Source organism: Hydra vulgaris, chromosome 15, assembly GCF_038396675.1.
Source record: "Hydra vulgaris chromosome 15, alternate assembly HydraT2T_AEP".
Taxonomy (NCBI): Eukaryota; Metazoa; Cnidaria; class Hydrozoa; order Anthoathecata; family Hydridae; genus Hydra; species Hydra vulgaris.
In genome coordinates, this window is record NC_088934.1 from 32,414,113 (window position 1) to 32,486,201 (window position 72,089).

General features: G+C 28.0%; 4 protein-coding genes and 2 long non-coding RNA genes across 6 annotated transcripts; 5 read left to right on the forward strand and 1 right to left on the reverse strand.

Moving 5' to 3' along the window:
- The first annotated feature begins 2,375 nt into the window (after positions 1 to 2,375).
- LOC136092318 (uncharacterized) lies at positions 2,376 to 7,848 on the forward strand. The gene is made up of 4 exons (XR_010644339.1): positions 2,376 to 2,486; positions 3,953 to 4,062; positions 4,149 to 4,213; positions 7,672 to 7,848. It is a non-coding gene; the product is annotated as an uncharacterized LOC136092318 (long non-coding RNA).
- Positions 7,849 to 13,690: 5,842 nt separating this feature from the next.
- Positions 13,691 to 14,746, forward strand: LOC136091889 (zinc finger MYM-type protein 1-like). Its single transcript, XM_065819602.1, has 2 exons — positions 13,691 to 13,792; positions 13,883 to 14,746. The coding sequence occupies exons 1-2, from the start codon at positions 13,691 to 13,693 to the stop codon at positions 14,744 to 14,746; spliced, it is 966 nt and encodes a 321-aa protein (XP_065675674.1).
- Positions 14,747 to 14,788: 42 nt separating this feature from the next.
- Positions 14,789 to 15,730, forward strand: LOC136091890 (uncharacterized). Its single transcript, XM_065819603.1, has one exon. It carries the CDS (start codon positions 14,789 to 14,791, stop codon positions 15,728 to 15,730), a length of 942 nt encoding a protein of 313 aa, XP_065675675.1.
- Positions 15,731 to 24,194: 8,464 nt separating this feature from the next.
- Positions 24,195 to 24,974, forward strand: LOC136091891 (uncharacterized). The gene has a single exon (XM_065819604.1). The coding sequence runs from the start codon at positions 24,195 to 24,197 to the stop codon at positions 24,972 to 24,974; it is 780 nt and encodes a 259-aa protein (XP_065675676.1).
- A 10,513-nt stretch (positions 24,975 to 35,487) lies between these two features.
- On the reverse strand, positions 35,488 to 40,165 carry LOC136092481 (uncharacterized). The gene is made up of 2 exons (XR_010644407.1): positions 39,631 to 40,165; positions 35,488 to 35,722 (listed from the first exon to the last, which is right to left on the reverse strand). It is a non-coding gene; the product is annotated as an uncharacterized LOC136092481 (long non-coding RNA).
- A 1,142-nt stretch (positions 40,166 to 41,307) lies between these two features.
- Positions 41,308 to 42,150, forward strand: LOC105844228 (histamine H2 receptor). The gene has a single exon (XM_065819605.1). It carries the CDS (start codon positions 41,308 to 41,310, stop codon positions 42,148 to 42,150), a length of 843 nt encoding a protein of 280 aa, XP_065675677.1.
- The last annotated feature ends 29,939 nt before the right edge of the window (positions 42,151 to 72,089 follow it).

Here is a 72,089-nt window from a genome sequence, read left to right on the forward strand (position 1 = left end):
ATGTACTATTTGATTGGTTGTAAGTGTCTTTTTCTTTGTTTGCCTAACATATTTCTATTGTTTTTGGCAACTTAAATAATGTTCTTGAAGATAATTTCTTTGTTTATTAGTTCCCAAAAAGTCACTACAAAGCTTTATTTCATGTAAAGCAAAATTGTTTACAATATATTAAAAGTCACATTTTTCAAACCAAGAAAAATTTCGCTTTTTTGCCATTCATTTAAATCTTTAATATTGTTGAAGGTATAGGTGCACTTAGCCATCATGGAGTATAACAAAAACTGAACAATCCTTTGCAGCTTAGTTAGATGTTGCCTAGCAAAGACTGTTCCTTTAGGTAGCTGACTGATTTTCTTGTTTAACTGTACAAGTTTTGTAGAGTATAACAATTTTGACATCCACCTTGCATTGTGCAAACCAAAGTCTATAAAATCCAGACAAAACAACATTTTTCCCACTACTTAGATAAAGCAATTTTAATTGAATGAGTTTTCTATTATCACCTCTGTTGAAATTTTGACTCATTGCTTCTTAGCAAAGGTTGGCAATGAGAATTTTTTTTTTTTTATAAAAGACTGTAAAATTTGAGAATGTCAAGGTCTTCAATAGTTTAACAAATTAGATGCTCAAAGTTTTTCTTAAATCGTAAAACCAAACAATGCATTAACTATTTTATAGCTTATAATACTGATAGTTTAATTTTAAATTTTAAATAATAGTTAAATATTTTACTAAATAACTTTGTTACCTAAAGATTTGAATGATTTTTTAAGAAAACCTTTTGGAAAACTATTTGATTTGAATTATAGTTAAATACACCTTAGTTCTTCACCTTCCTGTTAAAAGTTTATTATTAAAATATTTCAATAACTTTGGTTGATTTCAGAATGCAATGTAGTATAAACACAGTTGTATCAGTTTTTAAGGTTTTGCAAGAATGCTGCTTAGTTTTATAACTACATCCAAGTTCATATACATTATGATCAAAATAAATTTTTACTGTTTCCATTAAAGTGTTGTTAGAACATCTCAAGATATTTGATTGCTGTTCTTTTTCTTTATGAATTTTTTCTTGTTCAGCAACTTTTCTGTCATAACACTCTTTTTCCATAAGGTTACGTTTAAGATTAACTAAGCCCACAGATGCCTTTCTATCAGTGATAATGCTGATCAGAAACTGTTTATCCTCTGCATCAACCAATTTGTTAAGCATATTTCATGATCATAAACTCATTAAATAATCTCATGATTTCCTCTGCCATTTTATTTTGTTTAATTATTTATATTCTTGCTTGATTATAAAAGTTGATTTAATTGTTCCATTTGCAGCCTCTCTTTTAGTTAACAAATAAAATTGTGTCAATCTTGAGACTTTAATTGAAACCTGCTGCCAATAAGCATTATTCAATTTTCTTAGAATTTCGGATTCTTACTATTTATCATGAAACATACCACTTAAAAAATGTCAGGCTTAATCAGATCACATAAGGGCATTTTGATCACCCTAATGTCTATGTATATAACATGATAAAGGCATACTCTGGGAGGCAATTAATTTGGCTGTTTGTGACAAATGATGTTTTGTAATAAATAAAAATAAGTACAATGGACAATAAATTAAAATTATACATTTTTCTTGAAATACACATATAATGAATATGTTTTGAACAGAAACAATATTTTCATTTTTTATTATTTTTATTATTTGAAGTATTTTTGAAAACAACAAATGGCTCTTAAAAAAAAATGCCAAGACTGGCACTTAATTAAATTTAAGAAAATTAAAATAATTGCGAGCAGGATTGAATATCTTGAAAATAGTATTTTTTCATTTTAATAAAATTTTTGAAAAGACTTCATGTATCTTCAAGATTTTTTCAATATGAAAATGCATTTTATCTATCCCCTATACGCATGAGTGTCTTGACACATTTTACTTCATAGTAACAAATTTTATATGTTCATGGTGTTTCAGAAAATTCATTGTATCAAAAGACATTGTGCTGCTTCTCTTTTTTGGAGTGCAGCTTGCATTCCATGTGGTAATATTAGTCTAGTATTAGAATTACGCTATAACATATTTTCAAGAACCTGTGTTACAGCTAAAACATTAACTGTCTTCCCAATATCCAGTTCGCTTAAACAGCACAGCATCTTTGCTTTTTTTCATTGGCTTTAAGGTTATACATATTTAATTTTCTTTTACAAAATAATGAACTTATGTCTGCATTTGACAATAATGTAGTTTTACACAATTTTTGTAAAGCAGATCATATATATTTTATATATTAATTTTTGTAAAGCAAACTATGCATAATTTATATATTAATTTTTGTAAAGCAAACCATGCATATTTTATATATTATTCGAATCTTACTAAACAGTGGCCATATAAAAAATTCTTTTTGAATTTTTTATAGGAAAGAATTAAAGAGAAAGTTATAGCTAATTAAACATCATGCTTTAAACTGGAACTAAGATATCTGGTAACTATGCTATAACTTGTTATAATTGATTGTATATTTATTTAATATAATATAACTTAAGATAATATAAATAGAATGTAAATGTATAATTGTGTATATGGAATTATATATATGGAATATGTAAAATAATATATAGAATATAAATGTATAATTATGTATAATTAATTATATAAAAGAATTTTAAATAATGTAATATTGCATAGTTGAAAAAAGACTTATGTACTTCTTTGATGCAGCACATCAACAGTAGTAATAAGCTGTATTCATTCTTAAAATAGAAAAAAAATGTTACTTACTTAGTTGGTGACCTTCTCAATCCTAATTACTTTTATCTGAATAAGGAAATAACAATTTACTGTTGAGATTCACAGTACCTTTAGTTATTTTTTCAGATAAGTATTGTCTATTTTGTATATTGTCTATTTTGTATATTGTATATTGTCTAGTTATTTTTTCAGATAAGTAATGTCTCTCCTCATAATTTTCTGATTTATGCAATTCAAGTAATACTAGACTTCTCCAGACCTTTAATATAGTACAAAATAATATACAAAAATTTGCATATTTCAATTTTGTTTGTACAAAAAAGACAACACTAGAGGTGAAATCCAATTTTAGTACAAATAGCTAAGTCTATTAATATGTTAATAAATTTTTTTATGCTATAAATTCTAGAACTAAAAACATTTTGTCTCTTTCCTTCATCAAAAGACTCAGTTGTTCAGCTTGGATAATAAACTTGGATAATAAGTATTACTGTCAGAATCATAATTGTTTACATTTTCGATCTCAAGTAATGTTTCTATTTCTCTTTGAGATTTTGCTGCTAGTGTGGTGGTAAATTATAAAAATGTCCCTGCTATCAGCCAACTTTTTATTAATTTTTTTTTGATCGGTGAAAATTGATAAAAAACATTATGGCAATATCTCTGCAACTACACGGAGAGTTTTATCTCTAATATAATATATAATGGTTTTATTGTAGTAACTAGTGCAATTACTAGTGTACATAACTAGTGCAATTACTCAGGTTCTCCCAAAACAAAAGATAAAATTTAATTTCAACTAAATGGATAGAGCCCAATTAAAAATGAAGATAAAACACTTCAAAGATCACATAAAGATATTCTTTGAAACAAAAACAAAAAAAGTTAATTTTTTATTCAGCAAAAAAAAAAAAATTATTTTGCCTAAAAAAGAAGTGAAAATACATGATATTATTGAATTGAAGCGTTTTTGATACCCTGTTGCATAAACTGTAATTTTACTCTGTTGCATAAACTGTAATTTTAAGTGAATTTTTTTATTTTTGGAACCTGAAATTTTTAGTAATTTTTACATTTACAGAACAGTTAGTTCAGTTTTTTTAATGAACTTTTTTGTTTGTTAGCAATTTTTAAGCTCTTTAAGTTTTATAAGTATGTTATATTTATTTAAAATTTAAAAATTGTCGCTCTTTTCTTTAGAAGTGACAGTAAACCTTAACTTAATTTTTAAAGATGAAGACTATATAGAAGCGTATTCTTATCCCACAAAAAAATTATCTAATGTGCTAAAATACAAAATTGAAAATGCGGTAAAGTTTAACATTCAATCTTTATTACATTTAATCATTGTTGTTTTCACATTAATCAAACTGAGTGATTTTTAATACTTTTTTAGATCCAAGATCTTTATAACAAATTCAATAAAAGTGTACAGTTTGACTTGGTATTGAATTCTTTAAAGTATGTGATACATTTTATTGTTAAAATATGGAACTGCAAATGTTTTTACTAGTTATAAATTGTTAAATAAAGTAAAACTACCTCATAGAGAACTGAAAATATTTAATAATTTATTACTTTTTTTAAAAAAAAAGAAAAAGAAAATGAAACAGATGTTAAAGAGAAAATGAAAAATGTTGTTAAACAATTTAAAGTTTCCAGGGTAAATTATTGAGTTATAATAAAAGATAAAAATGAAGAGAAACATCAAGTGTAATTATCTATATTTTTTCAAGTTTATAAGTTTACTCTTTAAAAAACCAAATTCAAAAAAGCCTGTCTCCACAACAAGTGGTTTTAATATAAAATGCATTGCATTTTTTATTAAAACCACTTGTATATATATATATATATATATATATATATATATATATATATATATATATATATATATATATATATATATATATATATATATGTATATATATATATATATATATATATATATATATATATATATATATATATATATATATATATATATACACACACACTAAAAATTAAAGGTAGAAATTTTTAGTTAAGGTAGGATATGTGATATACCCTTAGTAAGGTATAATTTTTTACCTTATAAGGTAGAAAATTATACCTTACTAAAGGTATATCATATATCTTACCCTAAGGTAGAAATTTCTACCTTTATTTTTTAGTGTGTGTATATATATATATATATATATATATATATATATATATGTATATGTATATGTATATATATATATATATATATATATATATATATATATATATATATATATATATATATATATATATATATATATATATATATATATATATATATATAAATAGATAGATAGATAGATATATAGCTGAAGTATCTGGTAGCTTGGAGCAAAAACTCAAGAGAGTAATCTACTATTTTTTGGAAATAAAAAGAAAATTTGAAACTTGCTGTCTTGAGCTTAAAATTGGCTACTTCATCTTGTTGAATGAAAAGTTTATCTGTAATTAAATAACCCAAAGTTCTTATTATTTTAACTCTAATATAGAAAGCAGCATTTATATTACTTAAAATAAATTATGAAAAGTTATTTTGTATTAAAAGCTTTTTTCTCATTTTTTTATCAATTTTTTATCATTTTAATTTTAATTACACAACTAATGTTTGTTATAAAGATTGTCTTGGTTCAAACTGATAAGGTTAAATAGAATATTATTAGAATATTATCTTATTAGAAACACAAATTTCTTCTATAGTTTTTAACTATTTAAAACTTCATTACTTAACTATTTTATTTTTAACGATTTAACAAAAGCGTGTATACAAAATAAATGTGAAAGTAGAAAAACAACTAAAACAAAGTACTCTTTAATTTTTATTTCGAACCAAGTAATAACTTTAATACAATATTATAAGAAGATCAAACTTAAAAAAAAACATTCAAATTTTTCCTGTGGGAATTTAATAAAATTTTGAGCTTTTGCTCGAAACTTTATTAGATTCCCACAAAAATTCTCTTGGAGCCCGTCTGGGGCCTCAAACAAAACAAAAAAAAGTTAGCCAACTTACCCCACCCGAGGTACGTTGGCGCAAACTATAAAAATAATTATTAATTTACAACTAAGTGCAAAAACTATAGAAATCTTTTTGCTATATGTTTTGACAACAATTTTAAGCCAAAGATTTAATATTACTTTTAGCTGGTAACAAATATTTAGTACGTATAACAACCAAACCAGTTACCCACTTTTTATCTGTAGAAAAAAAAAAATTTCAAATATTGTTAAATATTAAAAAAAATTTATAAAAATATTTTTTCCATAGTAAATGCTATGAGCCAACTTACCCCGTAAAAATTTTGCCAAATTACCCCAAAAGACTTTTTTTTAATCTATAGCTCCTGAAAAATAGCAACTGTTTAAAAAAAGTATGACTGGAGAAAGTAAACCAATTGTGACTGGAGTTTTTAAAATCTTTTTTTTTTCTCATACGACTAACTATTTTCTTTGTAAAGTAAAAAGGAAGCGATGTTCCAAAAGTTGCGTTTTTGTCCTAAAAACACGTAAATCCTACTCTCTCATGCGCATGCACAAATTTTAACAATACTATAGTGAATGATCAAATGGTCAATTAGGAAGGTTCTGTGTAATTTTTGTCGCTTTCTGATAAAAGGCTCGGAAGATAAACGCAGTTCGTTAACTTACCCTTGCTGCCAAGTTGCCCTGGTCTTTCCAATTTTTCTTTTACATTTATTTCGTGTACACGTTTTTTAACTAGTTTTTTTCATGTTTTAATTTGTATAATTATTTAAATTTTACTTAACAATCTCTGAACTTAGTTATTTAAAACAATAAGAAAAGATCATAGTGGAAGTTGGAAAATAGTTGTGATGTACTAAGGCGCAAATTATTTACTAATAATCGAGTTTCTCGATGTTCTATTTCCTAAAAAAAAATACGGTTAAAATGGCGTTTTTTCAACTATTTGTCATTACTATCATGACTTTCATTACAGTGTGGTAAGAATTTAAATTAAACTTGTTATATGTTGTTGTTGTTGTTGTTTTTATGCTCTTTTAATTAAAGATATATGCTTACAATACTTAGAAATTTAGCAATCCTTTAGCAATCTCTTTTTTCGATCGCCTATTTTCGATTTCCTTTTTTCGATTGCTTTGATTAATTTTAAGGTTGTAAATAACTTAAAAAGCAATTTTAAGGTTAATAATAAAATCCTTAATAAAAAACATAACAAAAAAAATTAAACCAATACCTCGATATTTATTTTTTAAATATGTAATATTTTTATTCAAATTTGAACTTCTGATAACTGAACTCTTATATAAGTTGTTATCGTCTAACTATCGACTACTGAAAATAAAAGATCACCATAAAAAACAATTTAAGTAATGTAGTACATAATAGTACTTACTTTCCCCGGGTCCCAATCTGGGACCCAGAGCCTGGGTCCTAGATTGGGCTAAATATGGTTGGGAATTTAAAAAAAATATATATATATATAATTTTTAATTGTTTCCCAAATTGTTACTATTTTGTAGATAAAACACTTAGCTTTCTGATAGCGTAAAGCTATAGTTCTAAATTTAAATTTTTTTCAGTAGCGTAGTTTTTAAAAACGCAAGGAAATGTGGGAATTATATTTGGACAAACAAACAATTTGATAAGTAATCATTTTAAAAATCTTTACAGAGGTTGTTTGGCATGACTAATGAAAGTCATCATATTACAGTCAAATAGTCACCAGAATAACGCCTTTTTAACTGTATTTTTTGAGTAAATGAAATATAGGGCAACTCGATTATTAGTAACTTATTTGCGCCTCAATACGTCACAACTACTTTCCAAATGTCCACTATGATCTTTCCTTAATGTTTTAAATAGTAAGGTTGACTGATTATAAATAAAATTTTAATTTTATGAAAGTTTTTTTTTTCTTTCAGAGACGGAGAGGAAAGTCAGTAAAATTCTTAATAGATTAAATTTAATGATGACGTAGATAAGATCCTAATTCTTCATTAATTATTTGATGATTATAAGTAATCTATTAGTTATTGAGCTATCCATCAATTATCAGATGAGTTTGATTTAATTATTGATTTTTAAATGAGTCATCAATTCATCATTTTTTTAAATGACATTCTACCATTTGGTGAATGGTAGAATGTCATTTAAAAAAAAAGTTATGTTTTTAAAGATTTTTTTTTGACGATAGTTCCGAACCAATTGTTTATTAGTTGAGTTAAAATCATTCAAAATTCTTTTGTTAATCCTTTTTTTTTCTGAAAAAAGACGAGAGGTATAAACACTTCGTTTCTATTGTTTTAGCGTAATGCTTTTAGATGATTGGTTTAAAATACATTTTGATGATTAGTTAAAAATCAATCTAACTATTAAATATAAAATTTGTATTTTTTCTGTATTTTTTTAGTTTAAAAATGTAGAAATTTTTTTATTTGTTTAAAAATTTAGATATTTATTATTTATTTGTTATTTTAATTTTATAAATACGATATGATATGATTTGTAATATTAATACTTCTATATCATCTTATTTTACTAATCAGTTCTTAAATATAAATACTCTTTGAATTACTAAATATTTTAAACGTTATATATTTTATTTTTTGCATTTTGTTAAAACATTTTATTTGATGAATATGCATTTTTTTGGGGGGGGCTTAATGATAAGATGAATTTTGTCTTCTTCAAGCCCCAGTCATGTAAATATTTGTTTTTATAAATTACGAGTGTAAATTATTTTCAATCGGCAAATACAATACTAAAAAAAAAAAAAAAAAAAAAAAAAAAAAAAAGATATTTGGTAGTTTTTTTAGGAATTTTGTATTATTTATTTAAATCTAGCTGTTTGCTAGAAATTTTCGTTTATAATAAAGAAAACACTTATACTCTATAAAAAAAGCTGGATATATATAAATAAATATTGTATCTTGAGGGTGTTTTTTTGATATCATTTTCCCCTATGTCATTGAGCTAAATAGGTGTTACACTATATTTGGAAATGTTGAAACTCTTCTTAGGTTGCTGAGCAAAGTTTAAAAAGCAAATCGCAGTGTGCTTGATATTATCGATTTATTTAGGCGGATGATTTGATCTGCATTTACTCTAAATTTCTGCGGTTAAATCAAAAATAAATACATGCCTGTTAATTTTTTTTTTACCCCAGCCTTTCGTAAAGCTTTTGCTGTCCGCATATTTCTGGTCTGGATATAAGTTGGCTTCGGCATGCATGTCATGACATGCTTCGCATTCATGACAGTTCCCGGTTATGCAAGTTCGCACGTAAACTTTTTTTTCTAATAGCTATGATTTTAAAGGAAAACCATTTTTTGTATAAAAAATCAATTACTAAAGCTTTCTGCAATACTAGTGGTAGAACTAGAAAAAATATAAAAAAACTCAATTTAACCTTAGTAAGGCCTTTAGCAACGGTAAACAGTTTTTACTTTGGTATTTTCCACAAAAAAAAAACATTATTTAATGATTAAAACAACCCAATAAAATAATTGCAATGGTTTTAGAAACCGTTATAAGAATGCAACAAAATAAATTAAGTATTATTCAAGCTTCATGTTGTGCAAGTGCAAGAAAATTAATTAATAAAGGAATTCTATAAATAATGATTTCGTAATAAATTCTATAAATAATTATTTCGTAATAAATAGTTAATTAACTTTATCGGGTATTATTCAAATGTTTAGGTGTTCAGACTGATACAGTTTTGAAATGGATGATGAAATTGAAAAAAAATCTATTCTTCTAAACAGAGTAGCAAATTTGAAGGGAAAGATAATTATTGTAGGAGAAGCTTTAAAGAGACTGCAAGAATGATAATTGGTTTCAGAGAAAATGGTTGAGTATATCGAGATATGAAAAACTTTAGTCGCTGTATGAATTTGCAATGTTTGGCAGCTACTCCATTTAGAAAACTAGAAATAGCTAAAGGTTATGGTAAAACCGCTAGAAAATGTATGAAACGCGTGGCAACTAAAGTAAAAGATAACCATGTTGACAATAATGTTAATAAAACATGTTAAAATCTATGATGCATCGCAACGACGTGGTCATTTTTCTCTTCATCGATTTATATGTATTAAGTTTGTTGATTATAATGTAATGTCAAAGTTTTTCATGGGCTGTAGAATATAGAAAAATAAAAAAGGCTCACCACAACATAATGCTTGGAAAGATAAACATTCATGTCATATTAATCATAAACAATCTTTTGGATCAATGGAAGCAGCTGGTGCTATTAAACGGTAATTAAAAATAGTAATATTATGTGATTAGTAGTATGCAAATCTATTATGGTTTAGTCATAAAAATAATACAAATTTTATGTAACAATTAAAATTTGCATTATGCGCTATTTTGTTGCCTTGTACTTGATATCTAAATCAAGAGTTTCGCCACTGTTTTTGCCCATGAGCTAAAATTAGTCGGTCTCTAAATCAATATGGAAAACTACATAGTACTTCAAAGTGTAAAGAACACATAAATTTACAACTATGAATTAGTTACCTTTTAAAATCAGTGTTTACTGACCTAAATTAATGTTAAAATGTGAACATGGGCAGACCAAAATACAAATAAAAGTTTCAATGCATTGGTTGGAGTTGTTAAAATAATATATTTAATTGTCAACAAACTATTGAAATGAGTTTTATTTCATCAATATTACATTATAATGATGGTAGAGATGGTTTTTAAGATACTTTACTTTTCATTCGACTATCAGGAATTATTACTTAGGGGAAGGGCTCAACCGCATATGGAGGCACAACCGTTTTTTTACATTTTTCCTTATGATAAATATTAAATAATATGGCAAAAAAAACTTACCTTGCATTAGTAAAACAGTTACCCTCATTTTGTTTATGTCAATAAAAATGACGTTGCGTTCCTGAAAAGTTGTTGAAATATTATATTTACATCATATTTTTCCAGACCTTTTTTTTTGTGGATTGAGCAAAATTGATTTTAGTATTAAAGATATGTGCTCTTCGGTTGTGCCTCACAATGGCGGCAAAACCGTTTAATTCACTAAACTGTATATTTTGTGTAATAACATTTTTAAAACCGTTTTATTTTTTTTTTTGACTGTTGCAACTTAAAGGTTATCAATTTGATTATTAAAATGAACTGTTAAAAAAAAAATGTTGTTTTTATTTTCATGTAACATTAATCCAAATGTTACGGAGGTGGTTATGCCCTCACTTCCCCTACTTAGAGTAGGGGAAGTTGGGGCATAACCATCTCCACTTTCCCTACTCTAAGTAGGAAAAGTAAGGTAATGTTTTTGTAGACGGTAGAGAAAAGTAAGGTAAACATTTTGTTGACGGTAGAGTAGTCCCCCTACTCTACCTTCAACAAAATGTATCAAGTTGAAAATGCAAAAAAATTGGGTAAAAAAATGTAAAAAGTAGAATAAAAGTGTAAGAGCGATAAATAAACAGATAATCTGATAAATAAAAGTGTAAGAGCGATAAAGAAACAGATACTCTGATAAATAAAAGTGTAAGAGCGATAAATAAACAGATACTCTGATAAATAAAAGTGTAAGAGCGATAAATAAACAGATACTCTGATAAATAAAAGTGTAAGAACGATAAAGAAACAGATACTCTGATAAATAAAAGTGAAAGAACAATCAAGAAACAGATACTCTGATAAATAAAAGTGTAAGAGCTATAAATAAACAGATACTCTGATAAATAAAAGTGTAAGAGCGATAAATAAACAGATACTCTGATAAATAAAAGTGTAAGAACGATAGAGAAACAGATACTCTGATAAATAAAAGTGTAAGAACGATAAAGAAACAGATACTCTGATAAATAAAAGTGTAAGAGCGATAAATAAACAGATACTCTGATAAATAAAAGTGTAAGAACGATAAAGAAACAGTTACTCTGATAAACAAAATCAAATTAAAACATCATATTATGTATCAAAAGATTTTTAAACATAATGTATTTTAAATTTTTTATATTTTACAACATTCTTTTACTAAACATTTAATTTTTTGAAATCCATGTCGAAAATAATCTAAAGATATACGGACAAAGAAATCATTAAAACATTCTTCCACCATCGAAATATGCTGCAATAGAAATGACAAACTACCTAAAGCTATGGATACGCGTTTACTCAGTGAATAATCTAGTAGCAGCAGAAGTTAGGTATCACGTAAAGCCAGATTTAAGAATACAGTATGCACAAAATGACAGCATTTAATGAAATTTGTGAAAAATTACAAAGTATAAGAAAAGAATTGTTAGAGTAGTACACGTTGTTTAAGTTTCATTCAAAATTGATGTCAGTCATTGATTATGATCATTTAAGAAGAAAAAGATTAAAATTAAGAGAGGAAAAGTGTTATTTTGACAGCCACAAAACTTTTTAAAAATATCTTAAAAAACACGATCCCTACTCAATTGCAAATCCTTTCAAAGATGACATCTTAAACATATGTACTTTAATTACTAAAAGTATTTGTTAACGAACTAGTTTAGACATCTTTAAAACAGGTTTCAGTGCTTTTATTATTACAAGCTTTTTTTTCTGGAATATGTACTAGGTCTATAACGCAACTGCAGTTCGCACCAGTGGCGGAACTACTGGACGCAGGACCCTGCGTTGCGGGGGGGCCTACCAGCTATAGGGGGCCCTCATATAAAAAAAATTATACTCTCAATAATATTTATACTATAAAACTCTTTTCCGCAAGTATAGTGGGCCCTAAAATATAAAACTTGGATAAAAAAAATGTCATCCATCGTATTAAAATATATTGTTCAAAAATTTATTTTTGTATTGGAGTGCGTAGTTTACATTTAAACGAAAAGTTGTAACCTTTTTAAAATTGCATACGCAATTGAGAAATAAAGTACGATTATCAGCTGCGAACTGCCAGATGTTATTGTATAGTTAATTTTTATACCGTTATGTTGTGTATGAATTAGACAATTAGACTGAATTCGGTAAAAGTAATAATTTGTTGCGTATAAATTTTTTTAAACTGTAAGAAGTTCTTCAATTTTTAAGTTCTTAATTGCATATTCAATATTTTTAAAATATAAACAATATTATTTGTTATTTCGTTGCATATCAAGGATAATGATTCTATAATCCTTGTTGCATATACAAATTAACTTTTAAATGTATGTTCTCATTTTCAATTTTATATTAAATCTTCCGTTGTATTAAGTTAACTTTTCATTTCTTATTTTATCTGAATTACTAGTCTCCAATTTATTTAATCGTGTTACGAATAATAAAGTATTGTTGCACGAGAGTTTATTACTTCACTGATATATTTAATAAAAGGTAATTAATAAATTTGTAATAATTAAAAATTTTACAACAGGTACTGAATTTATAAATTTGTAATAATTTAGATTTTGACTCATAATAATGGAAAAGAAATTAAGTAGTACAAGCGGTGCAGCAAAAAGAAGAAAGTTAAAAGAAACAAAAGCTACTTTAGCTAAATTGCCGAAGCTAACAACGTTTTTGAAACCAATCGAAAAGCGAGCGGAAACGGAAGTGGAAAGTCAAAACTCTGCAGAAGTGGTATGTATAAATCAGTCAGTAGAACATGATGATATCGAAGAAAACATTGCTACTGGTAATAAAAATGTGAACGAAGAAGATGTGAATAGGTCTCCGAGAAACCACCGAAATGAAGACAAGGAAGATTCAAACTCTGATACGAATGACGCCATTGAACAAATTAATTTAGAAAAATCAAGTGAATTATTTTCTACTGACATTGCAAATTTTCATGGTAAAATACTAACAAAAGATATTAAGAAAATAATTGTATTATCGGAATTGTGTCACCCAAAAGGTCCTTTTATACGCGACCCCTTGCAAGAAAACCGTAGGTTTTCCATGGAATATTTTAAAACTACCACAAAATATGGATCTATAGAAAGAATGTGGCTTTGCTATTCCCCAAAACTTGATGCCGTTTATTGCGAGCCTTGTTGGCTTTTCTCAGAAGAACGAAAAGCAAAGGATAACTGGCGTGAGCATGGTGTCAGAGATTGGCGTGGTCTTTCTGAAAAAATTAAAATTCACGAAAATAGTCAACAACATATATTTGCTTGTTGCATTTATGAAAAATAGCGACATAATGAAACAATTGATAAAAATATAGAAGAACAAATACGATACCAATCAAATTTTTGGGTGCAAGTCTTAGAGCGGATAGTAAATATAACATTAGCACTTTGTAAAAATTCTTTGGCTTTTCGTGGTCATCGTGAATCATTTGACAATGAATATAATGGTAATTTTTTAACCCAAGTTCAACTTTTAGCTAAATATGATAATGTTATGAAGCAAGTTTTGAGTATGCCAAATGGATCTATAAAATATTTAAGCCATCAAATTCAAAATGAAGTCATACATTGCCTTGCAACGCATTTAAAAGTCACTCTTACTGCTGATATTAATAGTTCACCTTTTTATTCAATTATAATGGATACAACACAAGATATTACTAAAAGAGATCAGCTCAGTCAAGTATTTAGATACGTAAAAATTATTAAAAATGAAAAAGATGAAGCCACATCAATTGAAATTAAAGAAGTTTTCTTGGGATTCACAGAAATATATAACCACACTGCTGCTGGACTACATGAAGAAATTTTAAATCTGTTAGAAAAATATCATATAAAATTAAGTAACTGCAGGGGTCAAGGTTATGATGGTGCGAACGTCATGAGTGGGATATACAATGGGGTTCAGGCCCTTTTTAAGAAAAATCAACCCAATGCTATGTATATGCATTGCGCACCTCATAATTTAAATCTTGTTATTAACGATGCGGTTAAATGTTGTGTTGAAGTTGCTTCATTTTTTGTAATGCTAAAAGATGTGTATTCATTTTTCGGAAATAGCATAAACAGGTGGGATCTACTATCCAAATATACAGGAGAATCACAAATAACATTAAAAAGGTTAAATCCAACGCGATGGGCAGGATGATATACTTCTCTTTTCGCCGTTAAAATTCGCTTTCTTGATATAATGAAAGCTCTTTCCGAGATATCAATAACAAGTACAAAACGTGAAGAACGCGAAGAAGCCGTACGAATACAAAAAAATATGAGCAGTTTCGAATTTGTTTTTTTATGCGTGCTTTTGTCTAAAATCCTTAATGAGGTACATATACCATCAAAATTGCTGCAAACTAAAAATTTAGATCTAACGACAGCTTCAGGTTCTCTAGAAAATGCCAGCAAAAATTTAAAACAATATAGAAAGATGTTTGATTCAGCAAAACCTGAAGCGGTAGAAATAGCAACTACGTGGCAGATTCCTGAAATATTTTTTCAAAAAAGAAGAAAAATTGTGAAAAGGCATTTTGACGAATTATCTACAGATCACCGTTTTGATAGTAGTGAGGAAATTTTTCGCATCAATATTTTTATAAAAATTTTGGACGTCGTTATCAACCAACTCGACAATAGATTTAAAGGAATGCAAGAAGTGGTACAATTATTTTCCTGCATCCATCCAAATAAGTTAATGGTAATGAAAGAACGTGAGATCATAAGCTGTGCAGAAGCCATTCAGAGAAAATATAGTGAAGATATAACAACTGAATTTCCGCTGCAAATGGTTATAGTAAAGTCAATGCTACACGATGAAATATCAAAAATATCATCTATACGTGAATTGGCTGACCTTTTAATAGTAAAATTGTCAACTATAGCTGCAAACGTTCCACAAGTGATAACAGCATTGTTATTGTTTCTTACATTATCTGTTACTGTTGCATCAGCTGAACGTTCTTTTTCGAAACTTAAAATAATAAAAAATTATTTACGAAATACCATTGGTAAGGAACGTTTAAGCGACCTTGCAATAGTTTCTATTGAGGCAAAAGCGGCTGGAAAAATGGAAATGAAAAACGTCATTACCGATTTTGCCAATATGAAATCAAGGAGGAAAGTTTTCACTATTTAAGTTCGGTTAAGTTTTAGTTTCGTTTTGAAGTTATCTTTATCTTTATTTATTTTTTTGTTTTTAAATATGATATATGAAAAAAATATCTATTTAATATGTGAAGCTTTATTTTTTTTAAAAAAAACATTCTTTTGCGGGGAGGGGGGGGGGCCAAATTTTGAAGTTCCGCCTCTGGTTCGCACTAAACATTGCCGTTGAAAACCAACTTTTATCAAAATAGTTAAAGGTTCTACTATCAAAACTGGGATTCGGTGTTAGTTATGACAAGGTAAGTTTTGTTTTATGACTGTATATATATAGATATATACATATATATGAATATATGTGTATATATATATATATATATATATATATATATATATATATATATATATATATATATATATATATATATATATATATATATATATATATATATATATATATATATATATATATATATATATATATATATATATATATAGATTGCTATTATGATATTATATGATATTAGTTTGCTAAGCTGGTATGGATAAAAAACAAACCATTTTTTTTAAAAAAAAACTATTTTAAAAAATAAACCATTTTTTATCAAACTTATGAACATCATGAATAACTTCTTGCACTGTGGTCTAAGAAATTATTTGTGCAGAGAAATCATCTTTTCTTCAGAAAAATTACAATTTACTGCTTAGCAGTTATTCTTTATTTTGCTTTTTGATCCACCATTTTGAACGCTCAACTAAAAAAATATGATAAGTTAAACAACTAAAAAGTTGATAAAATCATCTTTTTAATGATGCATAAATGTTTTTATATAAAATTTTTCTAAGTTAAACATAAATTTTACAGCACTAATTGATCATGCATCATTTAACATAAATTATCAATAATTTTTAATAACAGTATTTTTAACAATTTTTATTTAGTTACCATATCATCATTGAGCCTCTATTTGTTTTTCATAAATCCTTCATTTTTTATTTATTTGTTAATTTTTTATTTTATTATTTTATTATATAAATAGCAATATATATATGTATATATATAAATATATATATATATATATATATATATATATATATATATATATATATATATATATGTATATATATATATATATATATATATATATATATATATATATATATATATATATATATGTATATATATATATATATATACAGTGGCGGCAAAAAAGTCATGCACACAACTGAAAAATAACACTTTTTTACTATTTACACATATAAATTTTACTTAAAAAACACTTATAACTGTCCTAAATGTTAGCAACATGAAATATAAAAATAAAAATGATGATATGTTTAATATTTTGTATGACCGCCTTTGGCTTTGAGGACATGCATGATACGCCGTGGCATGGACTCGACCAATGAATTTTAGGTTTCTGGGGTGATGCTTTCCCACGTTTTATTCAAACACCTCCAAAAATCTTCCAAACCAGTGGGTTTGGATACCTGCAGCTTTCGGAAGATGATCTCCCACAGATGTTCAATGGGATTGAGGTCAGGGCTCTGAGGAGCCCACTCCAAGACTCGTACACGTTTGGAGGTTAAAACACATACTGAAAGGAGCATGTGATCTCTTAGGACTCCAATGTACTGGTCCTGGTTCATTGCACCTACACAGCGGTACAATTGACCTATCCCGGACCATGATATGCAACCCCAAACCATGATAGACCCTCCTCCGTGCTTCACAGTTAATCGGTCACTTTTGCTAAAATTTTATTTAAACAAAAAGTTTTAATAAGTATCATGATGTAAAAGCAAATCAATTTAGATAAATATGAATACATCTATCTAAGCGTGTAATAAATATGAATCCATCAATCAGAACGTGTAAAAAATATACATCTATCTATCAGAACATGTAAAAAAATATGAATACATCTATCAGAACATGTAAAAAATATGAATACATCTATCAGAACACGTAAAAAATAAGAATACATTAATCAGAACATGTAAAAAATATGAATACATCTATCAAAACGTGTAAAAAATCTGAATACATCTATCAGAACATGTAAAAAAATATTTTTGTTTGATGACATTTTTGTGCGCGTAAAAGGGATTTTTGGTGCATCAGTTTGAAGAAAGCATATTTTCTAATTTAAAACTACCTAAATTTTAAATGATAAACTAGTTTTAAAACTTTTAAAAATAATATTTTATAAAGTTTTTTATTCTGAATCTAATAGTATTATTTTTATTTTATTATGTTGTAAAATAAGTACGTTGTTTGATAAAAGATAATATTGGTAATTTGCTACTTAAGTCGATCAATAATTAATGAATGATAAATGATTTTTTTGGCAAGTAGTAACCAATAAGTGTTTTTAATTCTTTAATAACTTTTCTCAGTAATTAATAAAATAATGATCAACGATACTACTTTCTCTTCAAATTTTTTTCTATTTCTATTTCTAAAACATTTTTAAAATTGCAAGAAACAATACGATGAGGCCAAAGGTGATAACTTAAAAGCTTCACATATTTGAAACTACGATAGCTGTGGTTTTAGAGGCGACAATGAAAAAGTTTCAATTTTATGCCAAAAAGGTACTAAGCACGCTCTCAAACTTACAGGAAACAATGATAAAAGTTAATTGTACCGTAAACAACTGCGTCAATGCATTAGGCTTCCCCTTACCTCCTTTCGTTATTTGTAAATCAAAAAGATACTTATACTGATCATGTTGCAAAAATAGTTTTTTTGCACAATGAATAATAAGTCAAACAATTCAGGATGAATGGAGAAATCGCAATTTATTGAGTGGTTGGAACGGCTATTTATATCAGCAGTTAAACCAATTGGCAGAAAACACATTCTTGTATTAGATGCTCAAAGTACTCATGTGTCATGATAAGTTATTGAAATATGTAAAGATAACGACTTCTGATTGGTTTGCCTTCGAGCTTATTTAAGTCATATTTTTCAGCCGCTAGACGTTGGAATATATTGTCACATTAAACTTACCGAGAAAAACGTATTAAAATCATATTACGAATCATCAAAATGTAAAATGTTGATAAAAACTAATCTTCTAAGTTTATTATAATACTTTATATGAAAGTGGTAAGTGCTTCACCAAAACACATGCATTCAATGCGTTCAAAAAAACCTGGGTTATTTCCTTTCAATAAATTTAATATTGACCTATCAAAATTGAAAATAACAGAAACATTTGAAGATCCAGCACAAAAGCTGTAGTTTCTAAAACCACAATTAGTATTGACTATATCATTGACTGCACAGCGTTCATTTTTTTTTTTAACATCAATGTCAAATATTTCAGAATATTATAACAAAACATACACTTCAATTAAAATTGGTTTAGAATCTGCTTAAGAAGAATTACGTTAACATATTTTCTTTATAGCGTGCGTTTTTATGACGCCAAACTGTTTGTCCAAATATCAATCCTGTATCCATAAGCGTTTTTGAGAAGTTCTACAGTTTCTATGAAATGTGATGTATTTCTGTATATCAATCGAATCACGCCTTACGCTAATTTAAAAAATCTGTTTTTAGAACTCAGACTCTTTGGGACAATAATTTTTATTATATCACTAATGGGTTTCTCGCTATTGGCGTTTTAATTTCAAAGTTATAACTTGATAACTTGACCAATATATTTAAAAAATGGTATAAACATACCTATTAAACAAAATAACGCAAAGATAAATAAATAAAAATTACCAGCTTCTTGTTGGCTGACTCTCCGGTCAAGATAAAATCAAATCATGTGCAAAAGAAACATAATCAAAATTATAAGGTCAGATTTACCTTTTGCAGATAATTACACCAACTAAGACCGGCCAAGTTGCTGGACATTGGAACAAAAAATAGAGTTTTGTTTCAAAAACAAAAGTGGTTCCGTTTTTGACAGCAAAAGCTCGGCTGCACTACCTTCCGAAATTTGAAAACACTTGGCGTAGAAGCTAAAATGGGAATAAGATAATCTAAAAAATGGTCCGAGTTTCTTATAAGGGCAATAATAAAAAGCAATAGCTAGGTTCGCTACGAAAAAAAAATATTTGATCACAAAGCATTTGCTAGAAATCAAAAAATAAAAAAGATGGTGGAAATAGCTAAAAAAGAGACTCTAGCAAAAAATATTTTTTCTTTAACGCGTCAAAAAAATGTAACTGCAAACGGTTTTTGAACTGCATATAAAGTGGCAAACAGAAAAGGAATTTAGTCTTTTAATAACATTGAAATGGAAATTGATGTTCAAAATTATTATTGTAAATCATAAAGATAACAAAATGAGGAAAAAATTTTAGGGTATGGTGGGGTAATGTGAGTCTACGGGATAATCTGGGTTTAGTTCATATTTATCGGTTATATCTATAATGGTTTTAGGTATAAAAGTTTTAACTTTTTATATAAATTATATATTATAATATATTATATATTACAATATATTATATATTATAATATATTATATATTATATACTATAATATATTATATATTATAATATACTATATATTGTAATATATTATACATGTTAATATATTCAGCTAATTAATTTTAAAATATAAACCAGTTATGCAGTTAGAAACGGCACTTTTTTAGCAAAAATGCTAAATACATCAACTCAGTAATTTTTTTTCTTCGTTTTTAAACTTCAGTAAAAATATGTTCAAATAAGACGTAAACATATGGAAAATGGTTATTTTGAAAGGTTTACTACTATATTTTCAGGATCTAGCTTTAAGACATTAATACAGGTGGTTTGTTTGAAAATATAAAATATAATCAATGGGGTAATGTGGGTCTATGTATGTAAAATATCAAGATATGTCATAATACCATTGAAGTTGTTGTAAATAGCATTATAAACCTATTTGTTTCATCAGGCCTAACTTTTTGTGTGTTTGTATAAGCTCAAAAACTGTTAAACATTAATGTTTGAAATTTATCTTTTATGAATAATCAAAAAACACATTTATTTGTTTCTATGAAGTAATATGTTTACCAAGGTAAAATAAAATTTTATATAAGACCTACTTTTTCATAAACATTACTTTAGAAAGTATTTTAAAAATGCCAAGAAGTTACAATAAAAAAATAAAACCCATGTATAATGCTGATAGTATGGAAAGGGCAATTATGTTAGTATGTGAGAAAAAAAAGGCTGTTTATCATGCTTCTAAAGAATATTTTGTTTCAAAAGAAACATTGAGAAGAAGAATAAAAAAACAAGAATTTGATGGAAACAAACGCGAAGGTCGGAAAAGAGTGTTGAGTGATAATGATGAAACTATGATTGTAGCTGCGGCTCAGTATTGTCAAAAATATGGTCTTCTATTAGAATCTCTTGAAATTTGTAATATAGTAGCCCCATTTTGCACAACAATAAGGATAAAAACTCCATTTAAAAATGGAATTCCCTGAAAGATTGAATAATTTCTATTAGGAAGGGTAATGTTGATAAACTGCGGTTATATAAACCTGAAATACATACATTTTCCTGAGCTAAAGGTTAAACATATGAAGTTGTAAATAAATTTTTCAATATTTTATCTGATATAAATCATAATTATAACATTGTACCAAGTAGTATATATAACCTTGATAAGACTGGCACAAATCACTTATTAAAAAAAACTCTCCACAAATCACTTAATAAAAAAAGTAATAAAAATTTGTACATCATTTTTTTTGGTAAAACTTTGTACTCTGTGCTGTTCTGTGTGTTTGCAGATGGAAGATATCTAACACCATTTGTTGTTTTGAAAGGAGTAGTTCACTTATAATTTTAAATTAATAAAAAATGGACCATCAGGATGTGCTTTTGGGGCAAGAGGATGGATGCAAGACTATCTGTGAATTTTTGTCATCTACTTAATTTTTTTTTTTTAATTTTAACTTCTTTTTATTTTCCATTTTTTATTTATGTATTTACACTGAACAGTCTTTGTTTTTTCATTAAGTCATTAAAAATGATTCAATGAATGTATATGCATTCTTTGTTTAGATTTGTGGAGCACTTTATATCATTTGTTGACTAAGATCAAAAACCAATACTCTTGATCTATGATAATTATAGTAATCATTTAACATATGGTATCATAATAAAAGTGGCAATAAAATGCATATAACATATGGTATCATATTAAAAGGCATTTAACATATGGTGTCATAATAAATGGTATCATAATAAGAGGCATATGGTATCATAATAATATGGTATCATAATAAAAGGCATTTAACATACGGTATCATAATAAAAGTGGCAAATAATAATAAATATGGTATAATAAAAGTGGCCATGGACAACTATATCCATACTATCTGTCTTCCATTAAATCGCTCACATACATTACAGCCATAAGATGTGTCTGTCCTTGGACCATTAAAGAATGAGTCGGGAAAATTTTAAAGTGGTTTGCAAGAGAAACACAAATTAGAAATATTGATAAGACAGCTTTTACAGGATTATTAAACAATTGTCTCAGAGGCTCTCTCTAGCAAATCCTATTGCATTATTTCATAATACTAGTATCTCACCATTAATTAAAGAAAAGATGGAAAGAAGAATAACAGGTATTGACTTTCTCAATCAGTCACCTGAATGTTATAGCCCTAAATCTTTAAGATTACTAACACCAAGATTTGCTATGCAGAAGCTTTAAGGTATGTTCTAATGTATCTGCAGGAATACCAGCAATACTATACCAACAAAAACAAAAAAGACCCAAGGCAGAGGAAACGACTAAAGTCAAGGAGACTTCTTTTTATTTTATTTTATTTTAAATTGTGATTATAACCTTCTTTCAGCTCTTTGAAGAACAAATTCGCTGCCTGGAAAACAAGTTAAGAACGTTAAAATCAAGGACGTGATGGGTTGGAACTCGGAATTTCTCGCTTACAAGGTGAACATGGTGATAGAGGTATCACCATACCATTACCACATCGGCAGAAGTTTATATTAGTCATATACATTAGTAATATCAATTCAAACTATTTTAATAATGGCATCTCTAATACAACAGTGAAAACATGAATGCATAAAAAAAGCAATTTAAAAAAGAAAATCTACATGTTCAAACAATCAATAAATAATATTTTTCGTATCCATTCTCCAAATAAAAAATGTTATGTTAAAATTAGACTGATTCAGAATTAGCCATTGTCTAGTTTGCAGCTCTCAAAAATTGAAACTAGATGAATAGGCAGGATAGTTAATTTGTAAAAATTCATTTTCATTTGACATTCTGAGATTCAAAATCAATAACCCTTGAAGTGCAAATTTATAAAAACTTTTCTCTGGTCACCCAGTGGGCATGAGTCGTCCGAAGGTCGTCCGTAAGACGTCTCCTGTACGATGTCTCCGACGGACGTCCCCCAGACGACGCATGCCTACTTGAGCACATGCCTTCATCATACTATTAATTATTCTTTGGGTCATTTTGGAAAACTTTATTTCAAAAATAGACAACAACTAATGTTTTACATTTTAAAAATATTAAAATCGAGTTGCTTAACCAGAGAAACTTTCTTTTTTCATTTTCTATTAGGTCCCGTTATATCGAAAAACCTTTCTTAAGAAAATGCAAACAAAGTTGTATTTACTTAAAAAAAAAAGTACAGTTTAAAGTATCACAATTAGGAGATTTATAAGGTGCTGCTAAGATGCTAAAAGAGACTCAAATATACTCAAACGCCGATTTAACTGTGACTGAGCGATACAAAGCAAAGTTACTACGCAAGGAGTGCAAACCAAAAAATTCAGAAAATTCGGAACCCTTAGGTTTTTTTAATGGCATACGAAACGAAAAAGTCATAATAATTAACAAAAAGCAATCATAATTACAAAAACCAAAAAGATTTCAGTCACGGCTCATTAACTTCTTTAGTTATTCCAAGGTCATTGCAAAAAAATCATGCCTCAAGCATTAGTAAACAACTTATTATTGCTCTAAACAACAAAATAAGCATTAAAAAGGTTTAAAAACGCAGCGACTATATAAACTCAATCAATCACAAGAACTCTTGCCAACAAACTTAACGATTTTTTTTAAACGTTGAGTCAACAAACCTGCCTTAATTTGTGTTTTTGAAACTTTTTTCAATCATAAACTCCCGAACTTCATGGTCAGAACAAAAAATTTTTCCATTTATTGTGAGGACCGTATTGGAACATCTTTTCCGATCATCTTTGTAAAGGTATTGATCGTTTTGTTCCAATCAGAACAATATACCATAAGAGAAGAAGTCGTTCTTATCCAAAGTATATTTATAAAATGCTAATTCGCAAATCATTTTTATGGAAAAAATGGTCTATCACTAAGACCATCTTGCACAAAACGGCATTTATCCAATATGGATCAAATTGTAAAAAAGCCATACCCACACACCACAAAAACGTGGAACTAAAACTGGTCAAAGAAAATAACTCAAGTAAGTTTTTTAGATACGAAAATAAAAACCTAAACAACTCGAAAAAAAATGTATCCTCTAAAAACCAATAGCAACTTTACTACTAGCAATGTTAAAATTGCGGAAGTGTTTAACAAACACTTTGGAAGTGTTTTTACTGTGGATGACGGAAAATGGCCTAAAATAAATACTTTTGTTAGTGAACATATTAATATGTATTTCGTAGATTTTTCAGCACAGATAGTTTATCAAAAACTAAAAAATCTAAAACCTAGCACATCATTTGGACCTTATGGTATACCAAATATACTTTTAAAACAGTTAGCACATATAATATGTGCTCCGCTTTCATATATATTTGAACCAAGTTTTAAGTCAAGCTCGTTAACAAAACAGTGGCTTCAAGCTTCGGTTTCCCCTATTTTTTTAAAAGGATCTACTTCAGATGCTAACAATTATAGACCTATATTCCTTACATGTACTAGCTGTCGTGTCGTTGAAAGTATCGTTAGTTTAAGTATCGCTGACTATCTTATTATAAATAATTTAATAGCACCTAATCAACACGGCTTTTTATCCAAAAGATCTACGTGCAAAAATCTTCTTGAGTCAACCAATGACTGGAATAAAGCTTTAGACAGCAATTTAATTACTGACGTAGTGTACATTGATTTTCTAAAGGTATTTGACTCTGTACCTCATCTAAAACTTTTGAAAAAACTTGCAATGTACGGCATAATAGATAACCTGCTTCATTTGATATCAGCATTTTTTTCCAACAGGTATCAAAGGGTTCTGGTTGGAAATTCACTATCCGATCCGACCAGCATCCTTAGTGGAGTTCCATAGAGTATCGTTTTGGGTCCAACGTTATTCTTGTTATATATTAATGATCTACCCCCTATAGTAAAAGATTTTAATTGCTCTCTAATTTTATATGCTGACGATATCAAGCTATATAGTTCATTTCAGGATGCCAATTACAGTCACAATCTTGCTGTTGCCATTTATGAAGTTTATCTCTCGTCAAAAAAATGTCAGTTAAAAGTAGCCAATAATAAGTGCTTTACTCATAGAATAGCACCTACTTCATTTTGTAAAGGTATAAATTACAACTATCAATTAGGAGATCATAATTTAACCTGCTTTACAAACCCAAAAGATCTTGGTGTGACCATGGATTTTTACTTAAATTACAATAATCATATTTCATATTTCGTCCGCGCATCAAACAATCGAGGATATCTAATTCTTAAGTGTTTTAAAAGTTGTGATCCACGTGTTATCATAAAAGCCTACACTACCTATATAAGACCGATTTAAGAATATTTTTCTGCGCACTAAAATGAAAAAAACAGCGGAAAGAGTACTAAGACGTTTTACCAAGAAAATTGCTAACCTAAATAACTTTTTATATTTAAATAGACTTAGAATTCTTGGTTTGGAACTATTAGAAATTGTTCGCTTAAAGCAAGATATGATTACATGTTACAATTTAGTTTGCCTAAATAAATCAAGTTTCTTTTTAATTAGCAACTTCAAATTACGCAAACTAAAATGTAAACTCAATGTCCGTAAATACTCTTTCTCCCTCAGAATTGGTAATATTTGGAATAACTTGCCGTCTGACGTCGTGACCGCTAAAAATATCAAGACCTTCAAAATGAAAATTAACTCTATCGACTTTGAAAAATACTGTCCCGGCTAACTAGTTTTATAACGGTGGTCTTGTATATATTGTAATATATATATATATATATATATATATATATATATATATATATATATATATATATATATATATATATATATATATATATATATATATATATATATATATATATTTCGTAAATTATCTCGCATATGAATTATGTGATTGTAGGGCACGATGTCAGAGTCCTTCATATTTTATGGACCTGCGTGTCCTTTTGAACATGAATGACTCTTGTAATAATTTTTAATCTAATCTAATCTACTGAACTATCAATTTTTCTTACCGGAAGTGATGTGCTTTTTTTAAAACAATAATGGAATGTTTTAAAATTCATTCGTAGGAATGGGATAAAAATGAAATTTATTTAAAATGAAGCTGTTTTCGAACTATAACTATAATTATCAATATATAAAAATTGGATAAAAAGATAGTTCAAAATATATACATAAAAATAAAAATAAAGAACATGTTCCAAGAAATTTTTTATCTTTAGGGCGAGGCTATGCAAAATAAAGTTTTTAAAGCGGTCAAAAAATGCAATAATTCATTGATTTCCCAGTCGGCATATCTAGTATTGTAAATACTCGGAGTATTGATCACGTATAACATACCGCCGTTGATACCATAAAAAATACGCATTTAGTTTTAAGTTTCGAATTCGAGTTCAATACCAACTTTTTATAAAAAATACGTATTATTTAATATTTGATCAAAATCGGATACGATATCGTACCCAATTTTGATCAAATATCAACATATAACGGAAAAACGAAAATCTTTGCTTTAAAGCGCATGCTTAAACTGAATTTGTGAAAGCAAAATTTAAGTTAAAAAGTTTTCTCTTAAGAAATTTAGTAAAATGTTTGTCTTGAATGAAAAGGAATAGTCAGGAATATATTAAAAGTTGTATAAAGAGATATCGTTCTGCTAAAGCAGTATCGCATATCTCCAATACAGTTACAGTACTTTTTTGTACTAAAAAAGTTAGTTACTAGCTGATTGGAAAGTTCAACCGCATTGAAATGCTTAAGGACTATTCTTGTAACCTTTTTCTTCGGGAAGCTAAATAAGTGCGAATTTCATAAGTGCGAACTGGCAGAAGTGCAAAGCAGTTGCAAAAACTGGCATAATTGCAACAGACATAAGTGCACCAAAAGAATTTGCAAACATTGGCATAAATGCGAACCGGCATTAGTGTAAACTGGCATAAGTGCGAAGCAGTTTCAAAAATTGGCATAACTGCGAACTGGCATAAGTGCGAAGCAGTTTCAAAAATTGGCATAATTGCAAACTGGCATAAGAGCGCCAAAAGAATTCGCAAACATTGGCATAAGTGCGGGTTGGCATAAGTGAGAACTGGCATAAGTTCAAAGCAGTTGCAAAAACTAACAAAGTGCGAACTGACATAAGTGCAAAATGGCAACTTATGCTTATAAGCATGGTAATAGTTTATTCGACGCACTTATGCCGATTCGAACCAATGCCAATGTTTGCAAATTCTTTTGGTGCACTTCTTCCAGCTCACATTTATGCAAGTTCTTACAACTGCTTCACACTTATGCTAGTTTTTGCAACTGCTTCGCACCTAAACTAGTTCGCACTTATGCAAGTTCGTAATTACGCTAGTTTGCACTTACGCTATTTGCACTTATGCAACTTCGTACTAATGAAATTTGCATTTATTCCTTATTCGTCCACTTTTGTTTCGTAAACAAAAAGAAAACAACATTAAGACTGTACTTAAACGCTTAATCTTTAAACGTTGACGCAAATAGGTATGTTTATAATAATTTAAAAATATAGTATTTTGAAGATTTGCCAATAATATCCAAGTATAAACATTAAAAATGGCGACAACGAAACAGCAAATAACAACTTTTTCTTAGACTTCATATTAAATGAATGGAGTATTACAAGAATGAATGGAAATATTATAAACAGCTAATGAAACTTTAAGCTTTAGTAATTTATAAAACATTTTTTTGTGATTTTTTAACTACTGTTTCAGTTGTCTTTTTAATCAAATGTTATGTTATGATTCGAAGCAAGAAGCTTTTACTAACATATGCTTTTAAAATAAATCCTTAGAATTTAATTAACGAGTTTTAATAAACTTTTGGTTGAACTACAGTTACTAATGGTTAAAACTATGTAGTGTATCCTTTTAAAAATTCTTTTTTTAATGTTTTTATCAAAATTATTTCAGTGAATTTTTGTTTTGTTTTTTGACCGGTGAAACTCGTCCTTTTTTTTTTTTTAAGTTACAAGCATATCACAAGACGACTTGAAGTTTATGTTTGCGGATCAAGCCTTACTCTTAACGTAATAAATTATCAATCTTGTTGTATATACATATAGCAAAAAAAAAAGAAAGAAAAAAAGACTATTAATTGTTTAAATAAAATTTTAAAGTTTCTACTTGCTACGGGTATTTTTATTTTTTTCCCTGCACAGCAGTACCTTCTGGAGTAGCTGGACGGGTTTATTAAATTTTTTCGTTATTAAGTTTTAAACCATAAATTTATTTCAGACCATCCGCAGTTTATTAGGACTAATTACCTGACCACATAAATAACATAAGCATCTCTGTAATGACATATGCGGAACAAATTTCTACTTTTTCGATGTTTTTGGAAGTTCAGGCTTCTTTTAAAACTCTCGCTTTTTAGCTCGTTATTGTATATAGTTCTCTCCTTTCTGTTTGTTATAGTTTATAATATCTTTATTTATGTTATATATATAATATCTATAGAAGTTTAAAAATATTTTATTTCGTATTTTAAAAAAACAAAAAAGGTTTGAAAAAAAAAAAGGTCCAAGCGTGTGAATTTAAACCACGGCAAATCACTTCAGAAAAGCTGCGACCTAACCACTTTGGCCAATATGACATTATATTAGGAGTGTCACGGATATGATATCTGGCCGGATTTCTGGGTTGGGTCAGAGTAATATTTGATATCCGTTATCTGGCCGGATAACTTTATCCAGTTTTTGGTGTACCGAATATTTTATGCTGTCATTTGAAAATTGAACGATTTGAAAACTCTAGAAATGTTATACTATTAAATAATCCAATGTTAGTGGTTTCTATTCAATATTGTTATTATTACTACTAAAATACTATTAAAATTATATGCGCATAAAGTATATTAGTTTATCACTCATTTATAAAATTATTTGCATTATGTTTTTTAAATTATAACTTTTCTCCACGTTTAATTAACAGCCTTGATTTCTTTTTCTCATAAATATTTCTATATTCTGAAAACAATGTTTTTAAAAATACAGGTGATACAGTTGGTGCTAGTAACTTAAGTGCAAATTCTTTTCATCAGTGGAAACTAGGGTTTTTCGCCGAAAAACAGAACTTACGAAAATTTCGCTTTTTTATCTTCCGTAATTATAATTGTTATTACTGAAGTTGTACATGCGCAAATTCATCTATCCTAACGTTTTATACGAAAAAAATAAATAATAAAAGTTCCGTAATAACGCCTTACGAAAAGGAACCTGCTAAAAAATTTAGTATTCTTTCATTTTTAAATAATACTTGCGAAACACTTGCTTTCGGAATAAGCATTTCGGAATGTGCACTTACGGAAAAGACTCAAAAGCATTTATTAAACTGCTATAAAAAAAACAAATGTTAGTTAAATAAGAATAATTTTGTTAAGCGATTCTTTAATAATATATATAGATATAGATCTGGTATATATATATATATATATATATATATATATATATATATATATATATATATATATATATATATATATATATATATATATATATATATATATATATATATATAAATGATCAGCCTCGTACCCCTTCCTCATCTATTAGGCTGGTGCAGATGTATTTATAATACATTGTTTCCAGTTTAGGATGTTGAATGCTGGATCTTCTTGATTCAATGCATGGGTTTTGCTTGTGTTTTTGTTTTTATGACAACTCATTCTATTATCTCCAAATGAGAGTACAACTCTAAAACTCAATTTTATGGTTCTGAGACCGGCTGGTAGTTAGGTTTTCTGAGCTCTGTGGTAGCTCTCTGAGAGGCTGACTCCATCCACAGCTGAAAAATATTAGTGTACTAACAATGCCATGTTGCGCATGGATGGTGTCCCTGTTTGTACTTTTGGTGCGCATTGTTAAGGCCACATTTGGAGTCCTTTGTAACGGCTTAGGTTTTATTAATAACAATGAGGCAATTGCTTGAGTTATTAAACTGTGTACGGAGTACTGTCTGTGCTTTGAGTCAAATTCTTTAACAAATCTAAAAATGAATAAAGTACCAAAAACTATAAAATACTAAAAACCATCGTCATCACCAAGTTCTCTAAACCTATTATTCACTAATATTCTTCTAGTGGTCTTCGAAGTAACTGTTCTTTTTTCTTATCTCTTGCAAAGTTCATCAGACCTACTTGCTCTTTGTGAGATTAATTTGAGTTCAACTGTCTTGTATTGTTATCTTAGTGTAGATCGTTATCTTCCTTTATTTTGTAAAGACTCCAATAGTCACATGTTTGGTCTGGGTATTTACATTTGTAAGAATTCATCCATTTATTGGGAAACTAGGTTTGAATCCACTAACTACCCATTTATGTGCTTTTGTTTAGCACCACTTCACTCTATGGCCTTTCTCTTTGTTCTATATCGTTCTCCTTCATCTCAAGACTGCTCTCTTTTAAATGTTATTTTTGATTAAATTGACCAAGTCCTTTCTCTTTATCCATCAGCCAATATTGTTGTTGTCAGTGACTTTAATGCCTATCACACAGAATGGCTTGGCTCTTGTGTCAGTGAATCTGCAGGCGTTAAAGCCCACAACTTTTGCCTTTCTCAATCCCTGACTCAAATAGGCAACGTTCCCAACTCGCTTTCCAGACAACCTGAATCATTTATCCTCTCTTCTCGACTTATGTCTTATTTTTGATCCTAGTCAGTGCTCAGATTCTCCACATTCACCCTTAGGCGTTACTAAACACGGTTTGATCTCACTAAAACTATTATCTTATTCTTTTTCATCATTTGAATCTCCCTATCATCGTACCTCTTACAACTACCTTAAAGCTGACTGGGACTCTTTCCGTGATTTTTTTCGTGACGGCCCTTAAGTAGAAATCTTTCGTTTTCCTGCTGAAAAATTTGCTTCTTACATAACTTCGTGGATTCAGGCTGGCATGGAATCTTTTATACCCACTCGACAATTCCAAGTCAAGTCTCACTCTTTTCCACGGTGCTCCTCACATTGTGTTGCTGCAATTTCTAATCGAAACCGTTACTTCGATATCTATCTGCAAAACAATTATCCAGAAAGCAGACGTCGGTTTATTACTGCCAGAAACCATTGTAAAAAGATTTTTTGTCTAACGCCAAAGCCCGCTATACTCAGGTCATGAAATCTCGTATTTCATTACAAAAATTAGGCTCTCGTGACGTCTGGAGAATCTTTAATATTGTCAATAAAAAGGAAAAATCTGTTATTCAAGATCTCTTGTATGGTTCAGACTTTGTCACCTCACCTAAAGATAAAGATGAATTGTTTGCTAAGAACTTTTCATTAGTATCACCTCTTGATTCCACTAGTTGCGTTCTACCTGAGTTAGTCGTCAAACAGGTTGATCCATTGGTTGACATACGTAACACTCCAGCTTTATTATCTAAAGTGATTTCCTGCTTAGAATCTTCTACAGCTTGTGGTCCGGACAACATACCTGTTATAGCCTTGCAGAAGTGTTCTCCGGAGCTGTCGTCGATACTTTCAAAACTATTTAACAAGTGCTTATCAGAGTCTTGTTTTCCAGCGTACTGAAAAGCTGCATCTGCTATCTCTATTTTCAAAATTTCTGGAGAGCGATCTGATTCGTCTAATTATCGTCCCATAAGTCTTCATCCTATCATAAGCAAGGTTTTTGAATCTTTAATTAACAAACACTTAATTTCTCATCTTGAATCTAATTACTTACATTCTGACCATCAATATGGATTTCGATCTTCTCGTTCTACATCTGATTTGGTAACAGTGATAACCGATAGGTTTTACCGTGCATTAGATAAAGGTGGAGAGGCTAAGGCCATCGCTCTTGGCATTTCAAAAGCTTTTGATAAAGTTTGGCATGCTGGTCTTCTCCATAAGCTTTCTTCTTACGGTGTATCTGGTAACATTTTTAAGATTATTCAATCCTTCTTTTCCAATCTTAGTATAAAAGTTGTCCTTAATGGACAGCACTCTTTTTCATTTTCTGTTACTTCAGTGGTTCCTCAAGGTTTAATCTTCGGCTCTATAATCTTTTTAATATACATTAACAATCTTCCAGATATTCTCGCATATAAGGTGGCATTGTTCACTGATGATACTACCATTTATTCTTGTCATGATAAGAAGCCAACACTCTCTGATTGCTTGGAGGGGCATTTGAGCTTGAAAAGGATCTCGCTTCTGCTACAGCATGGGGCTCACAGTAGCTGGTGAACTTTAAATCAAATAAAACTCAATTTTTTTTTAGCCAATTGTTATGGCAATATTTTAGATCTTCCTATATTTATGAACAGTAATGTATTCTATGAGTCTACCCTTCATCTTCTAGGATTAACTCTTACTCCCAGTCTGTCTTGGAAACTGTATATCAAATTCGTTGCAAAATTAGCATCCACTAAGGTTGCATCTCTTTATCGAGCTCGACACTTTCTTACTCCGAATTCTATTCTCTATCTCTATAAATCTCAAATACGGTCTTGTATCGAACACTGCTGTCATATCAGGGGTGGATCTTCTAATGGTACCCTTTCTCTTTTAAACAAGGTGCAAAAACCCATTGTAAACATAGTTGGACTTACTTTTGCAGCCAGCCTCCAACCATTATCACATCGTCGTAATGTTAATTCTCTTTCTCTTTTCTACAAACGCTATGACGGGCACTGTTCTAAAGAGCTAGCGTCTCTTTTGCCGTCTATTAGATTTCAGCCCGATGTAACTTTTCCTTCAATTAAGTCTCATCCTTTTTCTTTGACTGTTCGCTTCCTTTATCTTGCTTACCTGGTTTATATAATTTTTAAACTTTTAAATCGTTTGTCAATCCTTATCTTGCTCTATAATCATCATGTTTTCTCTTCCAGTAACTTCCAATTTAAATATTGGGTGCTTGCAGCTTTGTTGGAAGCGAAAATGGTAATATGTATGTATATATATATATATATATATATATATATATATATATATATATATATATATATATATGTATATATATATATATATATATATATACATATACGCATAATATATATGTATATATATACATTTAAGTTTTTCCGCCTTTTTCCCCCTGTCGCTACTCCAGTGTTTATATATATTTTAAGTACCGACTTTTGGTTGCTTTTGGCTCTTGGTTTTTCAGAAATGGAGATTTACTTTTTACACTCTCATATATATAAAAATCCAGTAAAATATTTGGTTCCATTACAAAGTTTAATTTAACATTACGTGTTGTTTAGCCGTTGTCAGTTCTTATTGAATCTTACAATTAATTTATCATTACCTTGCAGAGTAGCAACAGCTCTGGAACTTTCAGCGCTTGTATAGTCCTGGTGAGCTTATATATTAAAAGATATGTTTTGTTTCTTGGGGTGAAGTCCCGGGTAAGGGTCGTATTGAACTTACCCGCTTTTTTGGTACCAAGTCTTACAATTAATTTTTCACTACCCTCCAAAATAGTTTGAGCTTTAAAACTCTCAACAATCGTATAGTCCCAATAAAGTTGGGATGTTACATATTAAAGCATTATCCTGGGCCAAGAGAGAACAAGTGCTCTTCCCACCTTTCCATCCTAGCTTTTTAGTTTTTTTATAAGGGAAAAAATTTTAGAAAAAATCTTTGAAAAGGATATCTTTAAAAAAATTTTAAATTTAATTGTTGCTAATCAGGTAATAAAAGCGGTAGCTCATATAACAGAGCATCTCAAAAATTAAAAAAAAATAAAACTGACTTAACATAAAATCGTTTTATTTGAAAACAAGTAAAAGCTTTTTTTTAGGATTTTAATATAAAATTAAGTTATAGTATGCATTACTTAAATTAGGTCTTTTTTTTTATTTTAACCTAGGCATTGCACTCGAATGCTAACATTGTACAAGTTATCTTCATTATTTAATTCTAATTCATAAAATGACAATTTTAAAAAGTATATTTTATGAAAGTCTTGGTTTATTTATAAAAGTTTACAACTGAAACTTATCAATATCATATAATAATTAGTATTTTAGTTATTTAGTTAATAATACGTATTTGATTCATAAAATGTAAATAAATATATTTACTTTACCGCGTTTCGTAGTTTTTTTTTTCCCGTTAAGAACTGTCTCGCAAGTTGCGGTTCGAAATAGTTTCGTTTCGAAAGAAATTTGGTTTTTTATCATTATTTCAAAAAATAAAAACCTTAAATTGTTACTATGTTACAATACTGAAAATAAAATTTTATGATAAACATTTTGGTATATAAAAATTTTTACACTTATATCCGTTTGGCCAACAAACTTTCTTTATAGACTTCAAAACGTCGTGTGACGAAAGAGCTGGTTTTGCAAGTGCGACTTCTGTAAGCGTTACTTTTGTATGCAGCAAATAGTTTTACTTCGTAATTTAACTTGCAAAAGGCTACATTTCGTAAGTACCATTTGCGAAACGAACATCTTTGGTTATTTTTGTTTCGCAAAGTTCGGTACGAAAAAAACAACATTCCTAATTCTTAATATCGTTCGGAAAGAATTTTATTTTTCCGGAATTGTACAAAATCTTCCGGTTAACAACTCTAGTGGAAACTTTTCTTCGTGTTTCTAATAGTTTAAAACGTCATTATTTTTTTCTAAAATCGAGTGATCAAAAAAAACATCAACTTCTTGAGCAGCTTTTACAGGAAAAACTTTATTAGAACTCAATACATTTTGAACATTCTTGTGCGGAAGAATATTTAATATTAACTTTTTTTTCCTCTTCATACAATTTATCCTAAAATATTTTTTGGGGTGAATATGCAGTGGAGTTGTGGAAAATGACTTCTGACCAAGTACATTCTCTACTTATTTGCTTTCCACGTGGAATGCAAAATGCCGTGAAATCGCAGCTATCATTGATTTTGAAAATCTTTCAAACAAAACTTGCCATTATGGGATTAAATGTTTATCACGGCAATATTTTCTTATATTAATATATATTTTAGGATCTAAATTGCATTATCCGACCGGATAATGCAATTATCGACTACTCGATAATTGAATACCCGGATATTTAAATATCCGGGTATTTAATATCCGGTCAGATATTTTAAAAATGTTTTCCGGAACACCTCTACATATTGTCCAATGAAAGTTCTAACACTCTTTAATAAACAAATGACTCTATAAAAACGACGAATAAATTCTACAAATCAAAATTAAGGATTTGCTGCCGCAATGCAATTTTTAAGTAAAAGTAAAACTGTAAAACTTGAGAATTTTTAACATTATTTTAAAGTTTACACAAATTAGGTATTTGCATACACTTTGTTAATATTTTCTCATTAAAAAAAGTAATAGTTGAGTTTTAAATGTTTTCATTTTAAAAGAATTGAAGTTTTATTGAGAATAAATAAAGAAAGACAAAAAAAAAACTTAAAAAAATTTTTTATAATAAAAATAAATCTTGAAATAAATAAAGTATATAAATCTATATTGTTCCATAAAAATGGTTTGCAAAATGAAATAAATAATTTATAAAAACTTTGATGAGAAAACCGCTGTCGAATTTAATTATCAATCTTTAATATATTATTTACCCATTTAGTGCGAACTGTTTCACTCCACCATGGTGCTTTGATACATGACGTTAAACGCGCTGTAATTCCTTTAAAACAAAATTATATCGTTTAAAACAATAATGCATATCCTTGAGTTATTTCCAACTTTAACATAAATTATAGCAAGCTCCGCACTAAAATCATTTTTAAACATTAAGGAATATTTATTGGCTTCAGTACATACATCGACTATCTTGTAGCCTGTTTTCGCAAGGGAGTGCTATATCGACCGAGGCTTTGGCATAGAGCAGCAATCTTAAATAGCCCCCACTGATAAGAGCGTAATAAGTAAAAAATAATTATTATTTTTGACTGCTTAACTGTATGATTACCTAAAAAACATTACTTGAACACAAATTGGAAAAAAAATTTCTCAAACAACCTCGCCATGGTGAGGTTAACACCATGGTGTTTTAACGGTTGGGAAACTTGGTATAATTAAATGGTTGAACTTATTGAAAAGTTGGTTTATGTAAACATTCTGCAAAGTTAATCTATATTGAATCGGAATCATTTTCTTCTCAACATGGCACTCTGGTGTTTTATAATTTCACATTTTATATTTGTTGTGAAATTCTTCAGGAAATTATATACTAAAAGATTTGACTTGTAATTTTTGTGAAAATCATATGATAAATACCTATTTGGTGTGAAATAAGTTCCATTAATACGTTCTCAATAAATATCTAAATACGTAAAAAAATCTAAATATTTTATTTTGTACTTAAGATAACATCTTAACTAATTTTATATAATTAAAAAAATTAAGCAAAAAACTAGTTTTAATTAGGTTACTAAACAAGAGCACTATAGAAGTATATGCTAAAAACAAGACTGTGTTATACCAATCCATTATGCTAACACCAAAATCGTGACATCATAGTAATCTATGCCGCTATCAGATTGTTTTATATTTTTTCAAATAAAATTTTGATTATAAGATGAATCATATAACAAGTACCAAACTAAACTTATAATTGTAATAATCTATGTTGTTTTTGATATTTTTGGTAAAATATCAGTGGTTAGATTAACTAAATAAAAGATTTTTTTAAATGTGCTTGCATAAATTTCCAAAAGCAATATCTCTCATTTTATAAAACAAATATACTGCATGTTGATTGATTTATGACACAGTCCATTTAGTACTTATAGGCATTTTAAAAATTATTTATGGATATATTTGCTTTAAGCAAAGTTTTTTATATTATTTGCAACAATATATAATATTATACTATTTTTTGAACTTTAAGGTATTAAGTCTTCAAAAAAAATTTCCATAGTATTTCAAGCCTAATTTAATGCAGAAATTTACTGAAATTAGTGAGAATGTGTTTCTTGTAATTAAATTTAGTTTTTCAAACAATTATGTTTCAGTACATCATAGTTTTTAGTTACATCATAGTTTTTCAGACTTCTCTACCGCCACAACAACAACTGTTAGTTTTCTAACTCCATGGTCACGTTTTCGGAAATTTCAGTCTTTAAAACATTTTGTTTGCTTAATGTTTTTACCAGCGCTCAAAACAATCTTAGAATAATTACCACAGCCCGAGTTTTACTAACTGAAATTACAGATTTTGACTGTATTTGAATGCTTGTTTAAAAACCATTAACCATTACAAGACTAAATTGAATCTCCCATTTGCTATAAAAGACAATTTTGAAATCTATCTATTAAGATTTAAGAGGAAATGAATTACTATCCAAGTGTTTGCTTGGGTATACACATAACAATAATGAAGCAATTAACTACTTCATTTGGAAGAAATGTCCTTAAGATGTTCACATGAGCTGAAGTATTATTAAAATAGCTGTATCATATGTTGTTTTAGAGTTTAATGATGGACCAAGAGGAATTTGTCGAGTTTTTTAAAAATTGCATATTAAAACAGGTTGATTTATGGATATTAAGACAACAAGTATGAGCGTTAGAAAACTTTTGTGATAAATGGGAGCTATGAAACAAGAAACATTTTAATAAAGTTTTAAATTTTCAAGTAAGGTTCTTTATTTTACTACTTTTAAAATAAATTAATTATCTTTTAAAATTTACACAAAAGTGGTTGAAACTTTAGTTAATAGTACTCCTAACTCTAAAAAAGTGGCTGCTATTTTAACAGCTGTTGCGTCCTATTTTCTTGGTGTGTTTTAGTAATTTTCTTTTTTCTAATGATACCAAGATTTAGTACCAAATATCGTTATGTACTTTGCAGTGCTTATTTTGGACACCTATTGGTCTATTCAACCTGACACAAATAAATTTGATAACATCTAATAGCGTAAAACAAAGAACTCGTTATATTTAATACAATTTGTGTTTAAATGCAGTTAATTGAAAATATTGATCAATATAAGTTAAAAAAACAAAAATAAAAAAACAGTAAGGAGTTTCTTTACAGATGAATTATTCGTTAGACTCGCTTGTATATTGTTTAGTACATTTTAACATTAATGCAGATGGTTTATTTAAAACAAAAATACAACTTTGATCAAATGAACAAATTAAATGAGTTTTGAAGCTATATTTGGCGTAACAAAACAGAATACATGCGTCAGTAATATTAATCAAGTTCTCAGTTTTAAATATTTCAAATAAATGCACAACAGGTTTCGTTAATATATTATAAAAATAGTAATTTTTTAATTTTTTTTTTGCGTGTGTGTTATTGGCACTCATTAATGTGATCTTTGTCTAATATCCATTAAAGTTTGACGTTTTTATATTATTTAATATCGCAAGGGAACAATAAACTGATCTAATAATTATATCTACGCAATTACAATCAAAACTTCTTTAATGCAACGATTTATATCTAAGATCGTTTTGATAATACTTTAAATGTGCATTTTGTCAATTTTGAGTATTTTTGTTCAGAAAAGAATTTTTTTATTAAGTTAAGGCGCGAAAGGAAAGAGAGAAAGTTTAAGTAAATAATACCCTATACAGCTACATTACTGCTGTTCAAATGCATTCATGACATCGTATATTTGTATTGCTTGATTTAAATATTTATTATTATTATCATTATTATTATTATTACTGCTATTATTGCTATTATTATTATAATTATTATTATTATTATTAATAATAGTAATAGTCTGTTAATATTATTGTTACTATTATAGTTATTACTATTTATGACTATTTACACAGAATAAGTTTATTAATGTAAAATAAACACTGTTTTCCACGAACGTTAAGTTTATTAATGTAAAATAAACACTGTTTTCCACGAACGTTAAGTTAAAAATGAACCAATAAAACAAATAACAAATAGAAAAGTAAAATAGAAACGATAAAATCAATAAGTAAAAATTGTTTAAAAATAGTTATTTCAAGGTAAAATAAAAACATCAATTACTTTATTTAAATATTAAAAATTATCTTATCTTTTTTTTTTTTAGGTTCTTTTTAAATTTGTATGGCTTTTATATTTTTAGACAAATAATCATAAATATTTTGATCTGAATTTTTTTTGATAATTCAAATCAGTCTACTGTGTCCGGTTTGTCTAATAGTCTGGTAACAATCTGTTTTTTCTAATGACAATCACGCTTACAAAGACCTACGTGAAAACTAGATAAAAATAATATTCAAGCGAGATAAATTGGCCAAACGAGTAGTTAAGCTTAATCTGCTCCTTTAAATACCACTAGCCATTACTTCTTGTCATGAAATATTTTTATTTATCAAAAAATAAAATCGGCCGACTTTTACAAGAAATAAAGATGATTATAATTATACCAAATTTAATTTAAATTATTTAAAACAACTTTTTGAAGGATCAAAGAAAATCACGTTTTTGGCGCCCATTTTTAATCGCTACTTATTAAGTGATAAAAATAGTTCAAACTATACATTTTAATTTCTTGAAGATTTCAAAACAACCGTATATTTGAACATTGAAAAATCTTTAATAAAAACTTCATTCTAAAAAAAAAAATTCAATACCACTTGCTTTGTAATCTTTTTTGTGTGTAGAAAACTTTTGCGTCGACGTTGCGGCATTTGACGTTGCAAGTTTTGCGCTGACGTTGCGGCATTTGATACTTTGTGAATATTAATTAGATTGATTTTTTTTCTTTTTCTCTTTACAAAAATAAAAAATATGCAGATATCCAATGAAAATCGCTAGTTGTTAATGTAAAAAAGTACGGAAACCTCTGAGTGAGCTAATTATTAAAACGAATGAACTAACGTGTAACTTTTTTTAAAAGCAAACATGCTTACATCCTTTGCAATTAAATAGTCTCGTACAAGCATGTTTATTCTAAGAAAGATTTAAAAAAAAAAAAAAAAGTAAAAGTTTGAAACACTGGTTTATGCGATACGTAAGGTAAAAGTAAGGTGAATAGAAAATTCGCCTTGTCTAAAATGTGGAACTTTAGATACAATGTTAAATATTTGAAAAAGCCTTATCAAAGATAAAAGAAAAAATAATTTGTTCAAAAAATAAATAAGATCGAATCATAATATGAATTTAAAATCGAAATAAAAAAACAGAAACTTAATCGTTTATATAAATAATAACATCTGAATTGGCTACTATTGAAAAGAACAATTAACCTTTTATAATTAGACAAATATATAACAGAACAAATAATTGACAAAATCTGGCAAAATATTTTTAAATACTGATACTTTTAAAGGTATAGTATATAATTATAGTATAGAACGGGATAATGTTGAATAATTAGTTATTATATATATATGTATATATATATATATATATATATATATATATATATATATATATATATATATGCATATATATATATATATATATATATATATATATATATATATATATATATATATATATATATATATATATATATATATATATATATATATATATATATATATATATATATATATATATATATAGATTATATATAATACTTAAAATAGCTGCTCTCTATATAATATAGAGCAGCATTTTAAGTGCCTACGGTCACTAAAGTATATTAAAATACTTTGTGGTTGAATTAATACTTAATATGAATCTGTATAAATGCCATACTCTGTCAAAACCTAAAGCGAATTATCTTTTACCCCATCTTTCTTCATTCTACACATTTTCAACAAAACAAATATATTGACGCGTCAAAATTGCTTGTTTACAATTCCAAAGGAAACCTTTTTCGTTGTACAAAGCCAAAACTCTAAACAAAATCGTTATTTAAAAAAAAAAAAAAAAAAAATCGTGTAAGATAATTCTCAACGTTTATTTGCTTTGTAAAAAAGGATTTTTTTATTAGCTTCAGCTTAAACAAATTAGCTGTTGTTTACAAACACGCTGTGTTTAATTTCTGCTACATAGCGAGCAAAATATAAAAAGAAGTGAAAAATAATTTTGAAAAAAAAATAAAGAAACAAAGAATAATTCGATTTCTAAACGAATGCGTTTGCTTTTTTAATAATAAGCGTGATTTTTTTTTTCTTTTTTGGAGTGAAACAGTTTTTTATTATTAGAGAAAAGATGTAATGGAGTTTTACGAACAATTTAAATACTTTTTTAGATTTGTTAAAGAAATATATAATTATAATAAGTTTTGTAAATTTTGAAGAAGAAATAGTTTTTTTTTTATTAAAAGTACTTATGGTTTAATGCAATTTTCTTTAGGTATGGATGAAGTATGGCTTATAATTACAATTGTAATAGACATTGCTGTTATAGCTGCAAACTCTGGCGAAATAACGCTTTTAATAAAGAAATGGCGCAACTTAGATCGAATAGAACATTTACTTCTCAGTTTATCTATAGCCGATTTGATTGCCGGAATAGCAATGACTTGTCAAGATATAAAACAACTAGTTCATGTTGTACGCGACAACAAATTCCAAATGAATGAAACAGATGCAATAATATTTGACAACTTGTTTGTATTTTGTGTTCTTGTTTCAAACTTTCATGTAATATCCATAGCAGTGGAAAGATTAACAGCGGTTGTATTTCCAATGAAATACTCCTTATTTACAACATTTAAGTGTAAGGCTATTACTATATGTTTTGTATGGTGTTTTTCTATTGTTAGCACTGGAGTAATAGCTTCAAGTTTTAAATACAAAAGTCAACCTGCTAGTGAAAATTTACGCTACCTAACATGCGCTGGAATATTACTATTTGCTTGTATATCAGTGTTTATGATCTACACTGTTTTGTTTTGTGCGTTAGTTATTCGCGAGAGAGAAATGAACAAAATGCTTCCTCAAGAGACAAGAAAGTACTTGCGCGATAAACGAACAACACTGTTTTGTTTACTTATTGGAGTGACGTTTGTAGTGTGCATTTTGCCTCCAACACTTGGATATTTTAGGCTATACCACCCGATCCAAAACTTGTTTTATACATTAAATCACTTATTGAATCCGTTCATTTATTTTGCTAAATCTTTATACGAAAAGAGAGCGCGAAGTCGCTCCGCAATAAAATATCGCATCCAAACTACTAATGAATTTGTTACCTAGCTCTAGCTTTTTCAATTCGCCTTTTAATGGGTGCGTGTATATAAACATGTAAATATTGTTTCATTTTTTTTAAATAGTGATTATATGAAAATAGGGTAGAGGACTATTGAGAGTGGGTGGTGAGTAGTTGCGTAATTAACAGCCTTTTGTTTGAGACAAATTTTATTAGTAAAAACAAATTGGAACTGTCAATCTTTACAGATGAGTTAGTGTAATATATTTTGTAAAAATTATTTTTATATCGTTATGAGTTTTTGTTTTATATATATATATATATATATATATATATATATATATATATATATATATATATATATATATATATATATATATATATATATATATATATATATATATATATATATATATATATATATATATATATATATATATATATATATATATATATATATATGTCAGGGACGGGTCCAGGAATTTTTAGTGGAGGAGGGGCAGGGGGTTAATTTAAATTTTTTTGGTATTTTGTATCACATTTGCGTCTCGTAAAAATAAAACGGACCTTTATTTCTAAGATATGGATAGCCACCAAACCCCTTCCCTCCCCTGGATCCGTAACTGATATATGTATATAAGTATGTATTCATATTTACTTAATTTGAAACAACCTTATCAAAACAAGACTTTAGCATTTAAACTTTCAGTATCTACTGCGCTGCCCAAACATGAAATGCAAATGCATGAAGAGCCACCAAGGCTCACAAAATACTTGTATGCAAAATATGTAACATTCAAAACTCTGGAAAAAAAAAATACATAGTTTATGTACGTCCAATTTTAGCATTTACTCTAATCCCTTGGATTTATTCAAAAAAAAAAAACATTTGCGGTTAAAAGCATTCTATATTGTGCAACAAAAGTACCACACGAAACGTTTTTTAATTATAAAACAAGATGTGCCTAGCTCAGTCTTTACTTTTCTATGCAAACATAAAAAATTCGGAAACTAATGGGCTGCAGTAATTACATGAGTTTTGTTTCTTTTTCTGTAAAAATTTTCTTTTAAGGCTAATGTTTGAAAATAAGGCATTTGGGTTTTTTAATGCTGATGTTAGTAAACAGAGTTAATTAGATGCATTTTTTACGTTTGAAAATTGAAATTATTGGATGTATTAAATTTTGCTTTAAATTAACGTAAACAAATATGTTTTGAAAAAATGATAAAAGTTGCATTATTTCTAGGGATGTACCGAAGCTGATATTTGGCCGAAGCCGAAGCTTCGGCAAAAGTCATATGCACTTTAAACTTTAAAGTGCATATGACTTTTTTTTTTGAAAGAAATAATTGATTTCTTTCAAAAAAAAAAAAAAACTTCTTTACAGCTATAGTTTTTCAATGCAATACAATCTTGTTCATTGTTTCAAGATGACCTAATAATAATTTTTTTTACTTTTTTCAAGTTACCATTTAATAATTGATCTTTTTCATAAATTTGGTTTGATAAATCTAACGCAATGTAAACAGCTGGAACTTCAACATTGTCCCTGAACAAAACACGTGTAAAAGAAGGAAATGCATTTCTTTTTTTTCTTTTTTTTTGCATTCAACAAACTACTTTTTAAATTTTTTTTTGTATTATATCATTAAAAAGTTTTTAATGCTCATTATTATAAATAAACAGCTTTCCATCAACAGTTATAAACTTTATGAAACTCTAAAGATTTGCACAGCTATTATCTGTATCAAACGCCAAAGTTGGTTTACGATGATTTATCCCCTGCCCCCTCTTCCCACTTGGTGCAAAACCTCAAAAAAAGTAACCATAATATAAAATATTTCTAAACTTTATATAATGAATTTTTTTTAAATTAATTTTATTGCTAATTTTATCGAAAATTATATAAATAATATTGAATCGAACATTATCTATTTTTATTATCTAATGCTCCATTATTAACAAGATGCTTAATAGCGTCCACCTCTCTTATATGCTTTATGAAATTCTAAATATGGGTTTACATTCGTAGAGCTCTACTCTGTAATAACAGCAAAACTATTAATGCTTCAGATAGATTTATACCATCGTTTAGAATTTTTTTTTAAAAAGCATAAAAACTGTAATGGTAATTTTTCAAAAGAGAATACGACTGAGTTGAAGTGTTAATTTTGTACTTAGTTTTATGTATAACGTGTAACAAAAGCGAAAAAAGAGGTTTGCGTTGAGGAAAATAGGATCTTATTTTATTGAACCCTATCAAAATTTAGCTTATGTTATTAGTTTTATTTCTTATATGGGCATAAAAGTTTAAAGTAAATACTATAAAAAGTTTTTTAAACTTATAATTAAGTAGAGAATGCTGTTCTGTCATAGATCATCCCCACGATCGAAAATCATCCCCATATATAAATATATATACATATTTATATATATTAGTAGTAGAAAATCACTTAACAAAAATTTTTTTTTTTCCATTTTGGAAAAATTTACAAAATGGAATTTTGTTAAGTGATTTTCTACTACTAATATAATTGCTCTGTTCTTTTAAGAACATTGAGCACTCTATTGTGTAGAATACTTTTTAAAGTTGTTTAAATATATTTATATATATATATATATATATATATATATATATATATATATATATATATATATATATATATATATATATATATATATATATATACATATATATATATATATAAATTCCTCAAAAAACCGACTTTATATTGAAATTGGGGTTTTATAACACATCTTAGAATTGCGTCTGTGTTATATAGTATTATATATAGTAATTAGAAATAATAAATTAAAATCCCATGCTATAATATATATATATATATATATATATATATATATATATATATATATATATATATATATATATATATATATATATATATATATATATATATATATATATATATATATATATATATATATATATATATATATATATATATATATATATATATATATGGATATATATAGAATGGAATTTTGATTTGTTATTTTTAATTAGTATATTTTTGTACACAGAGACGAATCCAGCGTGTGTGTTTTAAAACCCTAATTTTCAATTTAAATCGGTTTTTTGAGGATATATTCGGCTAGTTGTGTGTTTGACACTTTTGAGCTGGGTGATTTTGAGTTTTCAGAAACTTTAATTTTTCAATGGATAAAACAAATTTTTGTTGACTTCAATAAACTATATATAAAAAGTTATATAAGATTATTAAATTTTTTTGTCGAGAGAAATGTAATTTTTATTTATTTGAGAGATTTGGATTCCATTGACATCAGAAACACTTCTGTATTTTTATAAACAAATGAATAATATCAGATATTACAAAAGAAATATCGTCAGTGACTCAGTGGAACAAACTGTGAAGCAAGCAACCAATTACAATATCTAGATAAATTATTAAACCAAAAGATTTTCCGCTAAAAACAAAGTTACATAATGAAACTAAAAAATATTTTTTGAACGTTAAGGTTTGTTTTGAGTGTTTTTAAATAAATTAAAGCACAATATCAAATAATCACCAATAAACAAGAGCACAAATAATGTATACAAATAAACTTAATAATAAATTAATCCCAATAAAATACACATTAAGAACTACTTTCAAATTTTTTAATATCTAGATTTGACTATAAAAATCATAGGTAAACTAGAATAACTAAAAATATCAATGTATAGGCAAGCTAGATTAAGAGTTAAAACACAAATAAAATAAAATCAAAAACCCAAGTACTAAAACATCAAAGATTTGAATAAAAAAATTATCAAAAAGTTTTTTTTTGTGAATATTTTTGAAAAAAGTATAAAAAACGTAAACCTTATCAGTCAAATCTTATCAGTCAAAACTTATCAGTCAAAACTTATCAGTCAATAAACGTAATGTAGAGCGGGGTATATTGAGAAAACGGGGTATAACTGGACAGGTACACTTGAAACTTTTCATCTTAACTGAATTTTTTTCCATTAAACTATTTTGATATAATACTTTAAATTTATTTTCTATTACAGTTAACAAAAAGATTATTTTAGGAATACCAAAATGCATTAAAAATGCCAAAATGCATTGCCATGTTCACACAAAAAAACACAAAGTTTTCAAGATTTTTTATGTGATAAAACTACAAAAGGTCAACCTTTTCATTAATAAAAAATCTCAACAATTAATTACTGAAAGTTAATTCGCTTCATTATTAAAAAGTTAAGATTTTTCTGTCATTCTTTATTAGCCCTTTTTATTATCTGGTTTTAAAAAAAATTGAACTTTTTCAAGTGTATTGAATTTAGTAAAACAACTTTTGCGTGGCACTTCCAGAACGACATTGCGTAGAATTTTAAAGTTGGATCTTAAGATGTACCCATACAAAATTCAAATTTTGAAAACACTACTACCGCAAGATTACCAACAACAATACGCTATTCGTTTTACACAATTAGCCACACAAATTGATTTTTTAAATAATGTTTTGATGTCGGATGAAGCGCATTTCCATTTAAATGGTTATGTCAACAAACAAAACTGAAGATTTTGGGGCTCTGAAAATCCAAGGGCACCACGCCAGCATCAATTGCACTCATCTAAATGTACTGCTTGGTGCGGTGTTATGGCCACTAGAGTTATCGGCCTATATTTCTTCAAAAATGAGGATGGAACACCGGAATCGATTTCAGGAGCTTCTTACAGAACAATGATTAAAAACTTTTTGCAGCCAATTCGGAGCAGAATCCTAATTTGTGGTTTCAACAAAATGGAGCAACTCTGCATACTGCTAGATAAACTATGGACCTGCTGCGTGAAATTTTTGGCGAGCGTTTGATCTCACAAAAATCAGATTTCCCTTGGTCACCTCGTTCGCCAGATTTGACTGCGCCCGTTATTTCTTATGGGGATATTTAAAAAGCAAAGTGTATGTTAATAAACCAGGACTATTAGACAGCTGAAGCAAAATATTCGAGACGAAATAATGAGCCTTCAACCAGAAACATTATGTGGTGTAATGGAAAACGCTTTAAAAAGAGCCAATCTCTGTATCGAGAAAAATGGTAGACATTTGTTTGATGTCATATTTCACACATAATTTCTATAAAATATATTTAATGTATAAAAAAAGTTAAGCAAAATGAATGATAATTGCAAAAGTTATCTATGTTTAATATTAGTCGGTCTTCTTTGGCCCACCCTGTATATATACATATATATATATATATATATATATATATATATATATATATATATATATATATATATATATATATATATATATATATATATATATATATATATATATATATATATATATATATTTGCCAAAACCATACGTTGTATGGTTTTGGCAACAAGATCGTTAGATCTTCTATTCGGTACCAATTTTTTATTTAGTTTATTAATTTTTTTTATAATCTCTTAATGCAATTAATTTGATAAATGTATGAAACTTACAGGAGTAAGTTTAATTACTGGAGCATATATTCACAAAAAAGTATAACTAAAAAGATGTGTAAAAAGTTTTTCAATCATGATTAAAATTTTTTACCCTAAGATAATAAGTATTTTTTATTGTGGTTTGTAGTGTAATAAGAGAACCAAAAATGATTTGTTTAGATGTAATATTTGTAGACTTTGTATTCATCAAAATTGTTACTTATCAGTTTTAGGATATCTTTTATGCAAGTTAAGTGATTTATAATATTTGTTGTTTATTCTTAAGTTTTACAATATTGTTCAATTTTTTTCTACGTAATATTGACCAGTTTTTTTCTACGTAATTTTGACCAGTTTTTTCTACATAATATTTTACGTAATATTCTACGTAGTATACTTTTTTTTTTCAACGTAATACTGACCGGTTTATTTTTACGTAATATTGACCGACTTTTTTCTACTTTATATTAGAACATTTTTTCAAGTTTGTTTATTTCAGAGCATATTATATAATGTAAAAAAGTTTCTTATTGTAGTTGTTATTTTTTTTTTTTTAAGGAGAGGTGTTTGGGTATTTGGGTGGGTAGTTAATAGGTATAATAATATTTGATAGTTTTATACATCATCTTGTTTCCATGGTAAACAGCTAGCATTTTATTACTTTTAAAACTTTGTGATTAAACAATAACTGTTAGTGTTTAACTGGTTTTAACTCCACCGACTTGACTCCAATCCACTCCACCCACTTAACTCTAACCTACTCCAACTTCTTGCAAATATGAAATATTTGCTACTTTAGTTGCTTATCTTTAAAAAGTATTTTTTCTACTTCTAATATTAATGAACTTTAATAAATATATAAAAAATAGTGGTACTTACTATTGGTTCAATAGAAATTTTTTTCTTGTCCGTTGGAGAATTTTAATAAACTGAGATGAAAATGAGGAATATTAAATCTTTTTGAAAAAAGTTTCTTCTTTAATATTCCAGTACTAATCTAGTATAATTCTGCATTTTAATTGTTTATACTCAATAAAACATATTTCTAATTTAACTATGCTGGAAAAGAAAGTTATAATAAATAAAAAGTATTATTAAGTCAGAAGATAACTTTTCTTCTCTTCTCTCGTCATGTTCACTTTTTATTTCAATTTTCGCATGTCTGAAATAATTTTTTTGTAATATTAACTAAATTGAAAGTTTAAATATATTTAAAAAACATTTTTTATTCAAAACCATATTAAACAATTTAAGAAAAAGTTCATTAAATTTTTTTTTAAGTTAGACAATGTTTTGCTTTATAATATCTTTCAATTTTATATAAAGAAATTAAAAGATATTGCATATCTCAATTCAAAAACCAGAATTTCAATTTTTTTTTAATTAAATTTATACACTGTATAATATACAGTAAATAAATATCATAAAAGATTTATTTATGTATATATTTTATTGTTTGTTATTTATTACAACATATATACAAATATATTTAAAAAAAAATTAAATTAATAACTTTTTAAAAAGAAAACGAAAAAAAATTAATTATGGAAATTTATTAAATTAATTATGGAAGATTTTTTTAAACAGGATGTAAAATTTAAAAATAAATAAAATATTGATAACATAAGCATTGCGCTTTGTAACATGAAGTTATTTCTTTACCTCCAAACAAAAGTATAATGTTAAAAATAATAAAGGATAACTGTGATTAGTTCCTGATTAGTTGTGATTAGTTGTGATTAGTTCCTTACTTTAGCTTGAATTTAAAAAAGTTTAGAAATAAAATTTGTAAGCCTTTGTAAAAAAGCTACAATTATTGCAACTAAAGTTGTAATGAGCTTTTGATTGGTTGTGATATTTTCGGAGATCGGGGTGTTTTTGGAGATTGGGTGTTTGTAGTAATCAAAAGACTAACTTTGATTATGGTTTTTTGAGAGGCTGGTTTCTGTGAATATTACACATATTCACAATTTTTTCATTAAATATTAGATAAAAAAATTGTATCCTTATGATGACTGACCCAGCCAACATTTAGATACGAATATCGTATAACATCCATATAGGTCGTCAACTGGGATCCTAACGTGATTGTGGCTATGGTTTTCTTCTGGGGTCCAATGGGTTAGCCTTTTAGTATTCCACATGGGTCCGAACAATATCTTGTGTATAAAAACCGTACGGGATCTTTATGGGTTAGCTACTGGGACCCACTTGCGAAACCCAGTGGATTCCCGTCGCATTAAAGGGGTGGTTTCCACCTGGGAACCATAAGGTCTAACTCGCTGGGTAACCCGTATGAGTTCCAACTAATTGATATTGCAGTATATCATATAAAAAAATCGAGGAGTTTCTAAAAAATACTTTTGAACCACACATAAAAACGAAACCATATAACTTGTCTTGGTTCTTACAATAGCACCAGGATGTGCTTCTGGTACTGGAGAAATATTGATATTTGGTATTTGATTGTTTTAAATTGCTCATACTGTTTATTCTTTCAATGCTATAGGCCCCACTTTTATACCATTTTGGTTCTTTATCAATGCAACTGCAAAGAGTTTATGAATACTAAATCCTATTGGGCACTTACATGGATATAGTGGTAAATGCTCATCAACTACAACACCATCTACAACTGAACCCAAATATAGTATTCAAATCAAATAGCAGTATGTTACGCAGCGCAAATTTTGCTTGAAGAACTGCATGCGTATTCTTCAATATTTGATAGATGACATTAGTAATAGTATACAGTTATTAGTAACATACTTTTGGCCTTCTAAAAACTTTCCAGCTAACTTAAATGATGGTGTTTATTATTAGTATGCTTCAATATTTCGGTTTCGGTCATCGGTTAGATTGGTTGTTATCCTTACGTGGACACCTCGATGCTATATATGTTCTTAACTTGAGAAGTTGTTCGACTATAGAATAAGCAGACTACCATAGAGTTCGTTACCATGGTCACCAATTAGAATTATATTAGAGACCTTGAACTACAGTAACACCTTTCTTTCCTGGTGGTAAATTAGTTTGCAAACTGTTTAATAAATTATTTAACTGAATTGATGCTAAAAAACTATGAACCAAGGTAAGCACTTGTATCATGGTTGATCCATCATGGTTGTATGCTTCTTTTGTTACTAAATTTAAAACATGCACAATACAGGCTAATCAAGCATCCTCAGGTACTCCAACTGCTGTAGCATGCTATTTAAACAATATTGAAGAAACTATCATGGTTGCATAGGTATCTGTAACATTTACTATGACGCTCCTATACTTTAGAGCAAATATTTAATAAAGAACTTCAACCTTCCTAACGTAATCTACAACTTGAACGCAACCTTTTTTTACTATTCCTAGGAAAAAGACTTTTAATTCTCGTTAAATATACATTAAATATAATTATATAAAAATAATTGATTTATAATAAATTGAATAATTCTACCAATAGAAATATTTGCTCGGTTTTTGTAAACAACAACAGCATGACAGTGAATCCAATATACCGAATAAGAATCCCTAAAACAAATCTTAAAAGCTTTCTAATCTAAAGATTTTTTTTGAAGATGGATTAGTTAACACTTTTCTTTTACTTTTTTTTCTATTTATACTCTACTTCCTCATCATTAACATCCTCCGAATTTTGAGTAATATTCATCAATATATATTACAACAAAAATTCTGTTTCTATTTAATAATTAATCCTAAGTTTTAGGGGGGCGGAGGTGTCCAATATTCTATATTTTTTGTTTAACAAGTTATTCTTAAATAACTTTTTTATAAAAGTTTAAAAAATAGTTCACTTTTTTACTTTTTTGTGGTTGGTTTTTTACTTCTATTTTTAACATTTTAAAGATATTAAAGACTAAAAAAAATAGAAATCATTACAGCGCGTTCATTGCATGTGTAGTTAAGCAACTTTATGTTAAAATTGCATAAATTTGGATTAAAATGAATAAGTGTTGCAATTAAATAAAAATAAGTTTTATCTGCAGTAAAAATTTGCATTTACTTTACTTCGTTAGAAAATACTTTAAAATGAACAAAATTAATAAACTTCCCTAGTAATATCCCAGCAGTTGACAAATTTTATCATACAGCGTTGCTTTTACTTAGGGTTGTTTTTGTACTTATCTTTAATGTTGTCTTTAATAAGATTACTGCTCAGTAGTCGTAGAAGCAGTTTGTGAATACGCATCAAAGAACTTGGATAATTAAATCAATCTTGCAAATATAGTTTTGTAAAGTTTGGCTATATTTCTTCAACAAAAATAATGAATAAAGGTTTTGAAGACAGATAAAATAAAAAAAATAATAAAATACAAATTGGCCGACTAAGACTAATGAATGAAATTCTGAAATAACGTCTTTTTAGTGGAGTTCCACAGTAAAAAAATACACCAAAAAAAAAATAAATTGTTTAGTTTATATTTAATAAACCATTAAAAAAAATACACCAAAAAAAATTACAAATTTCTCATTAATTATAATGTAAATATAATGATATAAATCCATATGGTACCCGTCCGGAAACTAAAATACATACCCATCAAAATCCCATTGCCAAAAGCCCAGACAAAACCATACGGTACTCGTATGTCAATGTTGGCTGGTGAATTTTTGATAAAATAATATGTATATTAACGTGTAATAATTTAAACGGCAAATCATAATTAAAAAAAACAAAAAACTTTACTTTATATACTTGGTTTCAGGTAATGCATTATTTTGAAGTTTCAGTTTTCCTAACTCATTTTTATAAAATTTATTTGATACTTGGGGGTCGTCCTTTAACTACATCGCGCAATTTTTGACATTTTTTAACCCCTTTCAAATCCCCACCCCCGCCCCTCCGTACTGCATTGTAACATTTAATTGACCCCCCTTCTCCAATATAACCCTACAATTTTGTAACCCCTCTCCCCTAAAAAAGTTATTTTAAACGTCTCTAGATTAAAAAAATGTTGCGTCACAAAATCGGAGATTCTCCTCCCCCTCGTAACAAGTCGTCACAAAATTGCTTACCCCTCCTCCCTCCCTCTCTTCCTAAAGCGTGCCGTAATTTATGGACGACTCCTTGGCGTGTGTTGAATGAAAACTTAAAGGGTTGTTAAAGAAAAAAAAATGAGTTTTTTTGATTTTGTATAAAAGAACTAAAGCAACACTCTTGAGAAAAGTCACCAGCGCTCACACCCTTCTCTAAAATGTTGGCATTTTAAACTTATATAGTTTCGTTGAAAAAACCCACAAAAAGAAAGATAATTTTTCCAAAGTAAAGTTTTCAAAATAGCTGCCAAATTAAATTATCATACCATAAATAATATTTATTTTTATAAAGCTCAAATTACGAAAAGGGTGGTGAGTTTTGCGTTTATACACAATTCAAAAAACATTAAAAACATTTAGCTTATATTTCTTGAAAAAATTCATTTCATATAAAGGAGGGTTGGCGTGAGCAAATGGTTCTTGAAATTTATTTATGAACAACATATTTCTGTTGTCAATAAAGGGTTTTATGTTTACTTTTGCATTTACTACTTTAAATAACATTTGCATAATTATGATATTAAAATAACATTTGCATAATCATGATATTAAATAATATTTGCATAATTATGGTATTAAACAACATTTGCGTAATTATTATAAAATAAGGCTAGCAGTAACAGTATCGAAAACAGTCAAACTGATTAATCTCGAAAAGCGACTTTCTGGAACTACATCGAAATTGAGAATAACATCGAAATTGTAAATATAGGAATAGTATCGAAAATCCGAAAAACAGAATAATCTCGAAATTGTGAAAAAAGGAGTAGTATCGAAAAGGGACTTTTCGGAATAATATCGAAAAAAAGAATACATTGAAGTTGTTAAAAGTGGAATAGTATCGAAAATCCGAAAAGCAAAATAATCTCGAAATAGCTCAAAAGAGAATAATATCGAAAAGGGACTTACCGAATAATATCGAAATTGTGAAAAAAGGAATAGTATCGAAAATATTAAAAACGGAAATAGATCGAAATTGTGAAAAAAGGAACAATATCGAAAAGGGACTTTCCGGAATAATATCGAAATTTTGAAAAACGGAATAAAATTGAAAAGGGACTTTCCGGAATAATATTGAAAATGTGAAAAAAGGAATAGATTCAAAAATTACAAAAGCTGACTAAATAGAAAGGCCAGTTTTTTGCGGTTGTGAATTAAAGAGTAGTAATTATACTGTATAGTTGTATAACTTATACAATAAAAAATTAAACTTGTATTAGTAGAACAAAAAATATTGAATGTTGTGTTGTTGGCTATATATAGAACGATTTAAAACATGATGTATTGATTTATTTACAGCTAATGTCAACAAACCATAAAAAGTTTAAAGGATAAAGTTATTTGTAAATATTCAAAACTATATGCCAACCAAGTCATCTGTTATATGTGCACAAAAGTTTCAAGAAGAAAGTACTTTAAAACAAGCCTTGTTTTGAAGTATTTTTTTCTTGAAATTTTATGATATAAAACTTCTTTATTGGTACAAAACTCCTTGTTACAATTCAAGTAGAGCAGGCTAAAAAACCCTGATTAATAAAGCAAGAAGAGCATGCTTAAAGATCTTTTTTAATAAAAGATTATAAGCAATACCCACTCTTCCTCAAATTGTCATGAAAAATTACAATTACAAGTAGTCATCTGGTCATTCTGTTTCAGAATGTTTAGCATTGTAAATACTAAAAAAATATTGAGCACACAATTTTTAATACATTGCTGCTACGATATGTAGCTACCAAATGTTAAAAATTAATTATATTGTATTTTACAAGATGCTATTTAATAAAATTTTCATACTACAAGTTATTGAGGTTATTATACAAGTTGTTGAGAGCCTATATAAAGTTTTTTTACAAGAGTTGGCTATTATATTTAAATTATGTTTTGTAATAGTCATAAAAATGCCTACATATCGTCGGGAATAGTGCAAATCCGCGTAACTAGCATTGGCTACTATATTTGGATATTAATAATTTTAACAACAAATATCTATTGTTGACATTACAAAAAACATGAATAATACTCTTTATACTAAAATGAAATCAAAATCTGTTGAAACAATAAAAGTTTTGAATTTTAAACTTTTCCAGTAAAAAAAATGTACTGTAGATACGCGGTATTATCCAATGCTACGTACGCAGTTTTGCACTATCCCCGACGATATGTATGTTTGAACACTTTCCTACTTAGTTACAAAACCATGCAGAATCTTTTTGGTTTGGTTTTTGAAGAACTTAAAAAAAAATAAAGTAGAAATCTTAAAATACTAATATGTATGCATTATTTTAGTGTGTACTTCCACGCATATAAAGCATACATTATAACACCATTATAAGTTATTTGGAAAAATTTTCCCTTGCTTTCTTTATCGAAAACACATTCTGAAAATACTGACACAATATAGTATGCAAAATCATTACTCCAAATTGGCCCAAAATGTTGCAAAATATCTGTTTAATATTTAATGAAATTTATTTACAGAAATATACAGAATACTCTGAGCTGTGAACTAAAAAAACTAAGTCTGAACTTTTCAAAAAGGGTATTTGATAGAAAATTGTTAAGAACATTCATTAAATAATAGGAACAATCCGTCGATAATAAAACCTGCCTCAGTTGTAAAAATTTATAGTAATTTATTGAGAAATGAAACCATTAAAACTGTGACTATCTTTTAAAATTACTTGCATGATTTTGCAATGATGCAAGTAATTTTAAAAGATTTAATAGATTTCTATCAGAAGATAAAAATAACTTTAAAAAAGTTTCTTTTATGGATTTGTTGATTTACTTTAAACTATAAACGATAAGCGATAAACTGTTCAGACTTCCCCCATTTGAGTAAACTATGTTCAAAGATGATGTTACATTTAAACAGGCAAGTATTTTAACAACAGATTTATATAAAATCTCAAAACTTGCAAATAAAGTGTTAAATCCAGGAAAATTTAAATAAAATGTTAAAAACCTAAATTTTAAAGAGCTATATTGTGCATTGAGGATAAAAATCTAACACAAATCTGTATGCTCCTTTGCAGTTGTAAAATAGTACTTCTTATTTAAAGGTCTTTTGAGTTACGATTATAACTGTGTCGATAATTTGGGTCAGTATCAATAGATGAGTGGCATTAACTTTTGGTTAAAAGATATTTTGTTGTGAGTTACCAAATTTTTATTTAAAGAATGACAATTTTAAATAAATAAACAATTTAATATAAAAATTCAACAAATTTTTGACTCCAGTTATCCTCTTTAAAAATTTACCTATAAAAAGTAGTAGAGATGTCATTTCCATATCACAGGTTGAAAGGAAAAAGTTCACAAACGGTTAGTAAATGTTAACAGATAAACAATATATTAACAATTTATGTTTGTAAATCTTTTTCAATTTTAGACTTTACTTTTAATGTTATTATCAATACTGATTTGTCATTCTGAACAACTGCTCAGTTTGTCCTGAGCATGTGATACATAGATGAGAACTAAGGACTGAAAAGAAAAGAGAAGAGGCAGTGACCACATACTCATTTCAAAACTAAAAGATAAACACCACGGGGATTCAATCCCTAAGCCATTCGCCAAGAACTAACAGCATTAGATAATCGAGCTTCAACAAGTGTTTCGGAATATTAGTGCTAATAACACAAAAATATTCAGCAATAATACTAGGAGAGAATATTTTATAAAAATAGAAAAGAATTGGATTAACATAATGTGCTCTAAGCATTGTACTTTTGCTGAAAAAAAAAAAAAAAACATGAAAGGTTACGGATAATAGTGAGGGTCACTGTGTACTTTGTGTGCACAAGCGTGTTAGGGCAAATTTTTGCTTTTAATTTGTTTTTAGGTTAAAACTAAGAAGAAAAATTTTTCACATTTGGGGCCAGGACCCATGACGTCAAACTTAGTAGAGCCAGCAAAATAAAATTAGGAAACTAAATAAAAACTCATATAATTTTAACTATCTTTGATAAATTAAATAGGCTTTAATTTATCTTTGATAAATTAAAGCCTATTTAATTTATCAAAGATAGTTAAAATCTCGCAACCTTAAATAAAATACAGTTTTCAGTAACTACTTTTAAATTGCTCTCGGTATCAATATTAGAAGTAACAAAATAATTTTTCTGGTCCGAACTTCATTCATACGTAGGGGGTGTTGTTTAAATGAGCTTTCTAAATAAAGTTTATTTATAGACTGATTCATGTGCTTTCCAAATAAAAATTTTAATTTAATGCTGTATGTCCGCATGTATCAGCTTTTGTAAGAACTGTGTCATCTTCACTAACTTTTATATATTTGCTAATGGTTTTCAAAAAGTCAAATACGACATGGTGTTTACTAGGTTTGAAGTTGTAATTATTCCATAAGTCTTTATTTGCTCTCGCTATTGCATGCACTGTTTTTGTAAATCTATAGCAGTATATATAACTAAAATCTATTCAACCGTGGTGTGGTGGTCAAGCATTCAAATTCAAACCGCAAAGTCTTGGGTTTGATTCTCAGCTTGGCACAAAAACACTTCCGCTGAGGTTGGAAACGGAGAACCAATTTATTAAATGGTATTCTCCATGTGGTGGTGCTCTGTGATAAAAGCATTAGGACTCCTTATCAATGAACATTAGATCATCCAGTCGATAATTTTATTTGTTTTTGTTCAGTCAATCAGTATATTTGGGTCTATTAGTCTGATCAGTCTGCAATTTTGGACCGAAAACCAAGAACATTTTTTTTAGTAGGCAAAAATACTCATGGCACTTTTTTTCTTATTTTTTTACCTACTCACCCTCGCCCTTGCTATAAGCTGTTCAATTGGAGGAGTAACTTGATACAAACTTATGTTTTATATTTGAAAAATCCTATTATTGAACCAAACTTTTTCTATAACTTTTATGTCAATGATGTTTTCAAGTTTTATCAACTTGTCGTAAAAAACCATAACAGAAAAAAAAACAATATTTATAAATAGTTGATACATAACTTTGTCGATACATAATTATTGACTTGTCTATTACATTTAGTAGGTTTCATAGTTCAATAAAAAGCCGATAATTCGAACAACAAGCGACTAAAACTTATTTTGAATTTCTGTTGGACCCTTATTTATTAATTATACTCCCAATTATTCAAACATTTGTCAACTTGAATTATTCTTTTGGTCCCCTTGAGGTTCAAGTTATCGGAAGTTTTTTTTATTGTACTTTATGATATATTGTTAACATTATTGTCAAATTTTATTTTTGTTTAATACCAAGGATGTTTGCAAATCAAAATTTCTAATTTTCCTTTTCTTGCAAATTTTTGAATGAAAAATTGACATGAAATATTTTATTAAAAAACTTTGAGACGAAAGTATGAATTAGTGAAAACTCGTTCAGATTGTTGAAATATAAACCTAATTATATTTTTTTATATATGGCTTTTATATCACGTATACATAGTTATTATATAACTTTTAAAATTCACTTCACTGGTTGTGTCATTAGCTCTGGTAGTGTCATTAGTACTGGTAGTGTCATTAGCACTGGTAGTGTCATTACTGGCTTCACTGGTAGTGTCATTAGCACTGGTAGTGTCATTAGCATTAATTAAATTAAGTTTTATTAATTAAGTTTTATTAATTAAGTTTTATTAATTAAGTTTTATTAATTAAATTAAGTTTTATTAATTAAATTAAGTTTTATTAATTAAATTTGTCAAAAACAACCAAGTTCTGAAGCCAGAGTTACTAAAACACGGGTACTCAAAAATTTTAACCAGAAAGACATAAACAACATTGTTTGTAACTGCGTCACTTGGATTTCATATACCATTTAAACGGAAAAAAAATGCTTTTGTGTAAACTAACGAAATTACGTTATTGATTGTTTTTTATCCCAGGGGGAGTAAGAGTAATTAGAAACATTTTAATACCGTTTTTATATAACAAATTTATTCTAATAAATTTGAACAATTGTGTGTCATTCTAGTGTTCAAAATGTAGGTAAAGGGGAAACTTTTACTGAATCATTGAAAAGGTTCAATTATGGATGATATTGGTCCTCGGCAAGTGTGACTATGAGGTGTGTTGCTTTCCTGAACTTGTTGAATGCACGGCTGACAAAATAAAAAATGTCTGCAAGGCATTACCGATGCACTTCGTTCATTGACGGTGCAAACAATGCACTTTGGTGACTCTGTTGAAGAGGAAGTTGGCAAAGGAAGACTCTCACCAAGCTCGTCCATTAAGTTTTCATCCAAAGCACTAAAATTCTTTAAATACTTCAAATACAATTTTCCATATTTCATTGAAAAAGACAGATTATCAAATAAAGTTTAGTTAATTAGTTTGGTAAAAAGGTTAAAGAAGGTTGATAAATAAGAAGCGTTATACAAAAACTTGGAAAATTATCTTATATAGCTTTGAAGTTTTGAAAAAGATATGATACTTTTGATAGGAATCTCTCTGTTGTCCAAACTCCGTCTCGAAGGTTTTTTTCAAAACAACGCATTTTTTCAATTGCACTATAGTCGCGTTGATCACGGCGGACTGGCTGATTGCAAGCAAGCTGTTGAAGCTCTTGAATTGTATGCACTATTACATGCTGATTAAGCAACTCCATAAACTGCCAAAATCCTCTATGCCGATTACCCATGTTTGTTTTCAGACGTCTATTGAGACCTTCTGCATTGTTATTGGTTTTGTGATTTAAGCCATAAACACTGAACCCTTGCGGGGTCACTATATTGAGCCAATACCTCTCAAAATACCTTTTAAAAGCAAGTAGTTTGCTTTTGATTTCGCCACTGAATGTTGCAATCTCAATAACTCGAGATCCCCAAGCAACCAAGATCTTGTTTGCAGGAAGGAGACAAAGTACCATAACTTTTCATGCCCACTTCTTTACTTGAATTTGGTGGCGGTATTCCCTCTGAAGACCAAGAATTGCTATTTGCTTGGTGATTGCATTTTTAAAATGAAACCTAAAGATAAGGATTTAAAAGAGACCATTAATTGATAACAAACTATGAGAAACTTTGATAACTTGGAAACTGGGACAAAGAAATAACAAATAATTAACTTATACCTGCAACCATTCACCAAGCTTTCACTCCAAGTTGTTCTTAGAGCATTCTGTACTCCTCGTTCAAAATCCGACATAATGGTGGCTGGAGAGAAATCTAAAACTTCTTTTTTTTTGGAAAAAACAAGCTTATATAGAGCCTCGGATTTGGATGTGATTAAAGCACATACAGCTGGAACAGATGTGCCCCAAAGGTGAGGGTTATCAGTATCAAAATTCATCTGATCCTCATCTGGAATTTGATCTTCAAGCATTGCTGAATACTCAACAGAAAATATTAAGAGCTGATACCACTTGCTTTTCTCCATGCGTGGTGTCATGCTGGAAGTACAATAAATGTAACAATAACTTACAACTGTAAATAAAAATGTTCTACCTAACGTTTTTAGTATATCAATTTTTTCGTCTTGGGGCTGTCAATTAATTACATCAACAATTAAAGTTGACGTCAACTATTTTACTTTACTTTATTTAATTTCATTACTCAAAAAAAGGGGGTCTGGCTGGGGGGGTGTCTCTGGAAATTTGACAAATTGTTTATAAGGGGGAGGGGGGAATGTAAAAATTGCCAAAAGTTTGTTGACGTAATTAATGGACAGCTCCCTAGATAATTTTTTCTTTGAAAAAGTAAAATGCTTCTATATAAATACCTGAATGTTCCATCACCTAAACACACTTTGGCCAATTTCGCCTTGTTAATGACTAACATATGCCCAACCAGCAATGCTACGTTGTCCTGTTCTGCAACTGATCCCAAGAAAATGTCTCCATAGCGATGATATTCTTTGTCATTCAGAACTTCAGCAGCTTCTTTTGGTTATTTTGGGTTCGAAGGCTCATTTAGCCTTCTCCTTTTCTGAAGACTTGGGATAATTTGAGAAAAACTAACAGATTCAGAAACAACTGCAGGAAACTCACAGTGTTTTGAAAAGTTGAGCGCAGGTCTTTAGATGTTGCTTCTGCTTTTTTTTTCATGGTACTTTTAGCAAGCAGCACTTCAAAATCTGTTTCTCTTGAGCTGCAACTGTGAACAGTTGTAACCTGAAGTTTATCTTTATGAATAAAAGCTTTGCAGTTCATTCTTGTAAAAAAACGGCACTTAAGATGCAGTTTATTTTTATAAAATTTATCTTTAGTGTATCCAAAATCACCTGACCAAAAAACTTTTAAATTTTTTCCTTCTCCTTCAGTTTCACTATAATTTTTCAAAAAGTTTTCTAACGACATTTTGGAATATTGAGTTTCTTAAAATTTTCTTAAACTTCAAGTTTAAAATTGAATTGAATTTTATTGCACATGCAAATTAAACTGTTTATTGTGCGTGCAAATTAAACTGTTCATTTAAACTGCTGTTCTCCGTTGTAGATAACTAACTTCCTGTAAAGTTAATGCGATATTTGGGTGAAAAGTTAGGAAATATTCATCGAACTCTTAAATAAGTTTCTTATTGAAAAGTGACTTAGTATTAAAAGTTTCTTAAGATTTTTTCCTAGTAATAATTTTTCATATAAAAAAAAAAAAAAGTGTGATCAGAAACTCACATTTTCAATGTTAATCATTAAAATGAGTTTTCGATCTTATTCCGTTTTTATTGTTTTCGACATTATTCAGAAAATCGCATTTTCGACGTTAATCATTAAAATGAGTTTTCGATCTTATTCCGTTTTTATTGCTTTCGACATTATTCAGAAAATCGCATTTTCGACGTTAATCATTAAAATGAGTTTTCGATCTTATTCCGTTTTTATTGTTTTCGATATTGTTCCGCATTTGTGAATTTCGATATAAAAACTTTTCGATATTAATCTGAAAATCACATTTTCGATCTTAATCATTAAATTGGGTTTCGGTCAGTTATATTTCGATATTAATCATTTTTTCGATCAGTTAATTTTTGATACTATTCCGCTTTCCCTAAAATAAGTGTGTATTAGAGTTAAATAAGATATGCTTGTTTAGAGCACTTGTTTTGCATAAAATACTTTATGAAGTTTTACCACAAAAGTTAACATTGTGATTTTTTTTTTGTGTATACGATTTTTGTTGATAAATACACCTGAAAAGCATGCCACCGAAATCCTTCTTTTAACCATATTATTATTAAACCAAAAGGCATATTACTTGGCATTAGATTTTTATTACAATAAAAATGGAAAAGAGTACGTTTAGCTTTATCAACATGTAATAATAGTTTATTTAATCTAAACCATTTGGAAAATTTTAACTAGTTCAGTGCGTTTTTCTGCTTATCTAATGAGTTTTATTTTATTTATTAGGCTTAATTGGAATAAATGAAGTGTAATGCAGATGTTACTAAACTGAGTAAATATTGAAATGGTATAGCTTTGAAAGCTTTCTTTAAGTAAATCAGAATAGCTAAAACTTTTATATTTGCCAGCAGAGTTGTTAACAAGGCCAAATGTAGCAAGGCCAAGGCCAAGGTCAAGGCCACATGTTACAATGTCAAGGCCAAGACCAAGGCCAAAATTTACAAGGTCAATGGAAAAGGCCAAGGTCAAGAGTTTTAAGGTCAAGGCCAAGAATAAGAGTTTCAAGGCCAAGGCCTACGCAAACATTTTCAAGACCAAAGACTTAAATTTTTGATTTACGTTAAGGTCAATTGTTAACAAAACTGTAGGTAATGATTGCTGAGACAATAAAACCACATGTTATAAAAATAAATTAAAAAATACATAAAAAAAGAATAAAAACTTTTAATTCTCTAGTTTTATATGTTTTTTTTTGAAGGCCATGGTTAAAACAAGCAAGACCAAGACCAAGGCCAAGACCAACAGTTTCAAGGCCAAGACCAAGGCCAAGACCAAGGCCAACATGTTCGTTATCATACGTAACATGGTATGTGGTATGTCAAACGGTATATCAAAGCCTGGATAGTTTGAGCATTTGCATTTGGTTTTGTATATATCATCAAATCCAAAAGTCACTTTCTGATGCTTTATAAGTAACAGGGGCATTAGAAGTTGTTTCAGCAACTGAATCAGATGGATTCCAATATTTACCACCAGGTAACTGACATTCCAAAATAACAAGAATAGCATGAAAAATAACTTCAAGTGATTGCACAGTCAAAAATTAAACTTATCATTATATTTGTTTTCAAACAGTTTGCAGTAAATCTTGATGAAGAAGGTTATATCCTTGAAAATTTTACCATTTGCAAACAAATCCTTGAAAATTTTACCATCAGCAAACATAAAAAAGCGTCCTTACAAATAGTTGATAATCCGATTTTCAATAAAAATTTCAATAAAAATGAAATAGATATTAAATAGATACGAAATAGATATAAAATATATATGGAATAGATATGAGTTATTTCGTATATATTTCATATCTATTTCATATCATTTCATATCATTTCATATCATTTCATATCATTTCATATCATTTCATATCTATTTCATATCATTTCATATCATTTCATATCATTTCATATCATTTCATATCATTTCATATCATTTCATATCATTTCATATCATTTCATATCATTTCATATCATTTCATATCATTTCATATCATTTCATATCATTTCATATCATTTCATATCATTTCATATCATTTCATATCATTTCATATCATTTCATATCATTTCATATCATTTCATATCATTTCATATCATTTCATATCATTTCATATCATTTCATATCATTTCATATCATTTCATATCATTTCATATCATTTCATATCATTTCATATCATTTCATATCATTTCATATCATTTCATATCATTTCATATCATTTCATATCATTTCATATCATTTCATATCATTTCATATCATTTCATATCATTTCATATCATTTCATATCATTTCATATCATTTCATATCATTTCATATCATTTCATATCATTTCATATCATTTCATATCATTTCATATCATTTCATATCATTTCATAACATTTCATATCATTTCATATTATTTCATATCTATTTTATATCTATTTTATATCTATTTTATATCTATGTCTATTTCATATCTATATCATATTTATTTCATGTCTATTTTTTTCTGTTAAATTATTCTAACAAGATACAGGGGTGAAAGACGCGCATAATTATTATAAAAATAAGCAAAGAAGTAGGGGATTACTACATCAAAAATAAAGTTTTAAATGTTTTAGTAAAAATGCTCAAACAAATTGAAGCCATATTTCATAAGCCGTAAACATAAAGTTGCGCAAAAATCAGCCTTTTTAAACTAATATGTCATCAAAATTCTTGCATTTCTCTACAATAGTGTTTGATAGGAAATACAGTAGCATTTGTTTAATGCTTGCTTGTACCGACTCCTAATCAACTTTTGGTTGGAATTTTTGCGCGTGCTTTTTAATTACACCACGAATATCTGAGTAAAGAAGCTAGAAACTAGCCATTTACTATGGCTAATATATAATTATTATTTACTCTGGCTAATATATAATGTATAATTTGTTTAAAGATAGGTATGAAATCATAAATGCTTCCACACCACGTTTCATATGTTTCCCTTTAAAAACCTGTCTAAGGATGATGGGGCTGTAAACAGCCCCACCACCCTTAGACAGATTAATAATCATCCGGATTGTTTTTAAAGGTATCTACCAACTTTGCTTGGTATCTGCTAGAGTGAAAAAACAAAATTCAGACTTTCTACCGAACGAAAGTTTTGAAAATTATTTCTGGCATGTAACCTTGTAGAGTTGTTATCAATTTAACATATCTCTGCGCTACCCAACACTTTAAATGGTATTTGACACCATTTGCAAGAAAAAGATTTTAATAATTAAGCGACTTGAAAACTTTTAAATTTTTCCTAATCTCTGTAAACTCAATTATTAATTTCTTCTATGGATTCTATTTCAGGATTGCTAGCAACAAATTTACTGTATTGTTTAAGCAAATATTGCAAACTTATACAATGGGAGAACTTTTTCTAACATTCTGAGTGATAAACAACTTTTTCATCTAATTCCTCACGTTGTATTTATCTTATCTTTTGGTACCAATCTATTGCCTCTGGGTCACGATAGGAGTATCTGTGTCGTAAACGGACCATTAGTTTTTCAAAAGCGTCATGTTTTATTATGTTCTTTAAGTAGTTTTTAAAAGTGTCATTTAGCATCACCTTTTTAGCTAACAGACACTTTTAAAAACTTCTTAAAAAACATACCTAAAATGAACTCGTGCTTTTAATGGATATGAGATATGGATATGGGGTGTTGACATCTGAAAAATTATCTTAACCAAAAATAAATTTTTTGAAAAACAGAAATACTTTTTTTTTACGATCTTCCTTCTGGCAAATAATGCATTTAGTAAAATCAAAAACATGTTTTCTACTTTTTCGTTCTTCGCTCTCCATTTGTTGTCAATATTTAATATCTAAAACATCAATAACAAGCCCATATTAATTTCTCACTGCATAGAAACATCTTCAAAAACCGATAATAAAATCAAAACATTCAAATTGTTGCATTCATTAAGATTGAATTATGCAAAAATAAAATAACGACATCAAAACATTTAAAGTTTAGTGAACGGAAACTTTCGGCTTCGGCCGAAACCGAAACCGAAATTTCTGCTTTAACAATATTTTTACTTTTCCTGTTTCGGCCGAAATTACGGTATAAACCGCAACCGAAACGAACCGAAACTTTTATTTAATTTTTTTTTAAGTTTTAATTTAGAGTTGCATCATGACGGTTTCCTAATTGTAATCGTTTGTTAGTAAATCAGTTTTTTATTATAACAATTGTAGAAATTTTAATTGAAATCACGTTACATAATAGTTTTAAGTTACTATTCTCAAATCATTCTTAAAATGAATTAACATTTAAGTAAAGCAACCCAAACCAATAGTTTCATCAAAAGTTTCTCAGTGCTAAATTTTACAATGGAAAATAATCGATAAAAAACTGGTTTATGGAATCATTTTACCGTGAAAGGTAGTGATTTCAAATACGGAACTTGCAATATCTGCAATTTGAAAATATCTCGTGGATCGCACAATCCAAAACTTCAATCACTTAGCGGACTTTCATCACATTTAAAAAGTCGTTTACTCTAAAAAATCTCCTAACTGAAAAAGCAATACTCACAACTACCGGCAGTCCTGAAAATATACCAACTTCAGATCAAGTTGTGCCTATTACAATTGAAAAAAGAACAATACCCTATTTTGACACCTGAACAAAACGACAGAGGGCTGAAATGTTGCAATTTGCAATGCCTGGTTGGGTTGACAATATCTCAAAAATTGATTCAAATTCCGAAGAAGATCTGAAGTTTCATAGATTTATATTAGAAAACAACATTAAAAGCAAAGTTTGGTTTGGCAAAAGTAGCAAAGAGATTCCTTAGACCTCGACCAACATCTACCGAAGTAAAAAGATTGTTTTTAATTGCTGGAGACATACTTTCAAATGAAAGAAACAGACTTTAGCCAGAAAATATGAAAAAAAATGAATTCCGCAGAGAAAATACTTCAATTATTACCTTTAATTATTGAAATGTCTTTACATATTATAGTTTTTATCAAACTATGTTTCATGGTGATTGCTTAGATATATGTAAAATAGTTTTTTTTGCTTTAATTCGGTGATCATAAAAGGTTCAGGGATATCTTTTTCAAATTTCTTTTTCAAATTTCGGCCGAAATTTCGGTTTCGGCTACGGCTTCACTGAACCGAAATTTCGGTACTTTCGGTTTCGGCTCAAATTTCGGTTTTGGTCGATCACTAATTTAAAGTGATACAATCGTAAAGCCATGAAATATTTCTTTCTTTACCAACGTCGCTGATCTGGGCAGAGTCGATATCGAACTTTGGACATCTTGGTTGTGAGCCAGAACTCTAACCACTGCGACACAGCTGCTTAAAATTGATATTAGCTTGCAATTAGAAGAATCAAAGTCAATATAAAACAACTGATACAAGCTTATAATCAAAAGTATCAAAATCATCTTCAGGCTTATAAAAGGTGTGTCTCGGTTAACTTTTAATTTATCTATGGTCATATCTGATTTCAAATAAAATCAGATATGGCCTTAGATAATTTCACATCATTGATGTTTTATAATTATAAGCTAGTATTAACTTTCTCTGCTTTTCGAAGTTATAAGTACGCATTATGCGCATTAGGATTAACAGTTATTTGACAAAAAGCAATTTGTTATACAGTAAACAACTTACTTTTTGTAAGCAACCTTACTAGGTGTGTTAAAGCATGGTCTGTTTAAACTTTTTTTTTAATCTGTATTGTTTACAGTATAATAAAATACACATGATGTGTTCTAATATCTGGGGACCGGAGATGTATTGGGTAATATTTTTAGATGCGTCGATACATTGTGTTAAACGCATCGTGTTCGATGCATTGAAACACACATCGTTAAATAATACATTGAAAAAACTGTATCGTTAAACAATGCATCAAAATAATAAACATAAAATTTATAAAATAGCTAGATTCAAAACTAAAATTTTACTTGGTCACTCTTGTTTGCTATTGTGCTACAGTAATGGAATAGAATAATAACAAAACAAAAAATTTTTTATGTGAAGTTAAATCAAACAGTAAAATTGTTAACATCATGCATTTTCTTCATGTGTCTTAAGTTTTCTTTTATATACACAAGTTTTTCAACTTTGGATGATGACAGATTTGTTCTCCTATCACCACCAATATTTCCAGCTTCTTAAAACACTCGTTCAGAGAAAGAGGAAGTTGCTGGAATTGCAATATACTTCTGATAAAGCGGGCAAATTTGAAATACTTAACTGATTGTTTCTTCAAGTAACAAAATATATCCCTTTTACCGGAAATCGGTGTTGTTGTTAAATAATTATCTAACTCTACCTTAATCTCCTTTATCAAGGAGGTCATTCCTTCCAGGTTTTCAACAACTTTTCCAAAAGTTTGGACCATCAAACTTTCCTCTTACTTTTAAAAGTAGTTATAAAAGTTTTAAAGTACTTTTAAAAAGTAAAAGATGAAACGTTTGAGAAAGAATTAAAAGCGAAAAATCTTCTTACGTAACCAGTTGTTATATTTTCTTGAGGTTGTTTTTGTGTCTGTATTATTGTGTTTTGCATGCCATCAACCAACGACCTCTTTCATCATGGGATTGGGTGGTTTCAATTTTGATGGCATGCATTAGCTTTTTAATTTCTTGTAATTGATGGAGCTCACTGTTTTATCTGGTTGAGCAACTGTAAGCTAGTTTTTTAATGGTAATGTCTTGAATATTTTCGGTGCTTCGACAATTAGCAAATCCTTTGACTTCTAAAAATGATTGAAGAAGCCAACGAGTCCTGTCATCTCATTACTTAATTTTCTTAACAAGTCACATTTCGAGGTAGCGTTTTTCACTACCGAATTTATCTTATAATCAACACACCAGAAAGCATAATTTTTAACACAATCATTTTCGGGTTTCTTTATATTTGCTTAACGACCGCATGTTATTGTTGTGCGCACATTTATTCTCAATATTAGGCCTCAGTGAAGCCATGCAATCTTTTTGCGATTTTTTTCAATGAATGTTTTCCAGCAAAGTGTTGTACAGTGGATGACTATAACAAGGTGTTATAGTCATCCACTGTATCATATTTATAAATATATATATATATATTTTGTCATCTTCATAAAAACTTATTTACAATATTTTTCAGTTAAGATATGACAGGAACAGGCAAAAGATCATGTTTCTAGACCATTGACTTTTGAGAAATACTCCCTTTGTTGGTGTTTTATCGCCAGATATTTGCTCTTTTCTTGACCTTTTTTTAACTAGGTTTCTGACAGCAGCTGCTCTTAATGGCCCAGTACAAAAAGAAGACTCAAATATAAAGTCGTTATCACAGTCCAAGTTTCTATCGACAGTTGCAGCTTTTGATCTTCCTTTTTTTTTTTTTTTTTTGTTCTTTTTATTTATTAAAAATAAGTTTTACAATATAAGAATGAATAAAATACGTATAGTCAGAATTACAATTTTGTTAACGTTACAACAAGAACGCGGATACTCGCAGAAGATCATAAGGTCTTGTCATCGAGAACCGCCTAAACAGATTTTAATTAATAAATAATCCTTTAATAATTCATAGACAAATATTCACACATAAATACAAATATAATTATTTATACATATTTAAACATACAAACATGTAAATTGATATACTTACACATCAATATATATATATACACATACAAATAATACGCACAAATACACATACATATATACGTATATATATATATATACATATACACACACACAAATATATATATATATATGTGTGTATGTATATATATATATATATATATATATATATATATATATAAATAAACACATATATATATATATACATATATATATAAGTTAATATAAAAGATTTAGTATATATAAATTACGATAAAATATTTCCTAAGAGTATTAATAAAAAACAAAACAAACTTAAAAATATATCAGAATGTTTTCAACTGAGAAAAGAATTTCTTTCAATTTTCTTTTAAATAAGAAAAAGTTCCATTCATGAGAGAAATCAAAAAGTTTTAACACTATTTTGTTCCATAAAAATGCTCCTTAGAGGAGCATTTTTAAATAAATTTTAAGTAAATTTTGTATTTCATTTAGAATGAAATACAAAATTTACCAAAATTAGTTTTGAAAACTGGTTGAAGAATAAAATTTTCATTACGCAAATTGTATTTATTTTTAACTTTTAAAGAATATAAATTGTGAAAAGAAATTGGAGATGTGTGAGACTTACATTTAAACATAAAACACAATACATTAAAAATATTAAGTTGATATATATTAAGAATATTCATTTCGTTTAAAAGAGGCTTAGCATGATAAAATCGATGTTTAAAATTAATACGTCGTGCAACATGTTTCTGTTGGCGATAAAGTGGTTCTAATTTAGTTTTACTTACACTACCCCAAGCCGCATTAGCATAGTTTAGATGGCAATGAATAAAAGAGTGGTAAAGCTGAATTAAAGTATGTTTATTTAGCATGCTTCTTATTTTAAATAGTATTCCTATACTTTTGGAAATTTTAGAGGATAAGTTTTCAATGTGTTTTTTTCATGTCAGATTTTCATCAATAAAAACCCCTAAAAAATTTGTAGCCGTTACTCTTTTAATTTGAATGTCATCTATAAAAAGAGCAGGCAATTCACTTGGTAGAAGATGTTTTTTGTAGTATGGATGAAAAAGAGACCATTTTGTTTTTTCAATGTTAAGAGAAAGCCTATTTAATTTAAACCATTCTGAAATTTTAATTAATTCTATGTTCATACTTTGAAATAGGGTAATTATGTTATTATGAGATAGAAAAAAATTCGTGTCGTCAGCAAACATAATTGTCATTAAATTAGATGCTTCATAAAGATCGTTTATGTAAATGAGAAATAGGAGAGGTCCTAGGACAGACCCTTGAGGAACTCCGCATGTTACATCTAACAAGTTTGATTTCGATGATACGTCATAGTGAACAAATTGCTTTCTATTACTTAAATAACTTTTTAAAAGCTTCAAAACATTGCCAGAGATTCCATAATATTTAAGTTTTTTAAAAAGAATTTTATGATCTATCGTATCAAAGGCTTTAGACAAGTCAATAAAAATGCCTAAAGTAAATTTGGAACTTTCAAATGATTCAGTAATATATTGTGTTATTTGGAGTATAGCGTGTTTAGTGGAGTTATTTTTTTTAAACCCATATTGATTTTTGTAAAGGATATTATTTTGAGAAAGATAATTAAAAATTTTATTATAAAGAATTCTCTCTATAATCTTTGAGAAAACAGAGAGAACAGATATTGGACGGTAATTACTAACATTAAGTAAGTCTCCACCTTTAAATATTGGTGAAACTCTAGCTATTTTTAATTCATCAGGAAAAATTCCTTGTTGAATTGAACATTTAAATATTTTAAAAAGAATAATTTTTATGAAATCATATGAATCAATGACAATGTTTCCATTAATATCATCAGGACGACTGCTCTATTTAACTTTAGCATTTTAAAAGCTCTATCAAATTCATCAAAAGACAATTCAAAAGAATTTAGATAAGATATTAAAGGAAAACTACATCTGTTTATTGTTTTGTTTATGTTTGAAATTTTTTGCTAAATTTGGTCCAACTAAAGTAAAGAATTCATTCATTTTATTAGCTACCACTCCTGGATCATCAATTATTTTATTATCAATTTTAATAGCTTTAGGTAAAGAGCTAGCTTTCAATTTCTTACTGCCTGTAATTTCTCTTAAAACTTGCCATGTTTGCTTTGAATTATCTTTATATTTTTCTAGTAAATTTATGTAGTATCTTTTTTTTAAATTTTTTCTTTGCATTTCAAATTTTTTAGCGTAATTCTTATAAATTGTTTTACTTTCTAATGTTCTCGTTTTTAAATACTTTATATACAACTTTTGCTTAACTTTAGAACTTTTTCTGAGATCTTTGTAATCCATGGTGACATGAAGTACTTTTTTTTTTTTAGTATTTTATGTTTAGGAAAATTAATATCATAAATTTCAAAAAATGTTTTTAAAAACGAATTATAAGCTAAATTAGCATCATTAGAATCTATATGTTTCCAATGAAGTAAAAATAATTGTTCCTTAAAAGCAGAGCAAGTCGCTTCCGTAAAAAAACGTTTGGTGAAAGGTTTATTATGGTGTAGAATTTTTTTGATGTTTGTGTTTATGGAGAAAAAAATGGGAAAGTGATCAGAGACGTCACTTTTAATAATACCTTTTTTTAAAGATAAGTTAAAAACGTCAGTTGTAATTATATTATCTAATATAGAGGCTCATGTTGATGATATTCTGGTAGGCTTATTTATTAACGGTATCGCTCCAATTTCGAAAATGTCATTGTAAAACTTTTTTATATAAGTATTAGTGTGGTATTCAAAACAGTTTAAATTAAAATCACCAATTATGTAGTTTAATTTCTTTTCATGTGAACTTTTTTTAATTATATCATTATGTAAAAAGGCATTAAAATCCTCAATTACGCCATTTGGTGGGCGATAACAGCAACTTAAAATTATACTTTTGTCATTTTTAGTTAAAACTTCAATACTTAAAACCTCTTTATCGCCATCAGAAATGCTTAAGTCTGGCCTGTTAAAAAACCGCAAGTATTCATTCACGTAAAAAAGAATACCACCACCTTGCTTTTTATTTTTACGCGCTAAAGAAATTAAATTAAAACCTGGAAGGTGGAGATTTGAGTTTTTAACATCATCAGAACTGCACCATGTCTCTGTAATGCATATTATGTTAAAAATATTAGAAGTTTCTTCTATATTACTATGAAAAGTATCAAAGTTTTTTTTTAAACTTCTTATATTAAAATGAATAACATTAAGAAAATCCCTATTAAGATAATCTTTCAATTCATTGTTATA

Coding starts and splice junctions, on each gene's coding strand:
- LOC136091891 (XM_065819604.1), top strand. CDS start 24,195: ATGTATCCTCTAAAAACCAATAGCAACTTTACTACTAGCAATGTTAAA.
- LOC136091889 (XM_065819602.1), top strand. CDS start 13,691: ATGTGGCTTTGCTATTCCCCAAAACTTGATGCCGTTTATTGCGAGCCT. Junction 13,793..13,882: donor ATAACTGGCGTGAGCATGGT/GTCAGAGATTGG, acceptor TATGAAAAATAG/CGACATAATGAAACAATTGA.
- LOC136091890 (XM_065819603.1), top strand. CDS start 14,789: ATGAAAGCTCTTTCCGAGATATCAATAACAAGTACAAAACGTGAAGAA.
- LOC105844228 (XM_065819605.1), top strand. CDS start 41,308: ATGGATGAAGTATGGCTTATAATTACAATTGTAATAGACATTGCTGTT.